Here is a 72,089-nt window from a genome sequence, read left to right as displayed (position 1 = left end):
ACATGTTATTGCCACCAAGATCACCACACCTCACGCCATGTGATTTCTTTCTCTGGGGTTACGTGAAAGATACGGTGTTTATCCCACCGATGCCGCACGATATCGCTGAGCTAAAGGATCGCATAATCAATGCAATCAACTCTATCGAAAATGACATGTTAGAGCGAGTTTGGCAAGAGCTAGACTTTCGTGTTGATGTGTGCCGTGTCACCAGAGGAGCACATATTGAACATTTATAGATTTTAACAGAAACTGTTTGAGTCCCTGGCATCACCTCGTACAACTTTCATTTAGGTAAGTGAAATACTTTTTTTGTACTGAATTTTTGTAACTCCTAAGAACATTATGAAACGCTCTGTATAAATATAAAGTGTATATTAACTGAATTACTGGATTGTATAAAATTCATTTTAAGAAAATATTTTATTACATAAACTTGTTTTATTATTAATTTATTTTGTTTTTATTATTATTAAGAAAAAATAATAATAAACTAGTTTATGCTTTGCAACATTATTTATGTTTGTATGAGTAGAAAAGAAGTAGTTATTAGTGTTGAAACTGAATTATTTACTAGTTACTGCAAAAAAGCTGGAAAATTATATACACTTCTCTCATTGATGATTAAATTTATTGTAAAAATTTTAAAAACGTCTCATTTACATTATTAGGAAAACAAAATATACTTGCTACCATGTTATATTCTCAATCATAATTAAATTTGAAATAAATATTTAATTTCTTTATACTTGAGGAATCCGTCCTTTCTGCTTAGAAATAAATGTTTCATATCTAAGCAGAGGATCCTAGCACAACTTTTATCATGTCATAGATTTATTAATGAAGAACCTATAACTTATTGAAACATACATTTTACATGCTGTATAATTTCATTTCAAAATCAAACAAAATATGGTAAAATTAATTAGTTCAACGGTTATCGGTTCAACGGTCATCAACGGTTAACTTTTAAAATTTTAAATATCAATAATGGTTATGAAGTCATGGTTGACGAGTAACTGGTGGGTTATAATGTCGAATCTTCTCTTTAATCTTGTTGCATTAATTATAGTTATTTTATTGCCAGTATTTATGGAAAGTACTCACGTTTAACATTTGTTTTTGTTCATGTGTTTTTCTGTTTACTTCATTTTTAAAATATATTTTTTCATCCTTAATGAAATAGATATTTATCAAATAACATTTAACTGACAATAAGGTGTATACTTAAATGCATTTTAGTAATAATGCTAGAAATGCTTGGATTATCTGTGGGCTTCATATAAGTAAACATTTTATAATTTATAAATTACTACTGAAGGCTTTCTCGACTGAAATAAATGTTATTAGAACTGTCGTTTCATATACATTTAAATCGATTGTATGAAAAATGTTATTAGGTAATCTGAGCTATTCATTTTAGGTTTTCGTCGAATAAATTTTTCACTTGCTTATTTTGATCAAAATATTATCCGTGGGATTTCATGGACAGCATTGTAATTAAAATTTAGTTTAAGAGTTATTTATCCTGATAGACAATCTTCCTTATCGATAAGTAAAGTCTAGTCTAAACAAAATGAAATCACATTGTATGGTGGAAAACATTAACTTTTCCTGTTTTACAACTCCTTTTTTTATAACAAAAGCTATAAAAAGGTTAATGTTTAAAAATAAATACATGCTACTTCAAAAAAAGTAGTCACAACAGTTTTCCTCTTACTATTATATAAAACTGTTTGTGATTTGAGTTAACAAAAATGACTTGGATGCTGGATGATGGACTCTTTATACTGTATTACATTTGCTGAAACAAAAAGCTATGTTTGTAAATTGTTAATAAGAGAAAAATATATATTATCCAAAAGCTATGTATATATATTTAACATGTAATTTCATTTTTTATTAGTATTTTTATTTCAGTATTACAATGTTGGTTACATTACATGCATGTATTATAAAAAGTTAGGTGAGATTTATGAAATGACAAGTGAAAAAAAGACCAAACTTAGCCAGGAATCAAATTAAGATTTCCTGATCTAGAACTCTAGATGTTAAATGATAATATACCAACTCCAGTGTATTATACAGATCAATATTTTACATGGGCTTCACTTTATGAAGAACAGATACATCATTTTCAAGCAGAAAAAAGTGGTGATTTAATAAAAAGAATGGTATTATTTTTCACAAAAACTGTAAAAAAAGAGTTTTGTTGAATGTGAGTTCAATATTATTTATCAATATTATTCAAAGCAAGCGATTTCAATATTATTTTAAATACTTGTGTATATTTGTTGTATTTAAAAAAAGGTCATTTAAAATGCCTTTTTTTAACTGCACATGTATTTTTTAAGTATTAATTAGGTACTTGTAAGTATTAGATTAGGTACCTGTTTTTTCTACAAAAAAAAAGCTACTATGAAAGGAGTGAATTATTTCCTCACCTAACCTACCCTGATGTAATAAGATAATTTATAATACTTAAAAATAAAATGTGCTAAGTATAACAATATGAAACATGGTTACATGTAATATAATTATTTTCCAGTATTTATCTGCATTAATAAGTTGTTAATAAATGGCAGTCAGAAGTTTTTTTTTATGGCACTGAAAATCCTTATGAAAGGGTTGTCTGTAATGTGCTGCTACTATTTGAACTCCATCAAATAATATCCCACTGTATCTGTTTGGTGATTGTTCCATTATTTTTCCTTTCTTCACAACCTTTCAGTATAATTAATTTTGCATTTTTTAACAGTTCTTCAGATTTGCAAACTATGGTTAATCTTCACTCTTAACCTTAACTATGGTTAACCTAAATTATATATTCTTATAATTTTCAGAAGTTAGAAACCAATATTTACGAAAATAGTGGTGTAGTATTCTCACCATGAATTAGTATGGCTGTGAGTTTGTAATAAGCAGTTATTACATAAAACTGTATTCGCTTAGTTGTCCTCTGTAAATACATAATACTTCTACTACTTTATTTAAATTCTTGTAATGCTAGTGACATCACCTCTTGCATATCTTTGGCTGTGAAATTTGAGGCAGTTCTTTCTATACTTTTTTCATAGGGGTAGAGTGTTATGCGCAGCGAATAACTTTTTATAAAGAAGTAAAATAATATAAAAATCTAAATCTAATTATGCGATGAAATCCAAAATATGAGTATGTTTTTTATTTGTAATTATACTCTTGAAAATATGTTACAAACTGTTGTTTGTTTCATAGTAAATACTAAATGTATAAAAAAAAGTATAAAAATTAAACTCAGAAGATATTACAATAAAGTTTATAAATTCTGTAGATGTTTTTTTTATAGATTTATTATTTTTTTAAATCAGTTAACATGTAAATTTTTATATGAAAATTTGCAAGAAAAACTAAAATTGTTGTTGTTTATTAGTGTGCTACTGTTTAAATTATAAATTGTTTAATAATCTTTTTTTAAACAGAATATTTTGAAATAATTTCTTTTACCTAAACAATAATAGTATTCATAACCAAATATTATATATATATATATATATATATATATATATATATATATATATCGTAATTTTATATACTTTTCATTATTATTTGAAAAAAAATCTAACCTCTGATGCCTTTATTACCCTTTAAAAAAAATTTATTTGCTCAAAGGTTTTCCAATAAAAGCAAACATCAGAACTGAATTATTACTAACATTTATGATATAATAATTAATTAAGAATATGGATTTAAAGTAATAAAAAGACCATTAAATTGTAAGATACACATATAAAAATGTTTATTATTTACTAGTTAAGAGATTTAACTATCTTTATTGGATAATGATATTACTACTATATATATTATATTATATATATATATTATATATATTATATTATATACTATATATATTATATTATATAATTTTGTTTGTTTCTTTCTTTTTATTATAAACAGAATTTATTTGAATTATGAATTTTTGTGACATGAATTACATAAAAAAATTATTAACTGTAAGAATTATTAATAAAAATAATTGTTATTATAACAAAAATAGGCTGTCATTTTTGTATGTTATTAGAAATCATACTATATAATAATAATTATTATTATTAATATTAAAATACGTAAATAAAATTAAAAAAATACTGAATGTGTCACAAGATGTACTGTAGATAACAAATGAAATGTTATTGTTGTATTTAGGATGTTGTATATTAGTTAATAATGATAATAATAACTGAGTGTATAGAATTGCCTTTAATATAATAAAAAAATTATGAAAAATATGTTAATGCTGTATTATTTTTGCCTATTTATTATTATATTATAATTAATATTAATTTTAAAGTTCAGTCAATGTCTGAAGGTAACCCTTCTTCATCTTTCTGGCTCTACCTATCGTGGTTATTCATTTTGCCATCTGTTTACTTTTGATTATATATAGCTGTTTTTAATTAGTGTGTAACATTTGCATTGGTGGCATCCTGACTGAGGCAAGATGAAATATGTCAAGACCATTGAAGGTGACTTCCGGTAAAGCCCCTCAGGACTAGGTATGGAGGTGTTGGTGTGGTATTTAGATTCATCACATGGTGGGTATCTTATCCTTTGGGGGTCAGGATGTTTATTATTAAAATTCACTGCTTTTTGTTTTGCATTCAAAAAACGTTTGGTTACCAATCAAATAAATGATCTTTAATTTCAACTACAAATATTTTATGTAAATACTAATTAAAATCTCATATTCAAAGGGCATTAGAAAAGTTCTGTAATATAATGGAATGGATCATCACAAGTGGTTACAAGTTAGTGCTGTTTAGAATGTCCCAACCCGCACTGTAGCTGCTCTAGTCACTGTCTCAGTTTCATTTGCTTTTCAGTTGTGTTAGTGAAAACAGGTTGTGGTCGAAAACTAGATACCAAACAATCTTGTGTGTGAATTAGCTATTTATCAGTGCTTAGAAGAAATGGTTCCTGTGGTTGAAGAGGATATCCAGATACAGAAATTATATATGTTAACGTCCCCAGTCAGATGAAATCTTTTATACTGGCTCATCACTAAATGCAGATCAAAAAGTCCTCGTCTTCGTGCTGCAATATTTTGATTGTGAATTCAGCTAAAAGATATGGACACATATGAGAATTTAGAAGTCATTACTTGTTTTAAAATGTTTTTTTTTTAACTGAGTACCTTTCAGATAAGTGGCTACTGGGCCATCAGATGTAGCTTAACATTTTGGATAACTCAAAAATATTTACAAGAAATATTTCGGTTGCAAAGAATTTCCACAAATATGTTTTGGAAAAAATACTGTAAAAAGAATAAAGTACATATATTTCCTGTAAAAATAATTTAAACACTCGGAATACATTGAAAGTAATAATGATTACTCTGAATTAACTCCATTAATCTTTTTTAAATTGAAAAAATACGAAACAGAAGAAAATAAATTTACTTCTATCTGTCGGCAGATAATAAAAAAACCTTGATTTTCATTTAATTTTCTATTTAAATAGAGCTATATTTAGATAAATTTCCCACTTGAGCAAAAAAAGAATTACGTGTTACATTAACTTTAATTTTCAGCATGAAAAATATACAGCAATTTGTATGAAAACTAGTATTCAGTCGGCATATAACAGAACTCGTACATCGCTAACGCACCAGTACTTCATTTTTATAATTTTAAATATGCTTACTTACTCGTATTTAACTACAGTACAAGCGGAATAGCCAGTCTCGTATGAAAATATTGTAGACAACTTCTATGAACCGAGTAATTATGTGATTTTTAATATTTTCGATTCGATATGTATCAGTTACATTTTTTCTTTCAAAAATAATCTTTTGAAATAATTTAAAATAAAAATTAACGATTAGATTTCCATTAAATTTAGTTTTCAATATAAAAATTACATACCGGCGATTTGTACAAGTAATAATCATTCTGCTAGTATATGAGTACTGTATGATATAGAAACAGCTAGCCCACTAAAGCACCACTCGTATAAAATCCAAAATCTTTATTTTTAAAAGAAGCGAGTGGCACAAAAAAATAAAAAAAGGGATGTGTTTAATATTTCATACGACATTTACCGATTTATTTATAGAAGCTTATTAAAAATGTATGAAATATTTTTAACAAAAGGTGTTCTTGAAATAATAATAATAAACCAGTGCAATACAATATTTATATTATCTTTTTTCATCAGCATTTTTTTTTATTTTATGATGTGTGTATATTTATTTTTCTGTCATGTATATTTAGATACAATAAATATAAAAGTTTGTTCTTAAAAAAAATGTCCTTACGTTATTATGTACATACTAAAGTAGTAAACTATGTTGTTTAAATATATATTTTTTTGTAACATTTCCGTCATGAAGTCCTGAATTGGAGGTTTTCTTTATTTTATTTTGGTACTGAAAAATTTAGTAAACTGTGCTTACAAACGTAGTAAAAATACTTTCACTAAACTGAGGTTTTCTTAAATCAGCACAGAAATTAAAGCGAACAGTAAGCTTTAAGAATCTCATTCCAGGACAACGTGTGTAACAGTATTCTAATTCTACTACTTAGAAATTGTATAAGTCTATTACAATTGTTACAAAATAAAAACTTACGTTTAAACATAAGCTTTATTAACAATCTTTTATACATTTCTTCGTGTAATTAACTGTAATTTTTACATTCAGCTTTAATTTGACCGTCATCCAGTAACTAACTGTTTAAAATACTTTCAATGGATATTCGATCTCGGATAACTATCAGCAAGTTGAGAACTGATATTCGTAAGAAGCGTGAGCTGAGGCACACCTGTTCCACCTTCGATTAGCCCCCGGTTAATCGACTAAATAGGTCTGATTCTTTAATAATATAATACAAAACTATCTCGGGTAATTCTCGGCAAATCTGATCATTAATATATACAAAATTTTACCGTTCTGTTGCTGTTATTTTGTACTTTGTTTTCAGAAGGAAAGATATTAAAAAATTCATATGACGGACATCGGTGATAAAATTAAAACTTCGTTAACATTCTTAGGTTATGATTTTAATGATTACAGGAGACCAAAACTAAATACAAGAATTATATTATTTAATATATTAGAATTAATTTTATTAATCGATTGTTTTTTTATATTTAATCGATAATTGGGATAATATCGATCGAATAAGTAATTCGTTAAAAGGGCTAATAGTTTACACTCTTTGTTTCTCCTATTTCGTAAATTATTTAACATGCTGGAAGGATTTTCTGTCTACTATTTTAATAACTGTTCGTGAGAGTAAGGATAAATTTCCTTTTCCTGTGTCAAAAGACCGAAAAATGTTACTGGAATATAATAAAAAAGAATTAATTTTTAATAATAATATATTGTACACTTTTATTTTCTTTGATGTTATTCTTGTTTACATACTCCCTTTATCAAGTACAATTTATATTCTGTTAAATACCGAAGATTTTAATACAATAAAAGTAGAAAATTTACCTTTACTGTACCCAGCTTATTACCCATGCAATTACAGAAAACTGTACGTTTATTTTGTATGGTATACATTACAGTGTTTGTATATAACATTTGTAGGACATTATGCGTACGTTACTTATTCCGTATGTACTTTATCGATGGAAAGAATTGTGAACGACATAAAATTACTTTGTTTATTGATAAGAGAAATGTTAACATTAATTCCAGAAAAAGGAAAAGAATCATATCACTTTGAGGAAATTAATTCGAATAATTCTGATTGGATTTTCCTAAAAAATGAAGAGAATGATTATTTTTCAGAAGATAAATCAAGATTAATGAAAAATTACTTGAGATATATTATTATACAACATCAATTAATATACAAGTAAGATTTTATTATTATTATTAGAAACTTTCATCTCAGAAATGTTCTTTTTTTGAGGTTTTTAGGGGCATCGACTACTTTGGTCATTATTTTAAAGAAAGCTTTGGTTATTTTAAAGAAAGCTATTAAAAAAATAATTTATTTTAGTTTTGTTTTCTGTTAATCTCTTGACATATTGTATAGGTAGCCAAAGGCTTTTCAGCATTTACTTGTGCAAACAATTAACTAACTGTTCGTACAAAAGAATGTTGTTTTCGATGCCTTGTGTAGCATCGAAAATGTATAACATGGATTTTTATATTTATGAGATACCGAAAAATTTCGGACAATTGAAGTAACCTCGGATATTTCATGTTAAAACCGATCACTACTAACTTTGATGATTATCAATTGGAAAATGAAGCTACGATTAAAAATCCTTTGTTTATAATTTACTTAAATTAATATGAGCAATTTTGCTAGTTATAATAAACATTTAATACATATACAGGGTTATCATAAAAGAATGGTGCGGTTTTGAACATGGTTTAAATTAAAACAGAGTTACTTACAGTTTATGTTTTTTATTTTTCAAATTTGTCATCTCAAACATTTTTTAAAATAATTAATAAATTTCAATATGTGCGCCCTCAGTTGCTCGACAAATGTCCAAACGATACTCAACTTCTCTCGAAGCATTGGTTAACATTTCTTTGTTAATGGTTGTCATTGCTTCATTAATCCTGTTTTTTAAGTGGTTTAGGTCGCAAATTTTTTGTGTATAAACAACGCTTTTGATGTACCCCCACAAGAAAACTTTTTTCTCGTGGGGAAAAAGGGTCGTGTGTATTGGGACAGAGCAATGATTGCTCTGTCCCAACACGCACATATGACTCAAAGATAGATTACCAGTGAGTGTAGTGTGGGATTAGGTACTGTAAATGAAATCGGGAAAAGGTTTAGGGAAACAGTTTCCGTCTCTTCAAAGAGAAAAGGAAAATGTGGACGGAAAAAAAAACCACGCCTACACAGGATTGATTACTAATAAGAAAAAGCAAAATTAATTCACGATTGTCAACTGCTGACCTTAATCAGGGGTCTTGAGAGCCTCTGGAACTAATGTTTCTGATATGACAGTTAGTAGAAGATTATTGGCAGTGGGAAGGATTGCTCAGAAACCTAAAAATAAGCAGTTACTGACACAGGTTATGAAGACAAAAAGACTTCAACGGACAAAGGAACATAAAGAATGGACTATTGAGATAAGGGAAAAAGTTATTTTTTTTAGACGAGACTCATTTCTTTCTCCAATGGGAAAGAGTAACCTACATTCATAAGTCATGAGATGAGAAGATTACTACGCCAGCACTCCTGCAACAAGCTCCCAAACACCAGGCCAAAAAGATGTTTTACAAATGAAGGGCTAGGAGCACTTTTGCCTTGGATGGGATGATGAGATCAGACCGGTAAATATGCCAAAGAGAAATAGTCCCACTTATGCAGAAAAACCCAGAACTCATTTTCCAGTAGGAGCTTGCACCATGTTACATATCAAAGAAAGAAAAAGAGTTCATCAAAAATTAAAAAAAAATTGAGTGCTCTCGTGGCCAGGGAACCCCTCTACCTGAATCCCATTGAAACTTTATGGTCCATACTAAAAATATGACTTGGGAAAATGAATTGTAGCACTGACCTTATTAGTTCAGTGATACAGGTTTGTTGTCGAGATGAAGAAATCAAAAATCATTGTTCTACCTTAGTGGAATCAATACCAAAGAGGATTAATGAGATAATAAAAAACAAAGGACACATAAACTATTAAATCTGAGTAAGTTTGACTATCAAACATTTTTCATTTTAAAAATAAAATTTTCAGTTAAAAATACTGTGTTAAGATTAATTTGTTCGCCATTGTACATAGGAGATTTATTGTTTACTTCTAAATATGAGCTTTCCAAAACTTCATCAATAGCGGTGCAGAAATTTATTTTTGAATAATGGTAGGGGAAGTATGTGACTTACCTTCTTCAGAGTTTATCTGGTTAAAACCTTTTTTTTTGTAAAAAATGTCTCCTCCCTCAAACTTTTTCATGAGAAAGGATATGTATCTCTTTGATCTGTTTAAACTTCATCCTACAGTTATCGTTTTGGAGATTGATTTTGATAACCCAAACCTGTAAAAGATGCGTGCATTAATTTCATGAAGGGATACACATAACCCTTAGGGTTGGTCTAGTGCTGAATTCGTCATCACAAATCAGCTGATTTTGAAGTTGAGAATTTTAAGGTTCAAATCCTAATAAAAGCAATTACACAGATATGAATACTAGATCATGGATACCGGTGTTCTTTAGTGGTTGGATTTCAATTAACCACACATATCAGGAATGGTCAATCTGAGACTATACAAGACCTACCATTCATTTTATACATTCATTCATTTTTACCTCATTTACATTCATATATATATATATATATCATCATTCATCCTCTGAAGTGGTTCTGGATGCTAAACAGAAAAAGGGGAAAGGCGTACACATGTTTCAGTGTTTGAAATGTTTGTTGAGAAAAATTTACAATTTCATTTGGATTCTCTAAAATGCCAACAGTCTTTTATCTACATTATTAAAATATTATTAAAAATACTGTTTTTATGTTTTGTAAATTGGCATTGCTTTCTAATGCTTCTTTTTTTCTACTTTTTATATAATTTTAATTTTAAAAATCTCCTGGTGACAGTTAGCACTTTAATCACAGTGTTAGTGACACTGTACTTTAATTTAATAATTACTAGATAAAAGGCAGGAAAATGTTACATGGTTATTGTTTCGTTACACATGATTTTCTTAAATGTTTTTGCCAATTGTAACTAAATAAGGTCCATGAATTTAGTGTACTAATTACAACAAAAAATTTTACAATGAAAAGCTTCAAAATCCTCAACATTTTTATCTGTTTTTCCTGAGTTGTGATTTTTTAACACAGCTATAACCCCAAAAAGGACAACCTTTTTTATCCTCAAAACTCAAATATAATTTTAGATAAATCATTTGTATCAAGAAGTATAAATCGTTAGAACAAATGAATCGTTCATATGCTTCATTCAAAATAAAAATGTCAGTACATACAGTAACAAACCAACACACCATACTTTATTATTGGAGAGATATATAGTCCATGACTGAGGTGATTTTTTTTTAATGTGATTAATAATAAGATGTTTTATATATATATATATATATATATATATATATATATATATATATATTAAATAAATAAATATTTAAAAAAACAAGAAAATAGAGTAAGTATAAGAAATTGTAAATAAAGTAAATTTGAAAACAAACTGACAACATAATACAATAATTTTCTTTATACGTTAATTATATAGTTATAATAAGTACATTTTGTCAAAAAATTTAAAACATTACAATATCGTATATAATAACAATAATAATAATAATAATTACTGTTATTATGAATTTTAAAATTCTATTTTATAATCCATGTATGTAAAAAGTAGTTATGAAATAATGCACTCAGATTTTGTTATTTCACATAGAGTTAGTAATATTTTTTTTCCATAAGATAAAGTTAAATAATGTCTGTTTTTTAGAAAAATGATAATTAAATTTATGATTGCAGAAAAGTATGTTTAATCAATAAAGGAATTCCAGGTATAGCAGTGGCAATGCTATGCTCAATAATTGGATATGCTTGTTTCTCTGTATATTCTATTGTGAAGGTATTTATAAAAAACATATATTTAAAATAATAATAAAAAGTATATTTACAGTAGTTTTTGAAATAAAATTTTAACTAATTTTATATGCATGTGTGCGCTCACACGTGTGTGATTGTGTGATGTCTGATCTTATAAAACTAAATTCCATAATTTTCTTTTATTTTTTAAAAAATTTTTTGTTTAGACAAGGAGTATAATTTCAAAGTTTCTGTTAACTTTAACATTTTGTGTGTGTGTGTGTGTGTGTGTGTGTGTGTGTGTGTATGCGCGTGCGTGTGATTCAGGTGATGTCTGATTTTATAAAACTAAATTCCGTAATCTTTCATTTTTTAAAAATATTTTTTGTTTAGATGAGGAATATAGTTTCAAAGTTAACAGAAGCATTTTACTGCGTTTCTTCGTTTTATATAATATATTTATTCGACATCAGAGGTGAACGGATGACAACAGAGGTATGGCTATTAAAATCAGTGTTTAATTAACACATAGATTTATTACTAAAGCTTTCTGAAAATGTAATTGTATAAAAGTGTACATAACTTGTTTTTTTTGAAAATCGGTCCAGGAGTTTAGGAGTTAAGAGCATTTAAATAATTTAATAGAATTTATTTGACCTAATTTTATTGAATAATACTGATATTTATAAATTTTTATAGAAAGTTAAGGTATTATTGATATAAAATCAAAATTAAAATTACAAGAATTTGTTAAAATAATAAAGATGGAAGGCCAGTTAGAATGAGAAACAACAATATACAAAAAAATGTTAATTTTCGTGGTTGATGTATGGAACTTTTTCTGTTATCTATGAATAAATTAATTAGAAAATCAATTAGTACTTTTGAAATCCAATTAGTCAGCACCGATCTAGATAATCCAATCTTAAAATGTGTTAGGATTTCCTTTCATAATTATAATTTACTTAAGAAGGATTGACAAGAAATATGAAACTTTCTAATATCTCAGCGGACTGCTTCTAGCTATTTTTATTTGGCATGATAATATCTTCTGTTATTTATTCTTTCATTTTCATCATTGTTGTGTTCTTGGCTTAATATTCGGTTACGTCATGTTTTGTGTACTACACATTATTATGCCATTATATTTTACAAAAATTGTGTACAGCAGTAGTAAATATTTAACGAATGTAAAATTTCTGTTTAACAAAAATAGTAATTTACAAAACCATTACGTAATCAACAGTGGTCAAATGTCATCATCAAGTCACTAAATTCTGAATACCCTATTACCACTTCCACACTCGTTGTCATCCTCCAAAGAAATTATAAAACATTAAAAAAAAGTGATTAAAAATAATCAATTATCTATTTTTGTCTTATGTTTCATTTTCTATTATTATTGTCAGCTTTCCTATACACAATACACCATCATAAATTGAGAAAAGCTAAAAGCAGCTCAAGATGAAAAGCAATATATTTACCAGCCGCAACTGAACATTATTTTGTGGCTGTCAATTCTTAATTATTTTAATATAATTGTTATTTAATTTGTGTACTATGTTTGCTATGGATATATATAAATATATATATATAAATATATATATATAAATATATATATATAAATATATATATATATATATTTGTATAAACAGATATATACACAAACAGAATATTTCACGAAGAATATATAAAAATTTCAGAACATGTACTACTGGTTATTTTAATATAAAATACCTAAATTTGTTCCATAATTTAGATTCCAAGAATTACAATCTGGCTTAATTTTACCAAAGGCACAGGAATCAGAGCGAAATCTTTCGCCAGATGACACTCACTAACAAAGCATTCTCGAATCTATTTTTATGTGAATTTTCTTCTTTATTTTCACTACGAGAATGTGGAAGTTTGTTACATTCTATATATTTATTCTTCATTAAAAATAAAGAATTTTTCTATTTTTTTTCAGTGGGAAAATTTAAGAAATGTTCTTTACAATTCCCAATGGATAAATAAACCAAACTGGTTTAAAAAAATGTTGTTGATCATGATGACACAAAATAATAAAAAAATTGAAATAAAACCATTTGGAATAGTGATTCTCAATCTAAATAATTTTGCTATGGTAATAATTATTTTAATATACATATATAATAATAAAAATGTAAAATATAATATAATTCCTTAAATTAAGTTCAGCATCATTCCTTAACAGTGCAATAAATTTTATCATAGCTGCAATCTGTGAACCATCTCAGGCAGGCTGCTCAATGTGAGGGTGACCCTGATCAGCGAACATGTACTGCTAGTAGTAGCTGGCTATTGTAGAGTGAAATCTGAACATTTCATAACCTTAGAACATTGGGCTCACCGAATGAAGTATAAATGTTAAGGAATATTTTGTTGTGTTCAATGTCTCCTGTTACTGTCAGTGATTGGTAGCTATAGAAACTCTCTTGTGTGGCAATCCCTATTGCAGGTTTTAAGACTATTGATATCTTTGCCATTGAGCACCAATTATGCTGCTTGATGCCAAAACGATGGGCCACCTCACCTCCGAATGCATGCGAGAAATAGTGGACCAACGATTCCATTCATGGCAGATTAGGTGGAATGAATCATCTGTTAACTGACAAGTTGAAGTGGACAATTTCTTCTTCGATTTATGCTCATGAAAATGTTCACATATTCTTCAAATAGGCTTTATAAAAATAGTTTAACTATTTAATCATGCTAACCATGTTAAGCAGTTGAAAGTCAACTGAGCCGACCAGCATTATCAACTTACAAACAATTTCACTAGTTTTATGATTATTGAACAGATTCATTATAGGTACAAGTACTTTCTTTTTGTAAAATTGTACAATTCATTTGTGAAAGCCAAAAATGCAAAATGTGATGACTTAACAGTTAAGAATATGTAAGCAAACATGATATGTTGGGATGTCTTATAAGAAATAATATAAATCAGCATTATCAAAGCTGAACTGCTACATTTCATATTTTCTGGTACTTAACCATTAACCAGGAAATGTGAACAAACTTACTGTTCCTAATAATCAAATACACAACTACACTTATTTCTTTTCTTTGTTTATCTGGCCTCAGTAATGTAGCATAACCTTTCATTGTAGTTATCCGTTTGCTGTCTTGTTTTAAATAGTACAAAAGCTTGTTTTTATCAGACAAAGTGCCAATGGCCAAAAATCCAAGAAAGCTGAACTAGATATCTGAATGTATTTGGGACATCAAAATTCTTATTCAAAATAATTGACCATTAATAACAGATTGTTGCATTGTGAGTATTAGTTTTTATTGTTCATAGGTGAATAATAAAAACAAGCTTGTTTAATCACCTGTTAAACTATTTATTAATGAATCCATAATATTTTGAAATAATGTAATATAGTAACAGCATGAGGAATGCTGTTTATTTCGTAAGTTAATTCAATGGTACTGCATTACACTAACATTGTTAATTATTTTTCACTTTGAATTTAGCTTTGCTGAATTAAAATATCCTTTTTTATATTACTATATAATATAAATATATAATTTGTTTAATGATACAAGGAAATATCATTATTATTCTACAATAATATAATATTTTCTTTTTGTTTCAGTCTATGAATGCTATATATACATATTACAATATATTAAGTAAATTAGAAAGTAAGTAAAGAAATCTGTAGCATGTATTTTAAATAAATTAATTAATTTTTATTTATAATCATAGTTGTTAATTATTTATTCACAAAATTATGATTTGAGAGTTCGTCCCATACATTAATATTTATGGAAACGACTGCTGCTTCAATTGTATGCCTTAAGTCAGATAGATCAGTAAGTAGCAGATAACATTTCATTGAAAACTACCTCTTCATCGAGTCCATCAAAATTATTATAGTGTGTTCTGCCTGTTGTTAAGTTCCTGACACCAATGACGCCTCCAATTCTTTCTGTTCCAGTCCAACTCTTTGGTACCTTTGTAACTTAGATTCTTGATGTTATCTATCATCTTCGGTTTTCTTTCTCTTCACCTTTTCTAATTCACAGTTCCTTTGATCACTATTGTTAATACATGTTTTCCTCTTAATAAATGACCAATCCAGTTGCCCTTTGGTTATAATTATTCTCAATGGTGTTCTTTCTACCTTTACTCTTTCCAATTCATCCTTGTTTCTAACTCTTTCTACCCACTTACTCTTCTCCATTCTCATCCACACCCACATTTCTGTAGTTTGGATTTTATCCCTCTCTCTCTCTTAACCAAAGTCCACATTTTGCATCTGTATAAAAGCACACTCCATATGTAATACTTTACCAGCCGTTTCTTTAGATCCAACTTATTTTTGCTACAAAGCAATATATTCTTATTAAAGGCCTCCTTTGCTATGGCTATTCTTGACTTAGTTTCTGTATCACTTCTCCAATTATCATGTAACATGCTTCCCAATTTAAATTTTCCTACTTATTCTATTTTCCTTTTGTTTGCCTGGATTTCCATGTTCTCTTTGTCATTAACTCTAATAATTTTTGTTTTCCCTTCATTAAATCTCATGCCATATTCCTTCATCACTTCTTCTAACTTAAATATAATCCTGTGTAGTATTTTATTGTCATTCACGGTAACATGTTCACTGGGTCCATGTCGACTGATTTAGCGATTGGGGAAGAAGTCATTAAACTGATCCCATACAAAGCTACTCCAGTGAGGAGGTAAGCTGTCATGTCACCAAATGAAATTCTCTGGTCTATCTTACATTTGAGGAAACAGTCGTGTATGCAGAATGTCAGAATAAACAACTCTTATACTTCAGTCAAAAAGAATTTCCTGTAAACATCAGAGTTCATGGGGATTTTTTGACCTTACCCCTGCCTCGATGCAGACATTACGTGTGTTAATCTTTCAACAAAGAGGAAATGTTGACTCATCACTAAATACAATATAATTGAAAAAGTTGTCGATTTTGCAACATTTTGATTGTGAAATCAGCTAAAAGGTATAGATGCATATGTTAGCAATTCCTAACAACATTACAACAAAAGTTCAGCATTTTCTGCAGATTTTTTGGTCATCTCTTACTCTTTCCTTTACACAGACATCTGGCATTTCAGATCAATGATAAATGTTATCACTTGGGAAGATCATAAGTAAACTTTCTACGGAACGCAGTCTAAACTGTAACTACAGATTCACATTTACCAAACTGAAAAACACCAAATGGTTTCTGTTCAGGAGTCGCAATCTTTGGTAGCTACCAAAGATTGGTATCAAACAGGAAAATATGGAATCAATCTACAACCATGTGCACAACTAAAACTATGATTGTATCATAAAGTTTTTCTCTTTGATTATATTCGTAAATCAAGGTTTTAATCTAATCCAAGAAATATTATAACAAAATAAAATTCCAATATTCTTTTTGGTACACCTGGTTTATGTATTATAGAATTATGTTTTTTACTGTTATACTTATAGAATATTTAAATATACTTAAGCTAATTAATAAACAGAAATTTCAGTAATTTTTTTAAATATTTTAATATACTTAACCTGATTGATAAATATACCCACATGTAACACCTTCAAAGGCTTTTATACTTTTACATACTTTTTGTTTAACGTGCAGTCTAGCCTTCTTTATGGCAATCTCGTCAGTTCTTTTTTTAAAACACCAATGCTTTAACGAGTAGAGTTCTTAAATTACTTGGGAATGGAGTTTTAGGGTGATAGATGCCAGCACACTATTCTGTTGATGTTAAGAAATTAGTTTAAAAAAAAATTACATTAACTGAAGGATTGATTGAAACCGACAAGGAAAATGTTTATCGCTGTCTTCCGATCTCACAACATCAAGCTGTGTAGTTTGAATCGGATAAGCCATTCGATACAGCACATGTATCGGCATACGAAAAATATAATTATATAAACTGCAACGATTATTAAGATGAAAACTGAGCTCAAGAAGGACGGATTCATCAACGATATTAAGATAATAAATTTTTTGTTGCAAAATTAATATCACATACTTTAATGGATATTTTTATTAGTTTTTATATATTTATGTATTTTGAGATAGAAGTTTAAAATTATTTGTACAATTTGTTTACCATTATGAAGAACATTTTTGTTTTGTTTAAAATCTGTTTAATATTTGCCATATTTTAGGCTCTTTTCCTTGAAGTAAAGTCTAATTTCTAATACCTGTATCTGTTGCTTATTTATCATTTTCTCTTTTTAGAATTAAAATTCTCTAGGTCAAGTAACACATAACATCATCAAATTTAACCCTTAATTTTGGTTCCATCTTTTTCTCTGTAGGTTCATTTTACGGTTGGAGCAGAAATAAATGACTATTATTTAGTGATCAATGTAATGTAGCGTTGAGCGAAATATTTTTCTAAATAGTATCCAAAACATCTTCTGAAATACTCCAGTGAAAATTTTAATCAATGTTTGAAAATAGAACGAATTTGAAAGAAAAATTATTTAATATCAAGATTAATTCGAGAACAAAGTTTGAAATAATTTTTTATTTGGCTTTCCTGGGTCACGGGGTCGACTCCAGGGCCACAGTGCTCGCTTCATTTACCATTCCAGTCTGATCAGAGTGCCAAGCCCCCAGACCAATTTTTAGGTGTAGATGTGTTTATACATATAAGAATAGCCTGTAAATAACCTATACATGAAAAAAAAAATTGTTAAATTCTTGAGCATAACCTTTAAATATTAAAATTTACTAATAATTTATATTACGTATATTCATGTTTATAAATTATATAATATGTATTCACAAATTAAATATTATAGATCTATAAATTAAATAAAAAACTGCTATTTTTATATTTTTTGTATGTATAAATTAAATAAAAAATAATTGTTTTTATACTATGCAATAAATAAAAAAAATAGTTACAAATTAAATAAAACAGCCTGCTTCTTTGTATATATTTATGTATTATGTAAGCTTGTGTGTATTCATGCTTATTTGTATATATTTTCATAACGTAACATTTTTTTTTTTAATTTGGAAATTTTTTAAATAAACTATTTTAGTGTAAAACTGTTTGCTTCTTTTTTTCTTTATTTCCTATCATTTTCCTTAAATAAAAATTTGATAGAGGTAAATAAACCCAGTCAGTCGAGTTTTACATTTTATTATTCTTAAAAGTGACAAACAAATACTAATACAGGGCATAAGTAAATACAAATAAAACTTATTCAGCAGAATAACTATAAATTCCAAATTAAAGTTTATTTTTAGGATATACTACATAATATTTGGAGATGAACTCGTTGAATTAATTCATGATGTTGCTGTTGCAGCAATATCACCCGAACAATCTATGTTTTTCCTTCTGAGTTTTGTCACTTTCTTGAAAACTTTGCTGTATTGATAGTAGTTTCCATTCTTGAAAAAATAAAGGAATTCGTAAAGGAATTCTATGTATGCTGGTATTCCATGAAACAGACTGAATACGAGGTCGGTGCTGGCTGTAGCAAAAGAACATTCGTCTATCTCCAGCATATAGTCCTCGTAGATGAGATACGTTTTCCTGGTGTAATTGCTCACGACCCCGTTTATCTTTCAGAAAGGGGTGCTTCAGGGGTTAATTCTGGGCTCCCTATTATGGAATGTGGCATATGACGGCCTCCTAGTCGTTGAGTTCTAGGCAGGGATGCAGTTATTCGTCTATGCGGATGACCTTGTTATTATGGTGACGGTGAGGAACGCTAGTGAGATTAAACTCTGAGCCAACAAATCCCTGATGGTGGTAGACTGGCTTAAGGCTAGAGGGCTTAGGGATGCACTTCATAAGACTAAAATGATCCAGATGACGGGAAGAAGGAGGATCTCCGTTGGATTGGAAGGAATATAAATGACCCCTCGCAGAGGTCAAAGTAACTTGGTGTCTGGATGGATCTACGAGGGGGTCAAGGTGCATATTGAGATATGCAAGAAAGCGGAGAAGGTGTCATCGGCGATCTCTAGGTTGACAAAATCTGGTAAGTTTTGGACGACGGACTACTTAGTTTAGATTTTTTGTTTTTTCCTATACTTTATAGGGACTGAGCTTATTTAATCTAGAAATTAGTTAAATTTTTTTCTTAGTCGAAAGACAAGACGGTACAAGAGAGTGATGTCATTTATTTATCGTATTCCAAGTTCCAACGTTTCAATTATAAGGGGGAATCTTTTTTCTCATATTTCTGGCTTCCTGTTCCACCCAGACCCAAAACCCACCAGATCTCCACCAATCCGGGTCTCCTCTATCACTTGAGCCATCAACCTCAAAATACCCCAAACCCCCTCAAAAAAAAAAATCCGTTATCAGCCTTCTCTGTAGTTTCTTGGGGTTTCACACCATCCCCGAACTTTTGAACCTCTGACCCAAAAAAAATCCGACCACATTTTTGGACAAATACAAATTCCTTCCTCCCCAAACCCCCCAAAAAAATTTTGACCCCCTCCCCTCTTGCCACCTCAAAAAACCGAGTGGGGTTTCGATTTCAAAGGGATTTTGATCCTGAACAAGAATTTGAGGTTATTTTTCGACTACAATACCCAGTAACGAGATAATGAAATATTAACCTTTCAAAGCTTCGAGGAGTCTGGCCCGCTCTCCAGTGTCTGGTGAGATCCTAAGAAGAGCAAGACGAACCAACATTCCAGCCATGGAACCAGCCTCGAGGAAAGGAGACAAAGGGAACAACGATAAGATCCAGGTGGCAGAAGACAATGAAGAAAATAATCATGGTGGTCAAGGCGATTCAGAAGAAAGGATAAAGACCAGAGCCAAGGCCTTCTAAGAGAAAAATAGAGATTATAGAAGATAGTAGTGATGGAGTCCTTATTGATGCTGCAGATATGGACCATTTAATGCAAGAAATAGAAGAGCTTATTTCGTATGTTAGACAAAAGACGAATACAAAACGGGAAATAAGATTGTGCATATCTTTTTCGACTGCCTTAAACATTAGGTCATCCACAAAAATAAATCCTGTGTCAAATCGCTTAATCTTTCTAATATATATACATATAAATATTCATTGTATATACAATTTTTTAAAATATCACGACCCCAGCGCCACTAATAGTTCTATTGTAGAATAAAAATTTTACCAATTTATTTCACTTTTATTTATTCCTTTTTTAATAAAACTTGTATAATCTCTTGTAAATTAATAGTTTTATTTTTTTTATTAAAGTGATGGGACTTAAAAAATTATTTCATCTGCAGTGCTCGCATTTACATAAGAATATATACTATTAAAACAAGCTGTAATATATTTTCTTTTAACGTTTATTATTTCAAGTATACTTTAACAAGTTTTTGTATGCTACCTAGTATTACAAAGTACTGCTACTTGCGGCGTGATTCGTAAACGGGTTAGGAAAAAAAAAATCAGGGTTGGAATAACAAAAATTTCACATTTTCAAATTAAAGAACGTGAAATTACGAAGATTATAACACATTCAAGAAAAAACCATTACTTATTCAAACCATATACATTCATTTCTGCGATGATATGTAGCTTTATTTCATCAAAATTATAATCTTTTTTACACTTTAAACAATTTAAAAAATTTTGAAATGTCGATTTGCGAGTCTATCAGAGTAAATAAGTCTTCGATGTTTCCGCCGTCGGACAAACTCTCGCTGACGTCTTCTACCGAACGACTTGAAAACAGCTAAGTTTATTAACCACCAGCTGTTTTAATTTTAGTACGTCAATCAGAAAAAAGTTAGGTTATCAACACTAGTTAAAGCTAAGGAAAGACTGACAAGCAGTTAATTAATCCTTATAAACAATCTGATGTGGTCACCAGATGACTTCCTTGTACGCCTATTAAAATTACATGCACACATTTTTTTAAATAGAAAAAAAATAAAATGAATAAAATTTTATTTCATTAATTTCTTAATTTTTTTTTTTTTATTGTTATTGAATAATTATTATTTATCGTAAAAGTTTTTTTTTATAATCGGAGGTTAATAGTTATTAATAAATCAATATATTTAAATTAGCAAAAAAAAGGAGATGAAGTCTGATTCGAACCGGTGTGCCCTTGTAAGATCCAAATTTTCATTAGTCGGCCTACGTGGCGAGAGTGGGGTAGCTTCTCGGCCTTTTCTCCGGGGGTCCCAGGTTCGAATCCTGGTCGGACATGGTATTTTCACATGTTACAAAAATTGTCGTTCATCTCATTCTCTTAAGGATGAGATGACCTTAACCTTTGGAACTACTCTTAGGTAGTTAAAAAAAAACCACCGGTTAAAAAAAAAATGAAAAATTTCATTTAATTTTCATTTGGATATAACTCTGGAACCAGTGAAAATAAGTATGTCAACGACATATCATAAATGATACATAAGATAAATGAAAAGCTCTCAATGAGGGATTATTACATCAGTTAAGAAAAAGTCCAAAATCCAACTTTTTTTGGATTTTGGGCTTTCATGGACACTTTTGGTTCAGTCGATTGCAATCAAAATGGGAGGTGCGCAACTAGAAGTTACAGCAATCATAAATCCTACGGCTATCATTTTTTAGTTATACATACTTACATACGTACATAAACACACACATACGTACATACAGACATCACGCTGAAACTAGTCAAATTTAATATTTCCGTTGAAATCTTTTCTTTTTTTCCCCTTACCGCTGAGGTTGGTCTGCTTTTAAAACATCGCACAACCTCAGTGGGTGCCTTGACTCAAACCTTTCGAGACTCCATGAGATCCCCCGTGCCCCACGGGGGTCATTCACCCGGCATGTAGGGACTCGGTCTTCAATTTGCCATGCCTCTAACCAGGGCCTAAGCGAGCCACAATGTCAAGAGCGGGGTTGCCCTCAGAAATCTCTACCCGAATCCTTACGCCCCATCCCAGTCATTGGCATCCTTCTCTTTTGAAATCTGAAATTTTTCATGATCACAATACTTCCTTTACTTCGTACAAGGAAGTAATTAATTGATGCTGACCACTAATTTATTCCTTACATTACCATTTGTTCTATTAAAAGTCTTATCTACAACACTTTTTTTCGTTTTATTTTCAATAGCAACAGCTGAATACATATTATTAATTTGTCTGGTGTTAGAGATGCATGTTTCTCATTCTTTTTATTTTCTTACCACTTTTTAGTTACTGTAAACCAAATTTGGGTTTTTATTACAACAAATTCCTCTTAAATAAAATAAGTTCCCTCTAAGTTTTTATACCATACTCTACTTAAATATAGAAATTTACCTTGATCTGCTTAGAAATCATCATACGATTTTGATGAAAAATTAAAAAATTTATGAACTTTTTCTTAGTTGTAACTTCATTAGAGTATACAACAATGATGGTTAATACAAATATGTTTTCATTTACATTTTACACACTTCAAATATTACTAAAAAAAATTAATTTGTAAAATTAATGAAACAGAGATTTTGAATGAAAATATAACTTTACTATAAACAATAATGAGAAAAGACACTGGGTGCCTTTCACAAAGAATGAGATGATTTGTGGCAATCTCGTTCGCTGGACTTTTTACTTCTGGGACTTTTAGGACCACTGAATTTTTACTTCTTTGGTTATCCAAAAATAATGTTTACTGAGGAAATCCCACAACCTCAAAGAACTTCAAACTGCTGTTTGTGATTTCACCAAGAACATTCTACATGACCAAAAGGTAAGAATCTTCTTCAGAAACAAGAAGAAATGCATGCAAGTATGTATGAATGTTCATGGGGACAATTTCCAACGATTACAAGGTCGATGTTATGTATTGTTATACTAGTGCATGACAGATGTTTAGTTACTTTTCAAACACCTTATAGTCACCAGTTATTTTTATTAATCTTAAACAGTTTATTTTTATATTAAGTTAAAAAAACCTTTATTTTTTTTGAGTTCTACATGCGACACCAACGCATTATTTTAATAACATTGTTACCCAGCAAATAAATAAGTCGGCCAAAAGAACATAATCAAATACATCTTGTTATTTTTCCATTAAGTCAGTCCACCATACATCATATATATTAACAACAATCTACTTCATGTAAATATGCGTCATAGAAGAATGTTGACTGTGAATATTGATGCACGGTGATACTGGTCAAAAGTATTTCCTGACCACACCTTTATCAGTTACCTGTAATATTGCTTAGCAATCATTTTATGATACAATGCTGACTAAGATCAAATTTAGTCTCTAATCTACAACAATTTTACTGCAGCTGTATTTCTAATATTAATGAAGAGTATTATAATTAAATAAATGGAAACTGACCAAGGGTATGTGCAAGGGACAACTGAGATGTAATCCAAGCTGGAACATAAGAGCAAAATATATTGCATAAAACAAACAGTTGCTGCCATCTAGTAGTTTCATTCTCCTACACTAACATTTCAAAACTAAACTGATCCATGTGCTCTCATTTTCATTCAGTCACCATTGTTATGGAATTGAGTAAACCCTCTTTGTCAATGTGTCTAAAACAATGTACACAGATTGAATTTTTAACATTGGAAAAAGTGAAAGCTAGGCTTTTAGACTATTCACCATAGTCTAAAAGCCGTTTATGGTGATGAAACCCTTAACTGAAATATTCTGAGTTTGTGGGCCATAAAAGTTGGTAAAGTAGTTACTGAGGATGAAAATTGCCGTGGTTGACCAACTTTTGTGACTAATGATAAGAATAGAAGGATGTTCAAGAACTGATACAAGATGTCTGCTGTATCACATAATGCATCGCCACCCAGATAGACATATTGAAAGAACGAGTAGGACACATTATTGTACAACTAGACCTATTGTATGTTTGTGATGGAGGCTAAACTCAGAGAAAAGAACAGCAATAATGAAAGCAATGTTATGAACTGCTTCTGAAACAATACTGTGATGAGAGAGAAATAACTATCCTTTTAAATACTGCGACAGGAGTTGAAACTTGGATGCATCATCATGATCCAGAAAAAAACAGCTGAGCATGGAATACCAACACTGTATTTCATCAAAATGAAAAACGTAACCTGCAGAAAAAGATTTCTTATTTCAAAAATAGATCTGTAACCACCATTTAGACAAAAAATGACTACCTGGAAGCAAAGGTATTGACTGTAAATTCTGTGCAACACATAGAGATGTTAAAACATCTTAGGAGATGTGTGTCACAGAGCTGGTAATTTTGCAACATGATAATGCTCGACCATACACATCGGGTGCAACCACTCACTCATTTTATGATTCTTCATTGATAGTATGAGAAAACTGGTTCAGCACTGAGAAAAGTGTTGGAAAAATAAATGTAAGTTTCTGTAGAAAATAAAATGTACTTTTATCCCGTATTTGTTTTATTTGACAATCTTTGTTTTCATTTGCAAGTTATGAGTGACTGTGCATTACATTTTAGCCACTTCTCAAACAGAAAATGTAAAAATATTTAAAAAAAAGATACAATTTTAGGTTCATATTTTATATATTCTTATTTAAAAAAAAACACATACATTTACATTAATTAATAACACTATTAATAAATCTATATAAAAAATAATAAATAACAGTCTAGTAAGATTACTATATAATAAAAATTTTAATTTAAACATAAAATATACAGTCTAATATTTATGTATGATGTAGCAGATGAAACCAAGTAATTAAACAGAGATTATGGCAACTCTGAAGGTGAGATTTATTAAAAAGTAAAAATTTTCTGAAAATATTGCCTTAAAAAACAAAATAAACACATTAACTTATACTAAACTTAACAGAAATATATACATGAATGTTCGTTCATCAGTACCAAACAACTAAAAAAATAAATTGATAATATTATATCAAAACATTTACAATATTTTCAAAAGAGATTTAATATCAGGAATTACAAAATAATATTATAAATATTCTAGTTGAAAATAAAATCATTCTACTAAAGTATGCCAAAAAAATTGTAAATCCTTAAGAAAAACATGTAGCTAGGAAAAAAAAGAATAACATGAAATTGGTCCACAATTAGAACATTGATGTCATTACTAAAAATTGTAGTACAATCATCTGATATCATACAGCTGAGAGGTTGGAACAATAGTGCCGTACTAGCTCATATTTCTGTTTTATATGGTTTTATCATTCACAAGCCGATAATACTCATTTCTTGCATGGTTACATTTTTGGTGACTTTTTTCCTTTAAAAATAATTGCATAAATTGCAAAATTATTTAATCAAAAATGTTTATGCAAAATTGCATAAGCATGTAAAAAATGACACATTGCCCAAAATTTTATAAATATAACTATTTTAATATCAATTATTTGTCAATATAAATATAAAAAAGACATGAGTAAAAATAACCTAAGTACAAGCATAATTTTTAGAACGTAAAGTAAATTTAAAAATATATTTACTCTAATTACTTATGATATACTTTTTTTTGTATATTATCTTACGATAATAATTTCTCAACAGAACTAAACATAGGAGAGTGGATTGATAAGTCTGCAGCCTGACGTAAAGATGGTGCCAGCAGGTCTAATTCCTGGCTGGTATTCTTATAGTAATATTCTTCAATAGCTTACGTATAAGATTTCAGGTCAATAGCTTGGTTATTATACAACTGATGGCATTTTGAGCGAGATGCCTTTGTTATTCTCACAAAAATGGAAAAAGGCACGGTTATAAAATACTTTCATTTAAAAGGTTTAATGCCATTTCAGATCAAACAAGAAATGAACTCGACACTAAAAGACTCTTCCCCATCATATTCAATGATGGGGAAGATATTCAGTAGGTTTCTCAATTCAAAAAAGGTTGTTAGAGCACCGAGGAAGAACCACACTCTGGATGCTCCGCTGAGGTAGACTCCTGCAATTATAGAAAAGATTCATAAAATCGTGCTGGAAGGTCACAGATTAAAAGTGTGAGATAGCAGAGACTGTTTAAATATCAAAAGAATGTATATGTTACATTTTACATAACTTTTTTGGCATAGAGAAGCTCTGTGCAAGGTGGATGCTAATGCCGGAGCCCGACCAAAAGTTACAATGAAGAACTGTTTCATTCAACTGAGAATTTGGCGCTCTACAAGCTGAAACCCAGTGAATTTTTTCATCGATTCATAACTGGGGATGAAACTTGGATCCACCACTACACTCCTCCTGAAAGTAAACAACAATCAACACAGTGGACAGTGGCAGCTGAACCAACCCCAAAGAAGGTAAAGACAACTTTATCAGCCACTAAACATTATGGCGATTGTTTTCTGGGATTGTCTTTATTGATTACTTTGGAAAGGGTAACTATCAATGGTGAGTACTAAACTTACTATAACTTACTGCAACGATTGAACATCCACATCTAAAAAACAATCTTGTTTTGCTATGACAATGCATCAGCTCATTCGTCAGTTGCTGCAATGGCTAAAATCAATGAATTAAAGTTCAAATTGCTTGCTCATCCATCTTATTCACTAGATTTAGCACCCAGCGATTACCACTTATTTCCTAACCTTAAAAAATGACTTGGTGGACAATGATTTAAGAGCAACGATGAAGTTATTGATGCTGTATTTTGAGAAGCTTGATGAATCACATTATAAAAATCATGTAACTAAATTAGAGCTCTGGTATGAAAAATGTATTAGGCTTTGTAGAGATTGTATTGAAAAATAAAACCAAAAAATAAACCCAAAAAATGTTTTCATTATCAGGCTGGAAACTTATTAGCCCACCCTTGTATAGTTTTGTTTATTAATATGGGTTACATAGAATCTAACTTTCTTTTAAACACAACAAGTATGTCATTGAAAAATAACATATAATAAACTGCAACTGCAATGTACAATGTACCTTTATTGTAGGAAACTATTTATTTATTTATAAACAATATAATATGATAAAAATTATTACATATTTCTATAGCAAAGAGCTTGACCTTAAATTGTGGAATACAAACTAGGATTCATTGTATTGAAAAAATATACATTTATTATATACTAATGAGTTTGTTGAATAGCAAATATTTTGTTTCAAATATGTAACCACAATATGTTTATTTGAAATAATATGGTGTTATGTCAAAGAAGTTGTAGCAGGTATTTATGTATTAAATAGAATAATTACTCCTACGAAAAAAATTGTTAAACCATTAAGTTCAAGCCTTTTAAATAATCTAATATAAGAAAATTACCAAGATTTCAAAAACTTCAAATGTGTGACATATAGGTAAATTTAAAATATTACTAAAAATGACTAGAGGTAAAATATGTTGAAAAAATTTGCCATTCAGGGAAAAGTTTTCTTAACCATCAGATTAGGTATTACACTACAGGAAAATCGTAAAAAGTTTGACGATTTCATTCAAAATATCTAATCAAGCAATTTCTGAATTAGTTCCAGAAATATTTGGAGGAGATATTACAGCTTTTAAATAATGGATAAAAGCAGCATTTACTAAAATTTATTTACAGTGGATGATAAATGCAAATGGGTGGTGAATATGTATAACATAAAATAAAAGTATTAGGTTTTATTACAAACTTTTAGATTAGCATTTCTGAATGCGGTAATCATTCCTTCCGTGAAACTAATTCTCAGTTTAACTTTCTCAACAAAAAGTGCTACACAAAAAAATCAACCAGTATCTAAACATTATATTTTTATATTCACTTACTGTCTATTTTACAGAACAGATCTATGATGACTAAAGCAATAATAATATAAAAATACTAGAATTTTAGTACTAAAAGACAAAGGATAGCTTATTCAAAATACAGTTTAACTAATCCAGACATATAATACAATTTCATGGTAACCAACTGGAATGAATTTCATTTAACTAATAATACAACTAAAATTCAAGCAAATTAATTGGCTGATAGTGTTCTGTCTTCTGGGTTGCCAGGACCTCTCTCTATGACATAAAGTATACTTTTCATTTTACTATTTTTTGATAATAAGAAAAAACAGGAAGGATTTTTATAACTTTTCTATAATACGTTCTTAAAAATGAATACAAATTTCATATGTAAAGTTACTGCAAAGAGATCTAAACATATATATATATATATATATATATATATATAATATATATAAAAACAAAACTTATGTGCGTGATATTAACGGTTCAAATATCTGCTTAATCAACAATTTCTGTTTAACTTTGTACATGTACTCCAAACTTTTATTTATTATTTATTTATATTATTAATTGCAATACCTTTTTTCATTTATCTATTTTTTACCAAGCTTTTTTGATAAACAACCTTACCACTAAAGCATGGGAATACAGATAAAAAGTTTTATGGTATGTTAAGAACATCACAGATGTTACCAATATATATCAAATTTTATTACATCTAATTACTTAAATTATACAAGAATAATTGCATAAAAAAATTGCTTCCATATGTCTTTGGAAATAACTAACAAATCGGTGGCATTTTCTAACTATTTTTAAGTCTATTAAACCCAAATGTAGACATGTGACAACTGATTTTTATTTAAGTCTAATAATGTAAAAGACGATTCAATCATATTAATGCACTCTTGTAATTTACTTAATGAAATTTCAATTTACATGATATTCAATAGATTTTGAGAATAGGAAATTAATTGCAATTTTTTAATACATTAATTTACCATTAATTTATCTTTAATCATTTAAGAAAATAAATTAAGGTTAATTTCTAATTCATAATTAATTTTAACTGACCATTCAAATCAGAAATCTACGGGTTATTCCACAATAGTAGGTAGACTATCAAGACACTGACATAAGGAAATCTAATGTCGATGGGTACATCCAATTTGATTTTTTAACATTTTACTACTGCAGGCACAAAAGCAGTAACTTAATTACAGTTCTAAGTTACATTGTAACCATAATTTATCTAGTAACTTGATACATACTTATATCATAAAGTTTATTACTCTGTGTGTGTGTGTACGTGTGCGCGCATGTGCATACACACACACACACACATATATATATATATATATATATATATATATATATATATATGCTTTTTTTAACATTTATATAGCAGTCTGTAACTGACTTCTACACGTTTAAATTATTTTCATCACTACTTCAATTGAAGAATTGAAGTAGTGATTGCTGACTTGCAATCTAACTTGCACATCTACAAATTAGAAGCAATTAATATAAAATAAATTATAGCATAATGATTTGTATTATTAGAATTTTGCCTCTTAATTTTATATTATATGTAGCAGAAATTTCTCCTGTTATTTTTCTTGCCAAACTCCTTAATAAAATATTATAATAAATTACATTACCTCTGAAATAAACTAACAATGTTAATTTTCTAATTATATTTTTCATTAATGCTGCTGGTCATCAAGCATTACTTATTGAGAACACCTCTTGTTTCATTATACTTTTGAAAGCTTTTTATTCATTAGTAATTTAATTTTATTTCAAATATCTCTGAGCTAAAATTGTAAATTCTATATTTTATTCACAGATTTTTTACCTTCTGCAAGTACAGCTCATTTTACACCAAATATAAAATATCAAACTCGGTATATTTTGATTATTCAGAGAAACATGTAAAATTCTTAGTAATTATAACCTAACATCTCTGTATAAGCTACAAAATGATGATTTCAGGTTTAGTATTTAAACTTAAAATGTACAGCATCAACTGAGAAATTCTTGAAAGCAATCCCCTTTTTTAATTACCAGGTAAAAAGATATAAAAATGACAGAACATTTTTACTTAAAGAGACTTGACTCGGTTTCATAAGCAACATCATACAATTATATTTCATTACATAAAAATTATATCATACACTAATAACTATCTGACAGACATACAATACAGTATTTTATATGTATGTACATATATAAACAAAAAAAGTTACCTAAAATTAGCAACTAATATAAATATGTAATCTGCATGGTAATAAATGTGATAAGACAAAATTTCAATTTACAATAAAACTTCCTTATGCTAAATACATATATACACATACAGTATGAATAAAAATTTGAATAATGCATGATCTGTAAGTTATTCACAGCAGCCACATTTGCATAACACCAATGCTAAGTTTTTCTTTACATCTGATCAGTTCCACGACAATTATGGCTCACAATACATCACATATAAACAATAAATAAAACAAAAATGCATAATAAATACAACGTGTATCATGAAGAGGTCAGTCTACATCTTTGATCAGTTTCTGGTATTTTATTTATCGGTTTTAACTTTTCATATGAACACTAAAAAATTACAAAAATGTTAACATTAAATTGTTACACATAAATAAATTACAACCTTTCAATATAAATCTCCATTTTGCTATGGTTACAGGATAGATCATTTTTGAACTGGCCAAAAAGTTTTGGATTAGATTTAACTGCTTTTGAATATATATTTTTTTATCAAGCTCTTAGAAAAACTGTACTTCCATAATCTAAATATTGATGAGTTAATAAAATTTTTCAAATCTTTCATGTGTGCATATATATCATCTATGGCCATTGCTTTCAATATGTAGTCAGAGAGGATAATTCAATTTAAGTAGTCATGCAAAAAATTTTCTCATAGTTTCAGCTTGTAAATATTAGTAATTTCAGCCTTTGGTAATTTTCATTAAACGTTCATTTAACTTTCATCGGTAATAGATCGTTTTGCTGTAAAATATATTTCAACTACAGTGGAACACTGATTTTCTAGTTGTTAAATTATCCACACACTTATATCATCATTAAGCATTTAAATAAATCTAAAACACCATTCAAATAAAGCTTTGCTTCAATAGGGAATTTGTTTTTATTAATCTCTGTGTTTACTCAGTTTTTTAATTATCTTTTTTGTAATTTGTGTAGCACAAAACATACGTAAATTTAGGACCTGTGTTAGATTAATTATAAAATTAACTTCTGAAAAGATTGGTGGAGACACATTTTATTAGTCAAGTATGAACTACGATGTTATGACTTACAACCAGGGCCATCACACAAAAAAGATCGTAAATAGTGATCTACCACTATGGCCTGGTTGAAGCAGCAAAGCGATTGCAATTCTACTCAGATTCTTTACTTAAAATGATTACTTGATATAGCAGCTCGTAAACAAAGAATTAAAGCCGGAACAGATTATAGATTTTTTTTTCAAGAAAAAATTGTCTTTTTTTGATTACCGACTATCACTAAGTTTTATTGTATTAAATGTATATAATTTTTTCAATTTTTTTGTAATTGTTTTTTTGTTGTGGTATTTTTAATACCACATAATAACAGCTCAAGTTATCTTCAATACATTTGTTAAACTTTTTTTAATAAGATTTTTAATTATTTTTTTTTTTATAATACAGTAATCAAAGCTCAAAACGGTAATCTCAAACAATAATCAAAACAGTAATCAATTTTAATTTCTTTTAGATAATTTTTGTAAACTATGATTTTTTAATAGCAAATTTCTACTCATGGATGTTTTGTAATGTAATACTGTATCTGCCTTTTATTACATTGAACATATCTTCTGAGTAGCTTTTTAATTTTTACTGAAATAAATTTATTTTCTCATATTTTCATCTTTTTATTAAGTATGATACCATTAAATATCGGAATGATACATCCAGCACACACGATGTCTTTTTCAATTTTTCTATCATCCAGATTGACCTTTGCAAGGCTGAATCCACTGTATAATCACTCACTGTTCCACAGTGTTGAAAACTGGAGTTTTATTCTGCAAAGAAAACGGGGGGTGTTTCTTTGCATGCAACAAAAACGAAATAGGATGTTTTATAAAATATTTTTATTATATAAGTGACTGTGAGATATTTTAAACCAAATTGACCAGTAAATAACATACCCATAACAGATCAAAAATGTAAAGCACAGCATATAACTACTAAGTCTAAACTACATACTGTTTTATATGGCCCATCTTTAATCAGAGGCACTAATGGTTAACACTAATAGCTTTTTAGTGTAAAACCATAAAGGAAATTTTCAACTTTTATTATCTATATAATGATGTTCATTTATTAATTATCAATACACACTACACTATTTATAGAACTATGTTGCATAAAGAACAGTATGCACCTTTTTATGTCAAAAACACTTGCCAAGGTATTGGCACGTGTTTTTGACAGTAGTTCAAAGAAAATCCTGAAGAAACTATCTTGAAAAAAAAATTCCTCCCTTAAATTATCTCACTGATATCGTCTCCTAAAGGGAATGATTTTAATATACCTTTTATCAATTGACTAGTAAATTGCACAGCTTCTAAAATTCAAAATTTGATTGTATTACTGATAAGGCTTAAGTTTATTGAGAGGATTAACATAAAGTTCATAAGAGGAGGAAAGAGCAGATTGTTAATTCTTGAAAGGATCTTGAATGTAAAAATAATTTTCAAAATTCTGAAAAGTTAGATGCTATGGTACTTTTGCCAATTGTTCTTTTAAAATAAGCATTATGATCAATTCAATTGTCAGCTACCTGAAATAAATTGTAACTACCAAAAAGAACACAACCATTCTCAAGAAAACAAGCATCCCGTGCCAATTTTACTACATAAAGCGAGGAGTGAAGTAGTTTTCCATTTATGTCTTTCTTCACAGAATTTAATATACAGTTGCATACCATACTATGCCGAATCCACTGAAATTTAGGTGATATTTAGTCCTAAGAGATATTTTTAATCTCCTTCATTCACCATACTGATTGACAAGTTGTATGTTGAACATCATTACTTTTAGAGAAAGCAATACAGATAAAAAGCTCACTCTAGTACCTCAAATACTTTTTTTACTTAACAGTAAAAAAACTGGGAATGTACTCATCATAATATTATTTAATTTTAAAACCATGCAGCTAAAAAATTACTTAATAATAAATATAACTACTGTGAATAACTTCTATACATATGCACAAGGAGTTCTTGTTTCTATTCTTAAAAATATTCAATGTAAAGATAATGATCGCTATAAAAGAAGTAAACTACAAACAAGCGGAGGCTGTTTGAAAATTATATGAAAACATGTTTCCTTTTTTTTTTACTACAGAAAGGTTGGACAAAATTTTCCACATTTACATAAAAAATAAATAGTATTTACATATAAAAATTAAACTTTCTAATAATTGCTTTTTGACTGAAAGTATACTTTTCATAAATCCATTTAGCTATTTTCTTCTGAATAAATTAAAAATGTCAGTAAGTCAGCAATCATTTTGAATATACGCTATTGTAGAGCAATTAAAAAGTATTTATCTTAATTTTAAGCCTAAATATTCCTTACTATAAACTTCATAAAACACTTTAATTCAAATTAAAAGATAGCTACAAATAGTAATATATTCTTCATTTAAAATTACATAAATAAGTTCAAGTCTGTGGCAATTAATGTGTCTTGTAAGATCAAAATGTATGCACCGTGGTACAAATAAAGCCATAATCAAAATCACCATCACAGAAGTCAGTTTTATTCAGTTAAATAAGAGATTTAATTGCCTTATGATAATAAATCTGATTTATGATTGGTGATGTCTATATTTATTTTTTAAAACACTTAAATTTCTAAATAAGCGAAATTATTATTTTGTTCGGAGTTGAGTAAACACATTTTAGTAATTTGTTAAAAAAAAAAAAAGATTGTCTTAATGACTTCAACAAACTAGTATCATACTAGTTATAGTTAAGAGGATTTTAATAGCAGCACTGAAAATAAAACTAAATTATTAAGAATAAGATACAAGAACGCCCTTTTTTATATACATATTAATTTTTATAAATGTTATTCTACATTATCATTATATATAATTAACATAGCAAAACCACTAAAATACAGAGATAGTAAATACATAGCACCATAAGGTACTAAAAACAAAGAATAATAAAAAAGTAAAAATTCTAGAACAATACATCAGTAAATACAGATTAAAATAGCAAGATGGGTTATAAATAATATACAGGTGTTTCTCTTTTTTTACTAAAACCATATGAATAAATACTAAAATTCATTAATCTAATTACTACACTTACAACACTATTTCACCATCTAACAACAAGATCCTATGTTACATAACTTCTATCAACCACTGTAATCTATCTGTACATGATATTGATTCTGCTGAAATGGTCATCTAATAAATTTAACTGATGGTACCGTGTGAAACGGCAATGAAAGTTGAAATCACTCAGTAACTGGTCCCAAGATTCCAAAATACCATGTACCACAATCGTTTATGAACACTTAGACTTAAAAATTTTCATCTTATAAAAGGTTCAGTCATGAAGATGATAAATCATTACGTACATTTACAGATTGGGATAATTACTAATAAGAAATAAGATTGAAATAATACAGCTTATAATGGTAAAATAGGCAAAAAAGGTAGATTAGAATATATTAATGAAAACTATATTCTCAAAGTGAGAAAATTAAACTAAAATGTTTACCTCCAATTTGTGTTCATTATGAATCTGGCAAGAATTTTAAAATCAAAATACTAAACCTTTTTTAAAGGTAAGAACAAAGGGGACAGAAGGTACAATACTGCATTTCAATTCATGACCACAAGGATATCAAATGATGTAAAGAGAACAGGAATGTTTTCGCCACATTATACATTCATATAAATTTGTTAAATGAAGATATCATGATATACATTCAACTATACGAAATCTGTAGAAATCCTTGAAATGGCAAAATAAATTTTACCGTGACCATAAAACATTGTGAAAAGTAATTTTCCAGAATTTATGTGACACCACTTTATAAAAAATGTACACCCATTTGATCTTCACTTGAAAAATAACGAAATAATGGTCTCTTATAAGTAATATGTGATTTTTGTTAAATAAGTAAAACAGTATGTATTCATATGGTTTCCACTAGGATAAAAATAACCTGTATATTATATACGATTCATTTTCACTATTTGTTAACAGTTCTTGACTATTATTCTCTTTTCTACTTTTGTTTTAATAGCCATCTAGCATTTTTATTTATTTCTACTAAATGTAAAATTCATTAACATAAGTATATGTTAATTAATCATTAATTATGTTGTTAGAACTGTTATAATTTTATTTAAAGATAAATTATTTTCAACTAGTATCATGGTAAAATGTAACATTTTTAATACTGATAAATTTACATATGGTTACATGTGTAATTATTAATGATTTATTACAAAAAAAGAACTAAAACATAAAACAAAGTGATAAAATATATAAAAATTCTAATATTCTGTCTGTATTTTGCTGGTTTGGATGTAAATAAGATTTATTAAATATATAAAAATTATTTATGAATAAAAAAAGTACAATTTTCTTAATTTATTTGTATTTTGTAATAATATAATCATTTATAACATAAGTAATGTAAAGAATATACAGTAAAATGACAAGCGTAAGGCAACTTCATATTACAAAATTACCATGATGTAAACCAAACGATGTTATTTTTTAATTTACAATGTATATCCTTAAAACATTATAGTGCAGATGATAAAAAATACATCATTATTCAAAACAATCCCAGTTTCTATATTTAAAATTAATTAATTCTCTATGAATTACTTTAATTTTTCTTTTTTGTAACTAATATTATAATTAGATGTAAATGTTACCTCAACGGCTTCCAAAATAATAATAAAATTTTCTTAATATTCAGTGACCCTTTTTTTTTACTGATACTACAGTATGGTTATCCATGTTTAATACCTTTTTTATAGCCGATTAGTTTTTTGACATGCAGACAAACATAACTGTAAACAAAAAATTCTAAAATTAATCTATTTTTTTATGAAATCTGATATTAACAATAAATAATGCATATAGAAATGCTTCTATTTATAAAACAAATGTTAAATTTTTTTAAACCATTTGATGTATAACATGTTTATGTATAACAATAAACCTCGAAACTACTAACCTAATTTTTATACTTATGACAAGGTGAAAGATAAAATTAAATATTTTTGCACTAATTGCACATTTTTTGCTGTAGACCACCTTCCTTATGATTAAGATATTTTATTAATCAAATTAAGGATACCCTATTAGAAATTGTATTATTCTGATAGGTCAGTTTCTGTTAGTAAAAACCTCATTACAGAAAGAATTTACTTGGGAACAGCAGATTAAAAATTATGTATAACTGAAATTCTCACTATATTTAAGTATTCTATCTTAATAACTTTAATCTACCAGTTACATATTTACAGCAAAAAAAATGATCAAATGAAGCAATAACTGTTAATCTGAAGAATTAATGAATCTATTACAGTGGGGCATTAATTATCTGAAAGCTCTGTTGAATATTACTGCAGAGCAACATTAAATGTTTTCATGGAAAAAAATGTTGTTCAATACATGTAGTTCCTGGGCGAGAGGCATGTAGGAATTTGTAGCAAAAATGTATTTCTTTAGTTAAAAAAGAAAAAATTTGTAATTTTTTAATATGTTTTTAAAAGTATATTATGTATACAGTACAGTAAAATTATTCTAATAATACTAATTGACAAGTGATCTGTAAAAATATAATATTGATTTGTGGTATTTCACTACAATGTTTAATGTTTTATAATTGGGAAATTTCCTAATTTACATGTAAATTTCAGTATTCAAATATGTCACTCTTCTCTTTTCCTGTTTAGCCTACAGTAATTACCTCTCAGATAGTACTTCATAGGATGAATGAGGATAATATATATGAGTGTAGTCTTGTACAGTCTCAGTTTGACCGTTCCTGAGACGTGTGTTAAATGAAACCCAGCCACCAAAGAACACCGGTAACCACGATCTAGTATTCAAATCAGTGTAAAAATAACTGACTTTATTAGGACTTGAACGCTGGAACTCTCGACTTCCAAATCAGCTGATTTGGGAAGACGCATTCACCACTAGACCAATTCGGTGGGTTATGCAAATATATCAGCTTTATACAACCGGAACAATTCCATTGAAAATAAAAAAAACTTAACCACACTGAATAAATAGGAAAGAAAATTTTAAAATGAACAAAAAAGTGTTTTAGTCAGCAATAAAAAAAATTTCATTTTATTTTGAAAAGAGTTGGTGACCGATTCCCTTGTACACAATTCTCCTCTCCCAATCCATCTTATGTTAAACAAGGTACAATGTGCAAGCTGGTAACTACCATTTAGATAATTCTTCAGAGGATGATATGTATGAGTGTAAATGAAATGTAGTCTTGTACATTCTCAGTTCGACCATTCCTGAGATGTGTGGTTAATTGAAACCCAACCACCAAAGAACACCAGTATCCATGATTAGGTATTCAAAAACTTGATAGACCTACCTTCTAAAATGTCAACCTTTTTCTTTAATGTATGAAATACAATTTATACATTACTTCATCCCACCATCACATTTTATTGTCTGCATAACGTGATTAAAATTCTCCCACCAACGATCAAAGCTCTTCTGAGAGATGATTTAGGTGTGCTTATGACTGTTTTTCGTGTATCTTTTCAAAATTTTAGAATTTTCTTAAAGGATTTTAATATTTTTTATTTAAAATAACATATTTTATTTATTTGTATTTTTTTAAGAGGAAAAATGAAATAAAACCATTATTAAATTAAAGAAAATAATATATAATGTTTTACACATTATAATAATATACTTATTCTATTTTTCTCTATATTGTGGTTATTTTTTAATGATTTTTTTTAAATTATGCATGACTACACTGCTAAAAATACAATGCTGATTTAGGAAATCATAATTGATGGTTCAAGAATTAAATGCAAAAAAAAATATTACAAAAAATAAAGATTTAACAATAATTTTTCATAATAGGAAAAAATAACATTACCTAAATCTTTGTTTCGTTTAGCTCAACATATGTAATACAGAATAAAATTTTATTCATGAAACAGTTTCTCTGGTCTGTTTTAGAGAATAAAGTATCCCTAAACATAAACTGATATCAATTGTACTTTATAGCACGGTCTAATGTTAAATTTCATGAATCTTATATTTTGATTTAAAAACACAAATTCACATATACAAACAAAATGTAACATCTCATAAATAAACATACAGGGTATATGACATTTTATTTTTTATCTTTTGTAGAAATATAAAACATTAACTTTTTATATGTATGTTTATTAGTAGAATAACAATCATCAAAAAATTCAATTACATAGCAGACTTCCACACATATAACACTGTAATTAACAGTTAAAATTTTTATTTATTATTATTTATTTGTATATATTATTTTTTATTTCTTGGTTTATATTCACCATATAAACTCAAAGCTTGTATGTAGGAACATAGAATGAAAATTTTATAGCTTATTAAAAATGTCATGTGATCGAAGAATATTCTAGGTAAAAAGCTAAGGCACTATCACTCTGCCGGAGAGATAGGCAAATTAATCAAATAAGAATATATAACAAACTTCAAAATGAGGGGAAAATATAAAGTAAAATAATTTTATAAATTTTAAGAAGTACTGATTTCTACGGTCATCAGTCACTGTAAACAACATATGATGATAAAAACTACCCTCAACATCATTTAAATTTAATGATCTACAAAAACCAGTTTATTAAACAGACTTGGGGTGTTAGAATTTCAGCTTTCATCACACCATTCAATTTTCAGGGTAATCACAGAGATATTTCAGGAGATGAAGAACTTGTTTGTATGAAAAAGCAGTTTTCTATATAGAAAAAAAACATTTCTTCTAAAGAATGGAGAGAAAAATTAATAACTAATTACAATTTGTGCAATTTACATTCAAATACTGAATTGTAAATTTACAAATTGGAAAAAATAACTTGAAAATAAAGAGTGAGATAAGTTATAAAAGCATAAAACAAAAACAAGATTTATTTTTAAATCAATTTTTTATAAAAATAATGATAACTTTCATTCATTTTCTTCCAGATTAAGTTATTTTTTTGATAAAATTTGTTTGAAGTCTCTAGTATAAATTCAATTCCTTTTTTTTACAGGTATTATAAATTAGCTCATGGAACAGTGAGAATAACAATTTGAAAACAACTATCAAATATTTTATACTAGTATAAGAGGGTGTGCAGCATAATATATTAATATGCTGATTTTATCAGCAAACTGATTATAGAAAGAAAGAAGCAATGAGGTATACTTAGCTGAAGAAATGAGATTATATAGCAGAAGTATCTACCTTAATTTCAAAATAACTGAAATAATGCTACAGAACTGGTACATTACAGTCATTAAATATTAATTAAGTGAATAAAAACAAGCGCAATCTATAATGGTGTTTTTGTTTCAGTCCAATATATTGGACGATTCAGCTACAGCCATTATTATATATCAGCTGTTATTTAGCTGATTGCTATAACTGTTATTTTATAAAAAGTTTCAAAATTTTATTATTTTTAAGTATAAGGGGCTCATGTAAGAATCATTAAGAAAGATCAAATTTGTATTTTTTAAGGTGTAACAACTATGTTGAATTTTAATATTCAAATATGAAAACTTAAAAATGACTACATTATATTTTGAGCAGGTATAATTTAACGTCTGTAATTCATCACTAAATACTAGAAAAGCAGAGAATCTTTTCCTTAACTAATATGTTTTCTTCAAATAAATTACACTAGCAATAATGTAGAAAAAAAGAATAGATTTTTTTCTATCAAATGATTCAGAAAATATAACTCATCAAAAACAGCTTTTCTTACATTATCCATTCTATAAAAATTTATTAATAGAAAAAAGTAAGCAATACAACATGATTATATACAAATTTCAAAACTGTTATAAAAATAGGCAAGATTTAATCATACATATCAATCAGGTTAGGTAGTTTAAACAGTTTTATATACAATTATAACACTATAATTTGGAGAGAGGTCTGTTGTATTTATTTACTGCATAAAAAACAAACACAAAATAGATTAAGAGAAAAATGTTTATTCTCTAAAATAATAGTAACAATATATTTTTTATGTATTGGATAGGAAAAATTATTACAATATTATACTACATTAAACATTTTCTAATTCTATAATAAACGTATAAATTACACTAAAATAATATTAATAGATTCATTTTTAAATCTGCATACAATTCAACTATTTGAACCTAAGCTGCTTAATTTAAAAAAAAAATAATGTAGTAGAACTTGCAAACAACAAATCAGGTTTTAACGATAATAGTAAAAAAAGCATAAAAATGATCTATCTGTTTTATTTTATAATACTTTTATTTGGTTTTAAATGAAATAGTAACATTTATCGATTTACAGAAATATTTTGACAAAGGGTGTTCAAACTTGATTATTGGAAATGATAAAGAAATCAGGACTCACCCAGAAAGATAAAAGAAGAATCCTAAATATTTACAGATCACAAAATAGAGAGACAGATATAAATGGTCATAAAAAAATATATATACAAAAAAGAAAATGAAAGAGACGTAACACCTAATTGTATTTTTACATACGGTACACCATGTGGTGTACCGTATGTAAAAATATTTGATAAGGAATATGTACTACAATAAATGCCTCCATGGTATTAAAAAATGAATAGAGCTTTAGTCAACTCTACTAATGCAAAGTGACACTACTTACTAAATGAAATCTGTATATCGCTACAAATAAAAATTTTATTATGCTGACAGATTAAAATTTATTGTAAATAATTATATGAAAATATTAAACTAAATGATTAACAGGAAATATTAACACGTCACATTAACAGGGAAATCAGCAAGCAAAAGTTGATAAAAGTAAATAAACAACACTTCTCATACAAGTATTGCAATACTTCTCATAAGTAGAAAAAAACACATTTTTTTTAATTTACTTCTTACTGAAGTTTTTATTGTCATTTAATCCCTTCAAAAATTATCAGTTTCATCACTGACCACCATGTTCAGCGATACCCAAGTCGGGGGGTATCGCTGTTAGTTCTTATTCATATTTTCATTGAATAGAAAGCTTCCTTTTTTTACTCAATAAATATATAAATAAATATTACAAACAAAAATTTCATTTATCTATTTTTAATAGTTTTTTTTATAATTTTTAGAAAATTGCCTGTTTTTGAGACCTACAAGGTAGAAATTTCCCCTAAAATAAATATAAAGATTAAAGTATACAATAAATACAACTTATCAATTTAATTTTAATAATATCATTAAGGAATTTATAAAAATTACAATACCTGATATTATGGTGAAATCAAAGAAAATTATACTGACAGCCAGATGAAAAAAATTATTTCTTACTTCTTTAAATACTAATAAAAGTTTACTTATAAGATTATTCAACCTAATCTGCATTGACTTCTCAATATGGGAAATTTTTCCAAACAACTAAACTGCACTATGGGACTCAAGTGATGCCAAAAGAATAATTAACAAGCATGAAATAATATATAAGGAGGATATACAATATGTAACTTTAATAAAATAAAAGGTGTTAGAATAAGTAACACTTGTTATACCATAACTATACTGCAGAAGATTACAAAGCTGAGAAGTGTTATCAATGCTTTATTTAACATATAACTTGTACTTATGAAATTTCTGTTAGTTTTAATTGCAAAATTATTATTTTATGAATAATAATCTCTATTAGTTAGCTATCAAACAAGAATGTGGTATGCATGTTAGATAGCATCATTAAAAAGATTATTCATAAACGATCTGACAAGAGATACAAATCAATTCAGAAACTGGTATAGCCATTCTCAAGATAATAAATCTAACAATATGACAGTTAAGGTGAGATTATTATATGTTCCATGCAAGGCAGCATAATAGGAAAAGTGAGGAGTGAAGTGGTTTACCTCTCCTTTCTTCACATCAGCATAACAAACCCACAGAAATGCAGGTGATATTCAACCTTCAAAACTAAAATTTTGCCCTGCTCATCGCAAGTACTGGCTATATAATGAAAATCATTACACTCAAGAGAATGCAACTCTGATTAGCACTGCTTGCTTAAACCTTAGATGTTTATATGTATCACGACCATAAGAGAGAAATTGGAAAAAAAATGGTACAAAGAAATATTAATAAGTCACTTCTATGTATTATGTATACTGCCTCTACCCAGAAAAGGATAAGAATGAAATATTGAGTCTAAAAAAATAGTTGTGATAAATAACTAGTAAGCTATAAATTTTAGGTAACTAACTGAATTATGGATGTGAGTATGTTTATTCAAAATAATAAGCGTAAAATGCCAAGCCATTTAAACCGAGAACCTTCCAGATGAAAGACAGAGATAATATCATTATCCCATACACGTCAGTCATACAATAAGTAGTACCTAGAGTAGTACTTAAGGTACTGCGGTCTTGTTATAAGCTATTTTTACTGTATGCATATATGGATATAAACAAGACTGAAAAATTTACTAGAAATAACAATAAAATGCCATTTAATGAAATTAATAATTTCAATAAGGCCAATATTTTTATATCTAAAGCTACCCATACAGCCTGCCAACCAGTTGTTTTATGATCGATGACTATATTTATAAATGACCAGATTTCACTTTGTCTTTACAAATGACTAATCAAATAATTTAGGTCATTCACGGACATTTTGTTAATTTAATAATAAGTGAAAATTCTCCTTCTCTTTTGCAAACCTACATAAACATTTCAGTCGATAACTGAATTTAAGTTTTTGGTAATCATTTATATATCGATCTAGTTATATATCTGATGATCCGATTTTATTTTATAATCATGCATCAAATATCTCCAGTATACTGACCAAATTATCACTTACAATCTACAAAGTGGCCCCAATTAATTTGAGCAATTCTTTAACAATTTAATCTTTAATAATCAAAACATTCAATGTATGAGCAGCTTAACACTAACACAGTATGTACAAAAGATCATAAGTGCCAAATCCTCCAACTTGAGGATATCATTAATATAATGTTATAAATGAAATATTGTCAAAATTAGGTAAATCTTTCAATTTCACTAATGTTTGTTTATTAAAAAAACAACATTACAACACAAAACTGCCAAATCAATTATAATGAAAACCATAAGGGTAATTAAAAAAAAAAAAATCAAAATAATAATGTAAATATTTAGATATAAAAAAGTATGTATAGCCCCCATTTTGTTATGGCCAGAGGTTAAAAATTCAAAATAAAAAATTGTACAATTTAATGTAATCATCAACAACATTTAATTTTTATTTATTACTATATATACAAATTTTAATTATTGATATTAGAATAAAATCTATGTAGATAAAAAATTAAAAAAAATAATAATAAAAACTGCACAAACTGTTACATTTTACTAATTAAATGTGAGATCACTCATTATGACAATATAAAAGTTTTAAATTAATTATATCATATAAATGTGAATAATAATTCTATTTTATTATATATATATTGAGTTATAGTAGGAAAATAGTAATAGTAATAATAGGAAAAAGCATACTTAAATTTACGAAATGTTAACGTGCGCCAGATTTAGAATGTGCAATCAGCCACTGCAGTGTAATATCAATATTATCTTTTTCTTTGCATGAAATCGAATAACAACATATTTCCCTATCTTGAACAACTGAAAGATTCCTGAAACACAATAAACATTAAACATTTATTAAAAATAAAAAATATGTGCGTGTTTGTTTTGTGTGTAGGTATATATATACATTTTTTCTTTTTTTTTCAAAAGCAAAAACAAGATTCAGCAATCCACCACAGTACAGAACCAAATAAGAGCTCTAACCTTATTTTTTTCATTTTTATTACTCTCTCTTATGTATCAATAGTGCTTTTGAGGAATTCCTAGTCATCGGTTGATTAAAATTTCAATACTACATATATAAAAAATGTATAATCAAATAATTAAAATTCTTTAATCATCTTTGTGGCTAGCCACTAAATACATCACTGTCTATTTATATTATTACAGACATATATTATTTATATTTATATAGACAGAGCTGTATTTAGTGGCTAGCCACAAAGATGATTAAAGAATTTTAATTATTTGACTACACATATTTTGTACATGTAATAACTAGGTATTTTAATGTGTAATTTTTAAATTGTAATTTTAATCAACTGATGATGAGGAATTTCTCGAAAGCACCACTGATACATAAAGGAGAATAAAAAAGAAAAAATAAGGTAAGAGCTCTTATTTGGCTCTGTACTGTGGTGGACTGTTAAATGTTGCTTTTGCTTTTTAATTAGTACAGAGGAAAATATGAACATTATTTTCTTGCTCCAAAATTGACAGGACTCCCATAAATACATAAATCCAGCATCCCAATATGACCTTTGATTGATTTTATATCTACTCCATCCTATACTAGTCCAAAATAATAGATAAATTCCTTAGGATAAAAATGAATTTATATTATACATTGTACTTATAACATAAAAAATTGGTATGAATTTGTAAATAAATTAAAAAACTTAACAGTTGGCAAGTTATTAACAGTTTGTAAGTTTTGATATAAGAAACATGTATCCTAGCATACCTATTGATAAAACAATTTATATAACAAGAAATAAATGTCAACAATATTACTTTGAATTTAACTACAAGTGATATACACAGGAAAATACTTTGCCTATGGGATTTCTTTTGTCAGGTATTATGTCAGAGATATACTTGCAAGATCTTAAGAATAAAATAGTTATGGCATTATTCACACACATAAGGCTTTATTATGGACTGTTTTGGTTTATTATGTTGATGATGTTTTTTGTTGCTTATGATCCATTATAAATAATGGATAACACCTTGTTATTTTAAATAAACTTAATTCATTTTATAACAATTTAAAATTTATTTTTGAAATAGATATTAACAGAACAATAAATTTTCTAAATGTCAGCATTGAAATTAACAAAAATAATCAAATTGTAACTTCAGTATATAGAAAAACTATAGCCAATAAAGTAACAATTTAGAGAAAATCATATCATTCTTGGTCTCATAAAATTAGCACATATACAAATATGATTAACAGAGGAGCTACCCATTATGCACAAAATAATAAAGAAAAATTAAACACAGAAATAAATATCTTAAAGCAAATTGCAATTTAAAATGGAGATAGTGTTTTGTTAATTGATAATACATATAAAAAACAAACATCAAATCTTAATAGCACAATAACTTTAAAACCATTGCAAAACACACAGAAGATTGATAATGTTTACTCAAAATATTCATACACTAACATTATTGTTGAAAATATAACCAAAGTCAATGACAAGATAAATTTAAACCTGCATATAAAACTAACAACCACATAGTAAAATATTTAAAAACAATAAAAATACTGATTTATACAATTTATATGATAAAGTGTAGTGGTTGTGAGGATATTTATCCCCACACTTGTTTTATTAATTGTTTGTTGTGAAGAGATGAAAAATGAGTTTCCACTACTGCAAGTTTTATATTTATAAAACAACCTGTGAATAAATTTCTTATATGCAAATGTAAAAATTATTTCTGAGTATATTTCTTGACAGTTGTGAGTCATGAATAAAACAAATGCTAGACTGCTTAACAACGAAGAGGTAATACACCACTCTAGTTGAGCTTCAATTGCTATAGACATTAAAAAAAAAAACAATCAGTGAAATGTTGTACAAAATTATTTTTGTTTTAATCTTTATTACCTGAAGTACAGTGGGGCCAGGATGTCACTGTACATCTAAAGTTAACAAAATATATGAGTTAGGATATTGTGTTTAGAACATATTTTTGTTCGTATTTTTGTTGGGGTCAGTTAACAACAGTTTTTTACATCACACCCTCCGAGTAAAAGACAGTTGTGCCAAAATGGCTAACATGAGTAGTTACAGCATCAAGGAGTGATTAGTGACAAGTGAATGGGTTGTTCATGGATGACAACACACAAATCAAACAATGAAGCTAATTAGTGATATATTTCGGCAACGCTTTAATAAGCAACCACCATGAACAGCAACAATGTTGACTTGGTAAAAACGTGTGTTTGAATTAGGCGGTATAAAAGATAGGTCGCAGACTGGATGAAAGTGAATGCAGTTAGAAACATGTACTGCTGTTGAAGTCTCAATTTAACAATTCTCAATGAAATAAACTTGTAAACGGTCAGCTGAACTCCATATACTGCAGACAACAGTGCAAGACCATATGGAAAAGGACTTGAAAGTTAGGCCATTACGTCCAATATTTATCAATGAACTGTCAGATGCAGACATGGAACGTTACACTGCATCCTGCCAGGCTTTATTGGAAAAATTCCCTGTTGCAGTGCACCATAAAAAGGTGCTTTTTACTGATGAATGTGCCATCTTATCGCAGTTCACATGCCAGAAATGTATTATTTTGGGTGAAAGAAAATCCTTAATATGCGACAGAGTTGGAAAGAAATCCACTGCACGTCACAATATTGGCTGAAATGACAACTCGTCATTTTTTTGGTCCTTATTTTTTTTGATGGCAGTGAATGCACAAACTTATTTAGAGATGTTGGAGGCATGATAAATACCACACAACTTCAAGAGAAGGATTTTGTGGAATGAGTATGGTTACAGCAGGATGGAGCACTTGCACATCTTGCTCCATTAGTCTACCACAAAGTCCTGGATCTTACCACACCAGACAATTCACTATGGAGAATTAAAACGTTATGCAATTCATTAACGACTTTTTTTTATTTGTTAGAAAAGTTGATGGAAAAATGGAAACATGTATACCAAATATTATGATTCTTCAATTTGATCTTGCAATATAAATTTTTCTTTTAAAAATATACATGGTGGAAATTGAAGGGGAAATTACCATTTTTTCATACAACATTTTGTTTTCTGCATCTGAATGAAATTATATCAACATCATTGTAAATTAAGAGTATACCATCAGTTTAAATTACAAAAGTGTAAATAAACAATATCAAAGAAAATCAGGTAAGAAATATAAATAACCATTAAAAAATAATTAATAAAAAACTAACATCAATTCGATAAGCTCTTTTTCATCCAGTGCTTTAGGCAGATCTCTTTTATTACCAAGAACTAATACTGGTATACCAGCTAGCTGCGGTTTATCCAATAAACTGTGCAATTCATTACGTGATGCTTCTAACTTATCGTGATCCGCTGCATCCACCATATATCTAAAAAAAAAAAAAAAATTAAAAGATATAACATAAAATAGTTTAAAATTATTTCAGAAAGAAACTATAAATACAAGTAAATCAGCATGCAATCAAGCACCACTAGGAATAAATTAAGTAACTGATAATTTTATATTTCCAACAAAAGAAAAAAATAATGAGATCCTAAATAACTTTGTACAGTTCTATTTGTACCAGGATGGCTAAACTATAAAGAAAAAAGGATATGAATAACTGGCCATGAAAGAAACGGTTGTTTCTTATGATCATATCACAATAAAGGGGTCACCACCATAGGATTATAATAATCTTTTTTTCATAGTCATTGTAAAACAGACCTTGAACAGGAAGTGGAGGTCTTTCAGCTCAAAGGGATAAAAGTACTTTTTTTGGGGGGGGCTATATAAACTCTATGTGAATCCTCCCTAAAGTAAAATTTCAATCTTTTATATTCAGAAGTACAGGTGAGAACAAATAATTTCTTTAAAAATAAAAATTAAGATGTTGATTTTAGGAATGTGCAGCTCAAAATTACCTGATAGTTTCAATCTTTGTACAAAACAGTTGTCTAGATGATTGAAAGATGCTACATGCGATTACAAATGGAACCAGGATCACAGCTAATACAATTCCCATAGCATTCTAAACATTCAAGTAATAAGTGATAAAGGTTGAAAAAAGGGTATGGGTAAAGAAATGAGATCATCAAACAACAGAAAGGATGCTTCATTGGTTAAAGTAATTTATTACTTGGATAATTTACAATTTTGGACCAAAAACCCTGTGAAGGCAAATTTTCTAAAACTTTAAAATCTTTAAAGTTTTAAAACATTAAAGTTTTAAATCTTTATTTTAAAAATCAGTTAATAAAACTAAAGTAATGGAAACAAATAACAAAGAGAACTTCGTGGTAAGAACAAGAGAAGGAAGAATAGGAAAAGTAAAAAATTACAGATTTTATTGACTATAGTGACAAACAACTGCAAGAGTGTAATGGAAATAAAAGGAAACAAAAGTGCACAAAATGCTTCGTTAGCAATGGCAAAGGAAGTCTTCAGCAAGTGAGGAAATTACTTTGTGATTAAAGCCTGGACTTAGAATTAAAAAAAAGGGCTAACTAAATGGTATATATTTATCCCATGCAAAAATTGGATGAACCTTTGCGCATATGTGTTGCGCAGTGTCTTTAGTATGGCCTTCAATCACGCCGTGTCACTTCGTTTAGTTCTGAATACGCAGCTAGCACGTAAACATGTCTACAACAATAGCATCTCCCGCCAAGTGTGAAGTGCATGCGGTAATTTGATTTCTTCGAATCGGTGTAATGCAGCTGAAATTTATCAACGAATAAGTAATGTGTACAGTGAAACTTCAATGAGTGACAGCAAAGTGCGACAATGGTGCAGGAACTTTAAAGCAGGACGTACAGATGTTCATGATGCAGGCGGTCAGGGAAAGAAGCGAGTGTCAACTGATGATCTCGTTGAGCGAGTGGATGAGGCAATTCGAGAAAATCATCGGTTCACAATTTCTGTATCGAGTGATTCGTTTCCTGAAATTTCAAGGTCAGCTCTACACCACTGTGAGTGAGAGACTTCAGTACCACAAACTGTGTGCGAGATGGGTTCCCAAGATGCCGTCCGACCATCACAAAACAATGAGAATGGACACCTCCCTAACGTTTCTCCAGCGCTACTATAATGAAGAAGGTTTCTTGAACAAAATTGTCACAGGGGACAAGACATGGGTCCATTTTGAAACTGAAGAAACAAAGAATCCAAATAGTGGATGCATTCTCATTCTCCCAGTAAACCAAAGAAGTTCAAGCGAACCTTCTCCAACAGAAAGTTATGGCTACTGTGTTCTGGGACCGGAATGGAGTTCTCTTGGTGGAATTCATGGAATGTGGCACGACCATCACTGCAGCCTCATACTGCGTGACTCTTCAACGTCTACGAAGGACAATTCAGAATAAGCGGAGAGGAATGTTGTCATCAGGCATTGTCTTTTTCCATGACAATGCTCGGCCGCACACTGCAGCTGTAACAAAGAAGCTCCTGCAGCGTTTTCGTTGGGAAGTGTTTGATCACCCACCATACAGCTCAGACTTGGCTCCATCTGATTTTCACCTCTTTGCTCACATGAAACGCTGGCTAGGAGAACAACATTTCGAGCTGTAGACCAGCGTAGAAACATGGCTGAAAACACAGGCGGCTCCGTTCTATGACAAGGGTATTGGAAAGTTGGTGCCACGCTACGACAAATGTCTACATTGGAGTGGCGACTATGTAGAGAAATAGCGTAACTATGTAAGTACTTGCTGCAAATAAAACATTTTTTATTTTCACAGTGGTTTTAATTTCGTGACGATCAGACCTTGAAAAAAAAATAACCCTCATATTTTATATAAAAGTGAAGCATGGATGATAAGGGACTGAATCGAAGCTTTTGTTATGGACATATGGAAAGGGATGAAGGAAGTCAGATGGAGAGATAAAAGAATGAGGAAGTAAGAGACAGATTTAAAGAAGAAAGAAAACTTATGCAGGAAGTATACAAAAGAAAAGGAAACTGGCTAGAAGTGGTGTAATCTTGACAAATCCATCAGAAGGGTCAGTAAAGGAGAAAGGAAACACGGAAGAAGGCTTGAGACAGAAATAGATGGAGACAACAGTAATGTCATGAATCCGACATCAAGCAGAACACCAAATGATGACTATCAGTTAAGTATTCAGGTTCTAATTTTTCTAAGTACCCTCCGAGTAGCAGCTATGCTGATTACCATTAATCTGTTAAATATGAATATTAAATCATCATATAGATAAATAGTCTGTATTGGACAGCATAACACAGATGGTTAACAGACTGCCCACCAGATGACATGACTGGGTGAACTAGTCATTTTACCATTAAGCAGTATTTTGATATTGTCATGGACACTATTCCTCTGTTCTAATCATGATTATAATCATTACAAGAACAAGGAATACAGCTGCTCTTAGAGACCCTGAGTTAAGAAAACTGCACTAGTTACCTGGACTCTTCCAGAATATCCTAAGAATAAAAAAGAAAACAGATGATAATTGTTTAACAATGTAATATGAGGTCTGCTCAGAAAATAACTGAACATATTTAATTACGCACCAATGGAGATATTTAGTGACATGTGGTTGGCACTATTGTGTTTCACATAAACTCCTCTGTAACCACATGTTCTTGGATTGTTGATATATCGTTTAGTTTTCTTGTTATTTGAGCACAACATGTTTAAGTGTTAGTAGCGATTTTTGTAATGTGTGATTTTTTTAGAGCAACGATACAATGTAAAATTTTGCACGAAACTGGGGAAAACTTTCACAGAAACGTTTCAACTTTTGATTACGGAGATGATGCTCTATGTTGTACGCAATGTAATGAATGGTTTTCATGATTTAAAAGCAGTCGTCAGACAATTGAAGATGACCATCGACCAGGAAAACTTCAAATGATGACACCCACATTCAAAAAATCAACGATCTGTGAGTAAAAATAGCAGATTGAATGTCAGAGAACTTGCACAAGAGGTTAGCATCACAACTGGATCATGGAATGACATTTTGACAGAAAAATTGAACATGTTTCAAGTTACACCAAAGTTTGTTTCTCATTTGATGACCAAATAGCAGAAAGAACATGGAGTGGACATTTGTCGGCAAATTCTTGAACAAACCAATGACGATGAAACATTCATGCAAAGGATCATAACAGGAGACAAAAGCTGAGTTTACAAAGGCAAAAGTTCAATATCACATTGGATTGGCAAAGGATCTCCACACTCCAAAAAAGCATATCCTGTCTAAATCCGATGTCAAAGTGAAGCTTTCTGTTTTTTTTCATTTTAATGGAAGTGTGCATTTTGAATTCTTGCCTCACAGTGAAACAGTGAACCATGCGTACTATCAAGGCATTTTACAACGGTTACGTGAAAAAATCCTCAAAATGAGACCAGAGTTTTGGCGAGACAACTCATGGTTCTTTCACCATGACAATGTGCTTGCACACTCAGCTTTGACAATGCATTCACTAGACCTAGCTCCTTGCAATTTTTTCTTATTTATGAAATTAAAATCGGTGATGAAAGGACGCTGTTTTGAGACTTTTGATGACATTAAAGCAAATTTATCATGGAGCTTAAAGGCTATTTCAAATGAGGCTATCCAGGTCTACTTGGCGAAGTGGAAACACTGCTGGTAAAAGTGTGTGAATGGGGGAGGGGAGTACTTTGAAGGGACAAGGATCAGTAATCTGTAAAATTAATAATGAAGATTAAATAAATAAAGTGTATAATAAAAACGTATTGTTACATTTTTTTTTGTGTTATTTATTTATAGATAACCAATAAGGAGTCAATCAATCTACATTTTTCAGGAAAAGAGACTTTATTGTTTAAGATTACTTTTCACATTTATATGTTAGAAGAAATTAACAAAAAATAAGAAGTTAAAAATTTAAATGTTTTAATTTTCATTAAGTTTACTTGTTTTATATTATTACCATCTAAAACTTGAAAAACCTAAATTCTTTAAAAATAATGTTGGTTAATTGCTTTTAAAAAAATACTATCAACATAGAAACATAATATGGAGGTACAGTTTAATAAAATGAATCAAACCACAATTCTGCTTGAAAAACATGTTATAATAAAAGATATTATCTCTACCGAACTATATAAAAATTAATACAAATATATATTAAAAATATTTAAATTTTTATCTTAATTTACTACTACTAAAAATAAATACTCCATTTTTTATTATTGTTTCAGTAATAATAATCTTGAAAATTTAATTAATGAAAGAAATTAAAAATGTAAAAGTTAAAAAATTCCAATGTAAAAATAATTTACTGAAAAACAGAATATAAGCAAGTAAATTTGAAACTAAACAGTATTGAGATATTTCTTTCAATTTAAAAAATATGATATTAAAAAAGGTGTCAATTTTATTTTACAAAAAATTTAAACAATATTTATAAAATTATTTTGTAAAATATTACAAAAAAAAAAAAAATGAATTTGTTAATAATATAAATTGGAAAATTTCATTCTTTTGAAACGTAAATATTTTTATTCGAATTCTGTATAATTGTCAATAATAAAATTAGAATTCAGTTTCATATCCAAGATCAAGATCAATACTTTAACAAACCTTCTACATCATCTGTAAAAGTTTGTCCTACTTTTGTTATCTCTAAAAATCTGAAAAAGTGTGCATCACTAGGAAGAATAAGTATCATTGATTCTAATAGATCTTTATTTCTTACTTTTGACAGAAGTTTGCCATTACACCACAGCTCAATCAATTTAATACTAGTTAGTTCAATCAATTTTTGTTGAACTCTTTTACAAATGTTTATTTTTTGAAATCTTCATTACTGGTCAGATCATTCTTAAAGAAAAAAAATATATATATATAAAACAGGGTTATGATTATCTATATTTATTTCATGGCTTCTCAACCGTTCACTTTCCAACCCATCGTATCTTTCTATTAACAACAGCTTGAAAAATGGAGATACCGATATAATTCTGATACATTCATTAATAACTTTTTCATTTTTTTACAGTTGTCTATCATAGTAATGTACTCTCTGTCATTTAACAGGAAATGTCTGATCAGGAGGATATATTTACTACTTCAATTCAGTCCCCTGCAAGAATCAAACCATAAGTGCAGTTCATTAACTAGAGCCTTAATATTTTTATTATTACCCTTATGTAAACATGATCCTATAATTTTTGAGTTTTTCATTCATCTAAATATGGCTGCCTTTGTACTACTATCATGAATATGCAAATTGTTTAAGCTTAACTGATGTTTATAATAAATCATGTTAGCAAGTCAGTTGAATCTTTTTTGCATAAAACTACTATTGTAAACTAAGAAAATTTTAAAAGTGATTTTATTGTTTATTTTTTTTTATTAATATGGTTATTTGAATTGAATACTATTGCTAAATGTTCAGAATTCTAAATACAATATCAAATTGATTTAATCTGAAATTTTTTACAATTTGAGTGTTTTTTTTTTTGTCTTCAGTCATTTCGGTATACCCCCTACATCCTACATTCCTAACAATCTGTTTTACATATTCCAAACGTTACCTGCCTGCACAATTTTTTCCTTCTACCTGTCCCTCCAATATTAAAGCGACTATTCCAGGGTTCCTTAATATGTGGCCTATAAGTCTGTCTCTTTTTATAACTACATTTTTCCAAATGCTTCTTTCTTCATCGATTTGCCGCAACACCTCTTCATTTGTCACTTTATCCACCTATTTGATTTTTAACATTCTCCTATAGCACCGCATTTCAAAAGCTTCTAATATTTCCTTTTAAGGTACTTCAATCATACAAGTTTCACTTCCATATAAAGCTAAGCTCCAAACATATACTTTCAAAAATATTTTCCTGATGTTTAAATTAATTTTTAATGTAATCAAATTATATTTCTGACTGAAGGCTCGTTTCGCTTGTATTATTTGGCATTTTATATTGCTCCTGCTTCGTCCATCTTTAGTAATTCTACTTCCCAAATAACAAAATTCTTCTACCTCCGTAATCTTTTCTCTTCCTATTTTTACATTCAGTGGTCCATCTTCGTTATTTCTACTACATTTCATTACTTTTATTTTATTTATTTTCATGTGGTAGTTCTTGAGTAGGACTTCATCCATACCTTTAATTGTTCCTTCTAAATCCTTTTTACTCTCAGCTAGAATTACTATATCATCAGAAAATTGTAGCATCTTTATTTTTTCACCTTGTACTGTTACTCTGGATCTAAATTGTTCTTTAACATCATTAACTGCTTGTTCTATGTAAAGATTAAAATGTAACGGGGATAGGGAACATCCTTATTGGACTCCCTTTCTTATTACGGCTTCTTTCTTATGTTCTTCAATTATTACTGTTGCTGTTTGGTTCCGGTAAATGTTAGCAATCGTTCTAGTGTTTAGTGTTATCTCCTCTGAGCGGAGTTTGAGTGTTAACTCCTTATTTCATATCTACATCCATTTACGACTAGGCAATTACAAATAAAACTTTTAATTAGTAATAACTTTATGATATTTAAATTAATTAATTTTTAAAATGACAAAACCGATCTGGACATATATTGCTGAAAATTATTATGTCTTCCTTTCAGTTCTCAAATAAGTTAAAAGGTTAAAAATAAAGCTCACAAATTAAGAATAATAAGACAAAACATTTTACATAACTTAAGGAATATGACTGATGTTTTCAGAACTAAGCTAAGAAAAATTGTGTGATATTCAAAGGTTACTTTTAACTGGCGGTTGAAATCTCATTTTAGCAGTGTAATTCGCTTATTGGAGTTCAATAAATATCATAATAGTTACCCTGAAACTAGGCTAGATTAAATGCTGAACTGAATTAAGACATACAGTCTGCTGTGAGAGAATATAATCTCAAAACAAAAGTAATCATAATAAGATTATAAAATTAGTAATTTAAATTTCTAAGAATACATGAGAATGGTATTTCATAAAGAGCTACCATGATTAAAGACATTACAGTCTAATGAACTCTTAGAAGTTTACAAAACGAAAATTAGCAAGATTTATTTATAAGTAATTTTTTTTTCAAATAAGGTCACCTCTTATGTTGAAGATAGAAGTTCCCAAAATTAACCTTTTTAATACCTGTGTCTAATTTAATATTTAAATTCCCTAACTTGGTTGGAGGAAACTGAATGATTTTGTTAGCTAAAATAGAGCGTATAAAATTTAAGCCATCAGAAACTACCAATCCATAATATAACATTTTCTATTAAGATTTTTAATGAACTTGGGTCAACAAAGCTAATAATACTGTTTGCTTGTAATGATTAATTATCATCAAAATTATATCAGATAAAAATAAATTACTCAAAAATTTACATGTTACACAAATTATACAGAATTATATATGTAATACGTATAAAATTCAGAAAATACAAGACAGACTCAAACTATACATACATTTTTATGTAAAACAATCAAGAAGATTAAGAATTACAAGAAAATAACAATATATAATAATTATATACAGTAAAAAAATAATTTATACACACACGATAGCGTTAACACCACGACAATATCGTTCCCACATTGATCTGAACCGAGGTTGACCACCGATATCCCATACCTTAATTGTGACGTTACCTTTTGTGATTTTTCTCATATTAAAACCAACTGTTGGAATCATATCTTGACTGAATTGGCCAGACTGAAAAAAAAAGATTTAATTGTACAATTACAAAATCAGTAAAACAACCACTCATCTTACAACACTGGTAGCGCCTTCATACTATTTTAGCGCAGCTTCAGTCAAATTGTAATTATAAATTATACTATAACTAACTGTTGATGATGCTGTAATACATTATTATTTTATTGTGTAATTCATAAAATTTATTTTTTCTGGCTAAAGATGGATCGTAACAGATGAAAGTGCTACCAAAATAATTATAATAGAATATAAGTCACAAAATTTAAATAAGTAAACAAAACTAGATATAAGCCTTAAAATTAAACAACTTACCACATACCAAATTTGTAGGATATCATGAGATATCATAAGAACTATTTGATTATTATCAACTAATTTAATACAAAAATATTATAATTGAAACGGGTTTTTCTACAACTATGAGGGTTGGTTGAAATGCAATGCACATTGGAACATAACAGGAAATGAGAATGTCACACAACGCAGCAGGTTCTATCTTGTGGTTTCCTTTCCCTACTATTAACATTCTCTCATTGATCAATGCCCTGGAATTTTCTGACAGTTGCCATTATTATGAAGTCAAGTAAGCCTCTATCAAATAATCTAGAACAATGGTCAGTGATGGAATTTTTAACACTGTAAAGATAGAACGTTAATGACATTTATTGTCATCTAAAGATACTGTTGTGGGCAATAAAATTTTGGGTACCAGAAGCTGGTAAGTGAATATTGAGGTTGAACCTCGCAGTAGTTGACCGGTTTCTGTAATGGATGAAAATATTCAAAACTCATTCTTTGGCATATCCAAAGAGACACATTATTGCATAACTGAACTGTTGTAAAATTTCTTCATAATGAGTCAAGTCATCAACCGGTTTCTGTGACTTATGAGAAGGACCAAAAGACAATGAATGAATTAATCCAAAATGACTGACATATACCATAATACATCACCATTCAGGTAGTCATATAAAAAAAAATGAGAAGGACAAATTACTGCATAACTGGGGTACAGTAAAATCTACTCACAACTGATACATGTGAAATCACAGAAAAGAACAAACAACAACAAAAGAAGGTTGTAAACAGTTTCTACATTATTGTGAAGAGAGAGCTTACTTCCTTTTAAATAATGTGATGGAGAAGAAAGCTGGGAGCATCACTATGACCCACCAGGTTGACCTAATGGTTAACGCGTCTTCCCAAATCAGCTGATTTGGAAGTCGAGAGTTACAGCGTTCAAGTCCTAGTAAAGCCAGATATTTTTACATGGATTTGAATAATAGATCGTGGATACCGGTGTTCTTTGGTAGTTGGGTTTCAATTAACCACACATCTCAGGAATGGTCGAACTGAGAATGTACAAGACTACACTTCATTTACACTCATACATATCATCCTCATTCATCCTCTGAAGAATTATCTAAACGGTAGTTACCGGAGGCTAAACAGGAAAAAGAAAAAGGGTGCATCACTATAATCCAGAAGAAAAACAACAAAGCATGAAATACCAGGAGTATGGTTCGCCACAATCAAAAAAGTTCAAAACTCAACTCTGCAAAAAAACATTTTCTTGTTAGTGTTCTGAGATTCCAAATACATGTACTTGGACTGACAACCTGGTTGGTATTGTACTGTAAATTATGAGAAGTGTGTAAAGATGTTAGGACCTCTTGGAGATAATGCTCACACACATCGTACGCAACCACCAAGGCTCTTGAGAAGTCATAATCTACACCCTTCATACTCATTATATTTGGTGCCTGGAATTTTTACATCTTTTCACAATTAAGAATACTCATTTCACCATGGATACTGAACAGAAGAACACACCATGAGGTCTTCAATCAAGGAAAGACAACCAGCATTCTTCACTGATGGAATAAGAACACTGTTTGGAAGGATGTATGACTGTCTTTTCATTTGTAAGTAATGAACAATTGCGGTTGCATTTCAACCAGCCCTCATACATATTTTAGCTTTGAATGCGTTAGCATTTTTCTTAATTAAAGTTGTCCAATTAATTATTTTCTCATTATCACTCATACTACAATCAAAAAGCACAGATGTCTATCTAGTGACGCTAAGTCCAGGGTGGATGGATTTCAGTTGCCATTTCATCAAGATTTTCACAACAAATGATGAATCCCAGCTTTAGAAAGTGAACAATGTTTACATATTAACAACACAATGACTTTTTTAAGTACCATTTATTCGTAGTTTTCTATTCACACGAATAATATTAAACTATAAATCTTGTAATCTAAATCTTGACCTTGGTGGATGATTTTACAAGTACTGTTCTAGAAATACTGAAAAAATCTATTCCAAATCTAAGATAGTGATATACCTTTTTTTTATTTGATCATTAGTGCACATAATCAAATCAATAACAATCAAAGGTTGCTCTTTTAATATTCAATCATTCTATTATTTTGAAACATTTCATACATCATAATATTTATTTTCATTTGCTGGATCAGTACTGTACATAACTACTAGCTGCATATAAACTTCAACCATTATCACATTTTTATATTCCAAAAGTTACAGTTCCAATGATAATACTAATTATTTTACTACTCTACATCTCATATAAAAATCACTACAGAGAGGTTGGGCAAATGACAGACTACAACAAAGCAACTGAGTGTGAATCTTCCCTAAAAGTTGCAATAACTTTTAGAAAAAAGAGAAATTCTTTTTCCTAATAGAAATTACTCAACAGATAATAGATGATACTTTAAAGATGGCTCTCATATACTTAATGAAATTTAGAAAGAACTTATCTATCTTACAATTGCCACATTTACAATTTCTTTCTGGTGGATGAAGGCAAGACGTGAATGGAAGCCAACACTTTACTGAAATGTTGCTTTCAGATCCACAGTATCCCCCCCATTCTTCCATTTACCAAGAATAATATTATTATATTCTATCCTAAAAATGTATTGAAATACATGAAATTTATCAGAAACAATAATTACTTAGATTAATTAAACCAATTTAAATTCTGTATCTCAATTGATTCTAAAGCTACAATGATTTAAATTTTATTCAGAATTGAAAAGATAATTAATTGTTAGGTTTACTTTAGATGCAAACTATATAAGGGCAGTAAAACTCCGTTCTATTTTAACTTTGCAATTATCAACTGGTTTACTGATTATAGACTTTACTTTTTCAATTTCTAGGATCCACACCTTGAGATATTCCAAGAGTTACAGAATCATTATGTTGTAAGTGGTTGCAGTTAATTGCTCAATCAGATGTTATTATTATTGCTGTTACAGATTTTATCTTAAATCAAATAAAGATGCTATTACTTTTAGCAGGCTTTGTTTTTGGTTTCCCATGTTAGAAATGTATTTTAGATTACGGATACAATAAACTATTGTTAAGCCAGTACGGTATCCTTGTTTGTGAAATGAGTGTACTTGTAGTGTTACATCCGTGGACTGTCAGATCATCAGGAGGTGTTGTTAATAAGAACCGAACAAAAAAAAAGAGGCTTATTTGTACAGTTGAAAATCAGCTGCATTGACATGAGCACGAAAGGATGATACAGTTTATATCAACAAAGAAGGTATTGGAAACCATTTCATTCCTCATTTTTTTCTAGTAAACCAGATACAGAACATGTTATTCTTGAAAGTGGCTATATCATTTTCAGCATTAACTTATGATTCACATCAGGTCACCTATACCCATGACAATTATAGTTGTGCCCATCCTAGATAATATTTTATCCCCACCCTTGTAATAGATCCTATATTATATTAATTTTTAGACTGGAAAGGTTAAATTAGGGATATTTGTAAAGTTGGAAACTTTGGATATTTTGAACTGATAAATACAAAATAAAAATTTACTGTAAGAATAGGAAACCTAACTTTATCCAAAAGGTATTTCTGTCTAGTTCAGTGTGTCACGCTACCTCTTGGGTAAGAATTATGTCACTTGAAAAGCTCACAAGCAGTTGCCGCACGGCAATGATAGTGGCTTCCTCATTAACTACCAGGTGAAGCCTGTGTGACAGCTGATCCAATCCTCACAGTACAGTAATGAACAAATTAATCCGAACAAAAGGAATCTTTGTTCTGTTGTAGGAAATTTTCATTCTGTGGCAGATTGCTTGGTGTTTGGTGTTTCAGGCTATGTTGTTAGTTCAAAAACAGACAGAATTAGTGGTTATTTTATAATTGATTGTCAATTAATTTTTGTTGACCTTGTGAGTTTCAGATATAAGTTTGTTATTGGTTTCTAGTTAATACAATGGATATAACCCCACGAAAGCGGTCAAAAATTGTTAACAAATGACTCAAAGACAGATTGCCAGCGAGTGTAGTGTGGGGTTAGGTATTGAAAATGAAATCGTGCAAAAGGTTTAGGAAAACCGGTTTCATCTCTCCAAAGAGAAAAGGAAAATGTGGATGGAAAAAGAAAATCATTCCTACACATGATTGATTACTAATAAAAACCCCTAACCTGAATCCCATTTAAAGTTTATGGGCCATGCATTAGACATTTAATTTGCTTAATATGGCAAAGTCTGTTCTATTGTTGACATAGCCAGATTAATGTTAACTTAACTTAAAAAAATCATATTTACATTATAAATTTAGTTTTAAGGAAAATAATGTTTAATGTTTGTAACTTTAGAGAAAAAAATGTTCATTGTAAAGGTTTCAATACACAGGAAATAGCAATCAAGTTATATACAGATAAATACATATCTAAACATAAGAGAAGTAATGTATGACTAGGGGGGATTTATTACAACAAAGATGGGGATAAAATATTATCTGGGATGGATAAATGTATGTATGAATGTGTATTGTCACCTGAGGAAGCTTAGAAAATTCTAAGTGCAACGTACTGAATTTAATTTATAAGTTTATGTAGATGATCCCAAGAGATTAATACAGATAATATTTTTAAGTAAAACTGTCTCATTATTACATAAATAAATAAAAAATATATATATATAGAATCTGAACAAAACTAAATAAATCAAAGGTTATCCATTTAATGAATAACAAAATGATATAAATAAATAAAAGTTAACCCTTGATAAAAGAAATACAAAACCTATTAACTAAATAATATTAATCAGTTAATACTAATGACATTTGTTATCTGGAGTGATTCATAACCCACATAAAATGTGTTAGCAAAGGAAGGATTATCACACTGTTTAAGTAAAATATTCTCCCTCATAAAACAGTACATCTTAGAACTAACAGAGGTATCTTTCAGTTTATTTGAAGAGCTGTAGAGTAGATTTACTGGGCTGCCAAGTAATAGCTGAAATAGAAGTAAAAAATTTCAGTATCAAAGAGAAGGAGCCTATTAACTAACAAAATTAAATACTGTAACTATATAAATTTGATGAACACTTAAAAGCAAGCAAAAGAATTTTCTTTTATCTATCATCACTGTCCATAACCTAAACCCAAGGATCTGAAAAGAAAAGTTCTGATATTCATCATAACTGAAAATATTCTGAAGTAATATATGGTTACAAAATATACATAAACACATGCTGACTAATATGTACTAAACAATTTCACATAAGTAAGTTGGCTAGATACATTTACGGTAAAATTTTACAAAAAAAAAAACTGTCTTCGAAGAGATATATATTATAAACCTCTACATGGAAAAATTTAACTTTATACCATATTAAAACTTGTTATTTTCTATGTAATATTAAGTTTCAATTTTCTTTAATGAAAATTTAAAAAAAATTAAAGCAAATTATGCATATAAAATGTATCCTGTTTTCCCAGTAATGTGGTTTCAGTGTTCTGTAATTTTTAAGGAATTACAAGCAAAATAGTATTTAACTACAAGAGGCAACTGAAATATAATGCACCCTAGAATGTAATGGAAAAACAAAATTTCACACAATGTGAAGATCTTGCCATCTTGTTGAATTTCATTTCCCTACTACTAACATTCCAAAACTCATTGAAATTCACTGTCATTGTCTAAAACCAGATTATGGTAATGAAGCTGTTGATGGGAAAAATACCGAGTAGATGGAAAATAAAATTTTGTGCATCACAAAAAATAAAGCAAATATTGACGATTAGGGTGAATTTTATAGTTTTCAACCAAATTTGTGACCAATAAGAAGTATTAAAAGAATGTAGATGAACTGATTCAAAATGACCAACACACAAATATGCATTGCAACTCAGAGTGGCATACTGAAAGAACAAAATAGGTCATTACTGAACAGCTTCTGAATTATTATTGTGATGGAGATGATTTCCTTTTCAATATTGTGTTGGGAGAAGAAACTCTTACTCGGATGTATAACTACGACCCACAATAAAATGGCTGAGCATAAAATATCAGCATTACAGTTGGCCAAAAAAATAAAAAAATTCAAAACGCAGTATTGTGGAATTCCAAACACTTGTATGCAATTGTCTACCTGAAAGTCAGGTTGATTGTAAATTCTATCCAATATATATAGAAGTTAAAACACCTTAGACGACATGTGTATAATGTTCGGCGATTCATGGAGCCCATAATTCAGCAACAAAGTAATTAGACCATACACATCGTGTACAAATGCTCGTGCTACTGTGAAGTTACTCCTTACCCTCCATATTTCCAAATTTGGCACCACTGCAATTTTGATTTCTTTCCACAATTAATGAGGAATATTTAGGATATTCATTTCGTAACATTTCAGCCACCCCTTGGATATTAAGAATAGTTTCATAGCGAAAACATATTTCTAACAACTTTTCCATTTAAGTGTTTTAACACTACTTCAGAATGTATATAGTTTCATTACTTCAATAATGAAAATTGGTATTAAAAAAAGGGTTATTAAAGAATTTTTATTAATGCTGGTAATTTTGAATATCTGTTAGAAGAAAATGTTTGCTTTAAATATCCCTAATGAAACAATAGTATGATTTGGTTAAAGATATGTAACTTATTCTAAACTTTTTATTTTTGGATAAATAGTTTAAAAGTGTAACAAATAAATAAAAGAAAAGAAACGCAACCTTAAATTTTTTTTTTGTCTTCAGTCATTTGACTGGTTTGATCAACTCTCCAAGATTCCCTATCTAGTGTCAGTTGTTTCATTTCGGTATAGCCCCTACATCCTACATCACTAACAATTTATTTTACATATTCCAAACATTGCCTCCCTGCACAATTTTTCCCTTCTACCTGTCCCTCCAATACCAAAGCAACTATTCCTGGATGCCTTAATATGTGGCTTATAAGTCTGTCTCTTCTTTTAACTATATTTTTCCAAATGCTTCTTTCTTCATCAATTTGGCGCAACACCTCTTCATTTGTCACTTTATCCATCCATCCGATTTTTAACATTCTCCTGTAGCACCACATTTCAGAAGCTTCTAATCTTTCCTTCTCAGGTATTCTGATTGTACAAGTTTCACTTCCATACAAAGCTACGCTCCAAACATATACTTTCAAAAATCTTTTCCTGATGTTTAAATTAATTTTTGATGTAAACAAATTATATTTCTGACAAAGGCACTTTTCGGCAGTGCTATTCTGCATTTTATATCGCTCCTGCTTTGTCCACCCTACCTTAGAATAAGTTATGATATAATTAAATACCTATTACTTAAATAATGTTTTCAATAACTATTAAGGAAGGGAAAACAACTTTTCCAAAATTCAGAATTAGATGAACCTATGAAGTAATTCTAACATTGGTGAAAAATCTACATACGCATACAATAGCATGATATACAACATTGATCATATCAGGGAAAAAGTTGAATTGGATTAAGATCAAATGTATGTTCGAGGATGTGTTACTATTATAATCATTAACAACCCTATACAGCTGTTGCTTCAGTTACAGACACAATAATAGTACTTATTAGATTACAGATGAATTTTTTTCTATGAATGCACATAACCCTCACAACACTATTGTTGTGCTTTAATGAGTTAATAACATCTGGTTGTATACAACTTGTATTATCCAGTTTTAATAATCTGAATGCTTTACTTTTCTTTCCAGAAGTTAACTTTACTATTATAGTAATTTTTATTAACTATGTCATGTTTGACCTTTTATTGAAAAAGTTCAAACAAGTATATTTACAGCAATTAAGTATGTCCTACAATTAAGTGACATTAATTCTTTTATAATTTCTTTTCACAAAACCGACCGCAACAGTATTAATTTTAATTCTGTAGATGAATCCAGTGTACAGAAATTAATTATTCCTAGATGTTTAACATATATTATTATAAAATGTACATATATGTAATTCTAAAAGTAGATTCCAGATGTTACACAAAGACAGGCCTCCACGGTATGAGTGGCAGTGTCTTGGCCTTTCATCTGGAGGTGCTGGATTCAAATCCCGATCAGGCATGGCATTTTCACACATGCTACTAATCATTCATCTCATCTAATGATGATCCCAGAGGTTAAACAAAAAAGAAAGGATGTTATAGAAAGGAAACTTTTCATGAAAACATAGGTGTTGATAACTGGTACAAATAAAATCTTAAATGACTGCATAATACTTATGCTTTTATCTTTTATATATTTACAACAGTGATAAGATGATTCATTACAACAATTACTTCTAGAAATCAAATAATAATTTGTGAAAATAATTAAATAATGAGTGAAGTCATAGTTAAGGATAAGGAATTCTTGAAATGGACTTTCAAAAAGTTGGATAAAATTAAAATAAAACTAACAAGACTTAAAATAAGGACTTGTAATTAAGACTTAAAATAATATTAGAATTTAAAATTAAAATGAGGGATCGTAATCTTAAAAGTTTTATCTACAAAAGATTTCATTAATCACATCATCATTAATTGTATATCTATTAGTCGTGATGCATAGTCCAAAAACATATTTCTTAATTTAACAACTGTAATTTGGTGACCAAATTAGTTAAATTTCAAACCTTCAATTTCATGGGTGCATTTAAGTTCTGGACTTGTTTATTTAATAGTCTTTAAAGCTTTATTAGATGATTTACTAATGAGGAATTTTTAATAGATCTTAAAAAAGACGTGCTTTTTTAGAGTTCTGATTCTGAACACTTTAACTAATTATAATTCTAAAATCTATTACCAAATTCTGAAATATCATCAGTGATTACAATGTTGTATAAAGGGTACAATGTTGCTTAATTCCTTTTGGGTAAAAAGTATAGGTACCATACAAGTTAAAAATGTTAATTAACCAAAGGAATCTGATATACTAACCTGACTTTTTCAGAATTCTTTCACTATCAAGACCCCAAAGATTTTTTTAAGGTAATCAACATGTGCAAAACTGAACAAACAAAAATTGTTAAATATTTTTATGAAAATCTGACAATCTGTTTTGAAAGATATTTATCCTCAACATTAAGTGGCTGCACTTAATTTAACCTAATTCTGAATTTTTATATTACACTGCAAGACATAGTATACTCAACAGCAAGCTTTCATTATGGTTTTTTTCATCTTTCAAGTTGAGAAAATTTGTATGGTGAAGTTGTTCCTACAAAATTAAAAATACATAATTTAATAAAAGTGTATTTTATAAATGTGATCAATGCAAATGTAAATATATATATCATAAGTTTTAACTAATAAAGCAAACTATTTCATTATGGAGCACCCATTATTTGAAATATAGTAATCAGACATTTCTTGTAGGATATGTTACCATGTACTTCATAAAACAAAATTAAAACCCTTGTCATTTTGTATCTATTAATTAAAATATCCATTACAATCACTGGTTCTTAGAAATTATCAATCAAGGACTACTTGGCCATTTCTTTAAATCTGTATATACACGAAGATTGGTCCAATTTTTTTTTGGAGTATATAAATTCTTGAAATAACTCGTGAAAACTGAATGACTTGAAATTTAGTTGAATCCCCACATTATAGCTGTTAAATTAAGTATGTTTCTGAACTAAGCATCATGGCTGGTGATAGAAATTTATTTTTGAAATAATTAATGAAACTTTTTGGAAATAAAACTTTTAAGATTATACGATCGCTGTTCTTAATTTTCAGTTTGAATATTATTTTATTTTTAAATTGTACATGTCATCTTATCTATTTGAAAATCAATGTCTAAGATCTATCTGACACTGACCATCTGGCATTTTTTTAAACTACTACTTAAAATAACTAACACCATTTATATTAATTAAATGCTAATTTATTATTACCATTATAATTTCATTTTTAAATAAAATAGGTATTGGTAACAAATAATTTTTTGTTAAAATTCACAGCCTGAATTCGCTAATAAATGCATTTTATAATTTTATCTGAAAGTGCTAAGGAAATCATATATACCAACACATATTACAGTTTTAAGAAAAACATTTATTTCTCCTTATTTTTTATAACTAATCATGCTTGTGAAACCTAAGTGAACCTTACCTAACTGTTTCTTTTTTTTTAAACCATATGCTCTATTTGTCTAAACATCGTTTACTAATGGAAATATTTATAGTAGTAATTAAACTTTATTATACAATAATTGTAATAGAGATTATAAGCTTTCTGTGTTACATGTTGTTAAAACTCTTATAAATAAACAGATAAGTTCATTTATATAAGGTGTTGATGACATCATAATAGAAGCATATGCACCCTGGTATACATTATTTTTGATAATTCATCTAATAATGACAATTAGCATGTTGACAGTATAAAGTGTGACTAATATCATGGAAGGAGTCACTTCACAGTTTATAATTAAAACATTTATGGTAAAATAAAAAATTACTTAATCAACATTAAAAACTGTTTCAATTGCTCTACTGAATGATGGTGAAACACAAGTCATCTTTCTTTTTTATTATTTTTTGACTGATTTGATGCACTTATACCCGTTGTGTTTTGTTTAAATCGAATTCAAGCAAGGGGAAAATGTGGACACAGAGTAATTTGAATAAGATAACGTTAATGGATTAATAAAAGAATATCATTTAAAAAATTGGGAAAGTACAACAAAAGATGAAAAATTATATCTAAATCCAAAATGATGTTTAAAAATTAATTTAACTGCATAAAATCTCTGAATAAAATTAAACACCAAACTACAATTTTCTACAAACACTAAAATATGCAAAACCTAATAAGCAACATTTTTTTGTTGCTTATGTTAACATGGTCTAACTTGAAATTATAAAAATGACTGTACAATTATAATATTATACAGTAAATTAGGAAATGTTACAAAAGAATTCATTATATCAGTTATTTAATTAGTTAAAATAAAAGATAACCTCCATAGAATAAAATACAATTATCAAAAGATAACCAAATCTTGGTATATTCTTTGTTTACAGTTCAAACTACCAATGAATGATACAGATAATCCACTTCTATCGACATTAAAACTCTAAAATATATAACATTAAATATGCCAAACAATATAGTTAATTTCATTTTCACTTTTCAAAGTAAGGTATTAAATATAATAATTCCCAGCCACAATATTTCGTGCTACAATAATTTTAAAAAATCCCATCAAGAAAATAAATAAAAGCCACGGTATGTTACGCATATCAGCAATAACCTAACATTACAATTAAAACATTGTGAAAAAGTTCCACCAATAAAATAATTTTTAAATTAATAAAACCTTTAAAAATTTTAAACCAGAATTAAAAATTACATAATTTTTGTAAATACATACTGCTATGACGTTAACGAATGTGGTTTTTCCTGAACACTGAAGGCCCACTAAAGTCAATTCCATTTCTTCCTTCCAAAATAAACTTTTGAACCAGTCTAAGATTCGATTTATTAACGCTAGCATATTGAAAGTCTTTTATATTTACAAAAATTAAAATATACGTGTTTTTAAGCTTACGGATTCTTATTTTTTTATTAATGACGCACGTCCACACACCCGACAACTCAATACAGCTGATTACACTTGTATGTGTGGTATGAAAGATAATAGACAACCAATGCTGCCAATCCAAATGATCAATTAATTAATTAGAAACATATAAAAAATTTTCCGTTATTTAAATATTTCACAAACATAAAAAATCCATGTGAATACACTTGTGATTAAAGTAATAATAATGATGAAGAAAAATAACTTCGGGTTGGTTCGTTTCATAAATCAATTCTCCTAAATATTAATACTACCACTTACTACGAGCTGTTCCATAAAACCTGAATGGTGTTCCGTGTGAAGGGCTTGTTTATAAAACGAGCAGGCAGTTTCAAATTTTCGGTTTTTTTGGTCATCAGCTATTTAATTTGTTTGATGAACTTATTTTTCTCCTTCCTATCAGATTAAAGCAATGAAACAATGTTTTCATTTCAAAATGTTTACTACAAAACATATGTTCAACTATATATTTCCTTCTCTTTCTTACTATACAGAATTAAAATGTTGAACAAGCAATTACTCTTTATTTTTATACTCTCTTCATTTCAAACATTACCAACCCAAAAAAAAGCCTTCAAATTTTCATATCATACTAGATTATAAAAATTTCCGTTTACTGGTTTTCTTATCAAATTTTTCTGTTTTAAATATTACATGCAACACTAATATTTATAAGAATTTCTTTCAAATAACAAGCTAAACCAAATTTTGTAATATACTTCAAAGGGCTTTATTATAAAATTTGGTTTGTTTTATCTTTGCAAAAGTTTGCTCTTTTAAATGAATGTCATAGACAAAACATGACAATTTTCTGTCCATTTCTTTCACCTTCTGTGCAGACATTCATTGATTTGTGCCCTGCTTCAGTATTTTCTTACATTCATTTTCATTTACATTCTGTTATATCTTCTAATTTTAAAATCATTTGTTGAATATTACATTTATTCTACTGATAGAGTTCATCCCATACTTTTAGCCGGCTTGTCTGCAGTAATGGAAGCAACAACCGCTCAATTCCCTGCCTCAAATCAGGTAGATTAATAGGTGGCAGAGGCACATACATGAGATCCTTTATTAAACCCCAAAGGAAAATATTACATAGGGGAAGGTCGGGGGACCTAGAGGGCCACCACAAACAAGCCCTGTCATCAGGTCCATGTTGACTGATCCAGAAGTAGGGGATAACATTCAACCAATCCCATACAAAGTTATGCTAATGATGAGGTACACTATTTTCTTGGAAAATAAAATTCAAGCCATACAAGGAGCATATCCAAAAAAAATCTCCTGTTATGCTTGCTTCAGGAAAAAATAACAGATTTCTCTACATTAATAGTGCTTGAAAGTAGTAGCATTTGTTAGTAGAATATATGCTATGATAAAAAAGGTTCTTTATTTATGTTAAGTGTTAAATGATTTTAACACTTTTTTCTTTGAAATTTATATTTTTATATGCTAGGTTACAGAGGAGCAGCACAGTGTAATGTCAGCAGTAATCTGTAGAGAAGCCAAGGCTCTGTACGCAGTGGGGTGTAAGTGTGAATGTGCTGGTAAATCCAGTCTTGAAAAAACTCAGGCTGACCACTCCTAAAACATGTGGTTAATTGAAATCCAACCACTAGACAACCCAGCAGGATGTTATTCATTCAATATCTTTACTGAAGTATACTACAAACAAATCTTTTTAAATTGTTAAGAGAATCTCATTCTTCTAGCTGTGAATACAAGTGCAAAGCTGTGGGAGTAACCTTTACAAACATTTAAGCCAACAAAGTTTAATATAAACCTAACTTGCTACTAAATAATTTACTTGCACACACAACCAATTTTTCTGAAAAAAAAAATGATATAAAGTTATTTTAAAATTCCAAATGATGGGATTTCAACCTCATTTCATGATAAAACTATTATTTCTATAAAAAATTATGAAAACATCTTTAATTTTGAAAAGACTGGGAAACAGTAGTTTAGTAGTTTCTTCATTTAGTTTGAAGAAATGCAATTTGATGAAAATTACATTGGATAAATATTACCACCACAAATATAATTTTAAGCAACTTTCATAGAGAACATTTTATAAACACAGCAGCCCCTGATTTGCAGACACCTTTTTTTTTAAATTAACTTAGTGATGATCCATTTAAAAGACTAGATAGGAATGAATTAAAGCAATTAAATTTGAAATTACAATGAGTTTTGAAAAAAATTTCACAAATCGTATACAGTAAAAGTTGTTAATAATGAGAATCCGGTTGTAACTGCAAAAATAAAAAAAAAATAGTGGTTTCCTATATTATTAATACATACCAAAGTTTGTTTTAATGAAGTAATCACGAAGTTAGAAGTCGGTTATAATGAGCAAATTACTTTGAATAATAAATTTATTCCCTAAGTTATTAAAAAAGTGAATGATTTTAATCAATTAGACTAGGGAGGTAATTAACTCTTCACGATAAATGAAATTGGTTAATAAGAAACGACCAGATGCAGTAATAAGCCATGTACAGTTTTATACTGACTATTTCTGAATTTTGGGAAATTTCATTCATCCGCTATTATAACGTTTATTAATGTAGTATGGCAATGGAAAGGGCGAGTAATTTTACAATCGAGTTCATGCTGTCGATTCTTAAAGGTTTGTTGCACGGTACATTCATGTTTAACTTGGGCTGAAGTCAGTGTTGTGATGTTTTTTTAAAAATTTTTATGGCACAGAAATAATGTCAGGCATTAAAAAGAAAAATTCTTTTTGTTTGTGGTAAATTAAAAATTATTGAGGAATTAGAAAACGGGTGATTTAATTCTATTGTGTGTAAAACTTTTAGGCTTTCTATTTCCACTGCCTCAACGATTTGAAAGAACCATGATTAGTAAGGAGTATCTTTTGAAAATATCAATCTTAGGTATGTGAAAAAAGGATTTGTATGAAGCTCTTGGTTTGAAGTAGAGGAGTAAAACCGTTCCCGTTCTCATACAATGTAGAATTTAGTAAATTGTCTTCGCACACCTCACACATGTAACTATTCCAATCGACACATATGTTGTGGTTCATTTCCAGTTTTTCTCGACAGAATTTGACTAAAATATATTCTTTACTCCAGCAGTAAATGATTAACACTAACAGTGCAAATATCTAATCGTGATTTGATGAGCCACATTCCACGTCTCAATTGTTTAGAGTCATGACAGTACAGAACAATTAGCTTCTACTCATGAAGCAAGTCTATTGTACACTTCAGTATCCTTTGAGATAATACACAGTTGTTTGGCACGGACCTGCCGTACGTTATAGTTGCCCTTATTTACAACTATCTAAAATAGTTCATAAAGCTGTAGTACAACAGTGATCCCATTTTAGCACGATTGACAGTGTTTGTCTGACTCACACAAATGCTGGTATCCTCTAGCGGAAGGTTGTTAATCCTATTTGACAAAGGTACATTATCATAGACATTGTTGGGGGTCTGTGGTACGCTAAATTTTTAAGGTACAGTAATAGTCTGCCGTGGAAAGGAACCTGGTTGAGACTCCATAATTTCACTTTCCAAATTATTGGCAATGTTACCTCTAATCTTGGCTCACATTAATGCTGGTATCCTCTAGTGGAAGGTTGTTAATCCTATTTGACAAAGGTACATTATCATAGACATTGTTGGGGGTCTGTGGTACGCTAAATTTTTAAGATACAGTAATAGTCTGCCGTGGAAAGGAACCTGGTTGAGACTCCATAATTTCACTTTCAAAATTATTGGCAATGTTACCTCTAATCTACTTCCTACGAGATGTTTTTCCTGGGTTTCGACTTGAGGATGCCAGCGACCCAGATTTTCGAAAGGTTAGTAAACGACACCCGCAAGAAGGCTATGTCTTACCATTTTCATTCGGATCCATGCTTGCATCGTTCTACGGTCTAGGTTAGCCCGATCAAAATGTTTTTGTTTTCTATCCCAAATCTATAATGAGGTCAATAATAATCTTGTACAAATATTTATTTCACAATACAGTTAATACTGCAATACCTAACGGTGGTTAAACAGAAAAAAAATCAAATATACGACATATAAGGTATGATTTGATGTTACTGACTAAAATGACAACTATTTAGAGTAACTTATGTAAAAACAAATTGGTAACAAGGTGATTGCCAAAGTTTTGTGTCAGCTATTATAATGATATAACACTTATTTAAATTACATGTAAAATCTTAGTTTATTAACAAAGTGTCCTTACAAATGATTAGTGGTCATCC

The 72,089-nt window shown here is 28.9% G+C and overlaps 1 protein-coding gene and 1 long non-coding RNA gene across 4 annotated transcripts; one reads left to right on the top strand and one right to left on the bottom strand.

The window, feature by feature from the left end:
* Positions 1 to 11,477: 11,477 nt before the first annotated feature.
* On the top strand, positions 11,478 to 13,620 carry LOC142333244 (uncharacterized). Its single transcript, XR_012758565.1, has 3 exons — positions 11,478 to 11,565; positions 11,916 to 12,017; positions 13,492 to 13,620. It is a non-coding gene; the product is annotated as an uncharacterized LOC142333244 (long non-coding RNA).
* Positions 13,621 to 24,866: 11,246 nt separating this feature from the next.
* Arl8 (ADP-ribosylation factor-like protein 8) lies at positions 24,867 to 67,882 on the bottom strand. 3 transcript variants are annotated; one of them, XR_012758468.1, is made up of 6 exons: positions 67,631 to 67,882; positions 55,784 to 55,938; positions 47,511 to 47,672; positions 43,979 to 44,115; positions 36,149 to 36,286; positions 24,867 to 30,778 (listed from the first exon to the last, which is right to left on the bottom strand). XR_012758468.1 is itself a non-coding variant. In XM_075379751.1 (5 exons), exons 1-4 carry the CDS (start codon positions 67,751 to 67,753, stop codon positions 43,995 to 43,997), a joined length of 561 nt encoding a protein of 186 aa, XP_075235866.1. In that variant the 5' UTR covers positions 67,754 to 67,882; the 3' UTR covers positions 24,867 to 36,286; positions 43,979 to 43,994. The 3 variants fall into 3 exon arrangements, 2 of the variants coding, with proteins under 2 accessions (XP_075235866.1, XP_075235863.1); XM_075379751.1 differs by having other exon boundaries at positions 24,867 to 36,286; XM_075379748.1 differs by lacking the exons at positions 24,867 to 30,778; positions 36,149 to 36,286 and having other exon boundaries at positions 43,692 to 44,115.
* Positions 67,883 to 72,089: the final 4,207 nt, after the last annotated feature.

The sequence above is a fragment of the Lycorma delicatula genome, chromosome 12 (assembly GCF_047948215.1).
Source record: "Lycorma delicatula isolate Av1 chromosome 12, ASM4794821v1, whole genome shotgun sequence".
Classification (NCBI taxonomy): domain Eukaryota; kingdom Metazoa; phylum Arthropoda; class Insecta; order Hemiptera; family Fulgoridae; genus Lycorma; species Lycorma delicatula.
Note: the sequence above shows the minus strand (reverse complement) of the source record. Positions and strands in the feature narration are given on the sequence as shown.

Excerpts from the sequence above, each read along its gene's own strand:
- Arl8 (XM_075379751.1), bottom strand. The coding sequence starts at position 67,753 with ATGCTAGCGTTAATAAATCGAATCTTAGACTGGTTCAAAAGTTTATTT. Across the intron at positions 55,939-67,630 it reads CATTCGTTAACGTCATAGCA|TCTGGCCAATTCAGTCAAGA; the intron begins GTATGTATTTAC and ends TTTTTTTTTCAG. Across the intron at positions 47,673-55,783 it reads CGTGGTGTTAACGCTATCGT|ATATATGGTGGATGCAGCGG; the intron begins GTGTGTATAAAT and ends TTTTTTTTTTAG.